Below are 72,089 nucleotides of genomic sequence, written 5' to 3'. Positions count from 1 at the left end.
GCTGAGAGGAAATGACTCTGAAGTGGGCTGGTGATCCTTCCTGTCCGACTGGCCCACGAGCCCCTGTGGTCGCAGCAGAGCGAGCGCGTTTGTGTTGTCAGGGAGCCAGAATTGCTTTCTCTCAGGAAACTCCTTGAAAAACGCACAGTCAGACCTGAATAGTGCTTTGTGAGTCCTACACTGCAGCTGAAGCAGCACCAGGAAGGAGGAGGAGGATTTCAAATCTTCCCTCGACTTATTTTCATCTCGGTGACATAACTCAGGAAATAACAGAAGTATCAAGCAAATGAAATGTATTTATACATCAACATCTACAATTTCCTCACACTGTTAAACTAGCGATTAAGTGCACTGGTTTTGGCGATCTGATTTTTGCGGCCCTGAAGTCAACTAAATTACAGCCATCAAAAATACATTCTTGTTCCTGTTTATTACCATCACGATGAAGTACAGTCGGAAAAATCCATAAAAAAATATTTCCCATACACATGTGTGCCAACAAGACAAAGAAGTGAAACCTTGACCCTGTTTGACTTCGGCTCAGACAAAACCTTTTCCTCTGGGAATGTAACAGCCATTGTACTTTTCCATTCCAGGGTTGTTTTTACTGCACAGCCAATCATTTCCTCTGTTTTTAATGCTCGACAAACACTTGGAGCTTGACCTTTTGTCGCTCTATTTCTTTATGACCCTGAGCTCAGACCCGCAGAGAGGGGGAACCTGGAGAAATGCCATGTAATGCCTCATACTGCAATAAGTGTTTTTGCTTAAACTGACACCTCAAATGTAAAGAAAAGATCCCACACACTGTCTCCTACAATGAAAATAACATCATATGTGACTAAATCAAGGTGAATATTCTTATTGGAACAATGCCTAGGCTTTGCTGTCAATAGAGTTACAACAACAAGACTTGCCTGAATATAAGTTAATACATTAAAGTTGTGTAACTGTATTTATGACATATACAATCACATACGGTATATCAAGTATATCAGTTCAATCGATGTCTTTACCTGAGTTGTCCTCTCATTATCAGGAAGCTGGAACTTGTCCCAGCATGCACTGAACAGAACATTCAGGGGTTTCAGTATAAATAATGAATTGCAAACATGCATTATCTAATAGCTCCATATCCTGACCAGCAGGGAAGTGGCGCAGATGTGTGGTGTATGTTTGATTCCCTCAGACACACAGATTTAGCCTGATATTGAAGAGTATTATATCATGTGCAATAATACTCTTCAATATCAGGCTATATTATGTTCAAGACCATGTGCAATAATACTTTTCAATATGTTCATTATTATGTGCAATAATACTCTTCAATGTTAGGCTATGTAAAGTTCAATAGCAATACCAGTCCCGAATTTCCCCCCTGGGGATCAATAAAGGATTATCTTATCTTATCATGTGCAATATTACTTCCAATAACAGGAGACATACTTATATTTATGTTTATATTTATGGAATACATAAACATGTGCAATACTGCTTATTTATTAGTACCATGTGCAAAATTACTTTAACTTTTAGTATCAGGAGCAATATAACCTTTTCTTAATTATTATTTGTATATTATGTGCTTTTTTTTTTCATAATCTTGTGGGGTATAAGTTTTTACTACAGTACAACTGTTAGTAATACTGTCAATTTAATTGCCACCATTACTTTCTGCTTATTAGAAAACTTAATGTAATATTGTTTTTCTACAGGCACTGTCTCTTTGCGTTAGCCCATGTACACTATATATTATATGTTCACTTATGTTTGAGCAGTTTTTTGTATTTCTCTTATTTTGTACTGTATTTTTGGAGTAATCTGGCACTATAATTTCCTTTGGGATTAATGAAGTTATATTTTATCTTACTTGTTGGTATGTATGATCTGCATCATTTGTATTAAGCTGAAAGAGTCAGTTAAAAATACAAGTTAGCAAGATTAAATGTCACTTAGCACTTTAGTTATGAAAGAGTATTTAAGGGGAGAAAGGATATCATAACAAGTACATGTTTTTGAATGTTCTCCTGCAAAAATCAATAGAAAAACATGTTAATCTAACTTTCACAATGCCCACACAGGCCATAGATTGAAGGCTAACAACAAAATAATAATCCAGGTAGTTTTAATCTAGGTGCATTCCCCTCACAGTGACCTGAATAATGGCCCCATAAAAACCCTTTTTTCATGTTATGGTGCAGTTCAGTCAGGGACTCAAAGCAAACAAAGTCAGTGAGTCATAAGCACACACACATTTGTGTGCACACAAGCCTTCAGCACGGGGAGTGTTGCGTGTGAAGATTGTTGAGTCTGCCGAGATAGAAGGTCTCGGGTCTGCTCTGTCTGCCTCAGAGGTTATGCAACACAGGCTTGGTCACACCACATGCTACTTTCTGATTGGCTTAATGGAGGTACTGACTGACTGAAATACCCCTCCCCCCATGGAACGGCTTCTGTCTGGGTTTCATCTGACTGTGAAAAGGGCTGCTTTGAATGAATGAATGAATGAACATCCAAAACATCTTTCTAAAGGCCCTTTTTGAATATTTTTGGGTTGAATTGGACACAAAGGAGTTGAATACTTAACTTAACTGTGCTGTGAGGAAGCGAACCGCGTGAACTCAGAAAAGAACAACACAGAAGTTAAATCTGACCGCTTCTGGTTTCAGTAGTGTAATCAAACACAGGAGGATACTGTGCTGCTGAAGCGTGACAAGTCAAAAATGAAAAATGTGTCTTACATAAGAATCTGAATTCCACTTATGCCCGCTATGAGACACATGGGAATGATATTCTTTCGCTATTCGACCCCTTCTTCCAAGACCAAATATAGAGGTACCAGAGCTGACCCCAGAGCTTCATGTGACCAGTGGAAAAAAAACTTGTTGCAGTTTATAAACAAACATGGACCAGCAGACATGAAAATATCTGCACTGGCTTTTTTGTGCTGCATTTGCTTCGACCAGGCTACAGGCAGGGCTAACACGCTTGGAAAATGTGATGCAGACACGATGTCTCTAAGAATTGTTGGAAGGCATTTGATTTCTTTTTGTTGCATAAAACAGAATATTTAATCCTCACTTGCAATTTCAATTCCATTTTGCATAACAGCTTGCAGGCTTCAGGTGCAATATCAAGGGAGGAACACAACACACAAGTCTGGAGCTGTTACACTAACCTCATATTTGTCACGCATTAAGTAAAGCGTGAACAAGTCTTTTGCTTGTACGCTGGCACCTGCACACACATGTGGAATCATAACATTTTTTTTTTTTCTTTATCTTCTCTTTTACCAAAACCACAGGTGTTACATAAGCTCCCCTGTCAGCACTCTTCTTCACCGCGCACTTCCAGGTATCTTTTATCATTGCGTGATATTAAAAACGACACACATCCATTCTGCTGACAGGCCCAAGCAGCAGATGTGACCCAGAAGCCTGTCTCCTTCCACCTGACCTTCAGCCCTTCACAATAAGGTCAGATAAAAGTTCTGCCACTTTGAGTTGTCCTTAAACAAACACCAGTCGTCAGGGCAGCTACCTGATGCCAGACTTAGCTGTGCATGATAACGTCTGAGGGCAGCGACCTGCCTGGCATCACTCCCTGTACTGTCTGTGCTAGGGAGGCTTTTTTCTTAGTACTGTTTAAAAATTGCGTCACAAACTGGATTGATTTCTAATGTTTAAGAGTTAAGAGGGGCCATTGACAAGGCAATGGATTCTGCTTTATTTGACTTCAGTTCATCTGTCTGGATTTTTTTGAAAAACGTCTGCCCTGTCATAACCTGACATACATCATGTGACATACAGTACATAAAGTAAGTCAGATATGAGCAGAGATGTGGACTTGAGACTTGGTGACTTGGACTCAAGTCAACTCGAGGCACTGTTTTGATGACTTGCGACTTGACTTGACAAAAAATAAAATGGCTTGAGACTCGATTTGGACTTGCAAGTTAATGACTTGAGGCATGATGACTCAGATGACTTGTGTTCATAAGTTTGAATGTTAGCTGTTAAATATGAAATGATAAAATTCAGTGTTGTCAAGTTTCTGTCTGACTATCAAGTATGTACTCAGCACAAACTGGGAATCGTGACTGGACGACTCAGAAAGCTCCCCGGTATGTGATTGTGATCGCTATGGCAACACGCAACATCAAAGCCCCCAAAGAGAAGCCTCATCAGTCGTACTCGTTACTACTCGATACGGTCTCAGAGCAGACCATCATCATAGCTGCGTCTGTGCCAAGATAATACAAAAATACTTTTTGAACAGGTTATACACATTGGCCAAAAATATCATTATTAGATGAGCTACTAATACCTTGTCTTTTCTCTTTATAAAGACCAGATACTAAAGATAAGAATACTGTATCTTGGGTGGAAAAAAAGGGACTTGACTTGGGACATGACTTGCCTTGACTAAGGACTCAACTTGACTTGATTTGATTTGCCCAAGAAAAAATGACTTGAGACTTATTGGGACTTGAGCAAAGATGACTTGGTCACAACGCTGGATACTAGGGTCTATTTTTTGTCTTAAGAATCCTTGTGGCTTGATACAAATGTTTAATTGCACAATAATGTTTTTAATTGAGTAATTTCATAACGAACATAGCAGGTTACACATTTGAGTTGAAATGAAACAGTGAAAACTCCAACAGGCAGAAGGTTTTTCCTGCTGCAGCCTGGAGTTTATCATTTTGACACATTTTCCCACACTCTACATTTGAAATAATTGTTATCTTCCCCTCCGTTTAGCTCGCTGAAGTGGCACTTTGGCCGACCGTAAGAGATTAAATAAGAGTTCTGGGTTAAAAGGTCGAGTGGTTATGCAGAAAAGCAAACACGCTGTCTGTGTGACTGCTGCCACACACAAAGAGGCAGCTGTAACCAGCCCGCTCAGTACGTACAGTGAGTGCTGGAACACTCTCCAGCACATATATCAGACATCATATATCATGTTCCATATACTCTCACACTCAGCTGTCACTTTTACACCCATGGGTAGAGTGGTCCAATTCATTAGTCGGGCACCGGGTTATCGCTGTGGATTTATTTATGAGGTGTCGAGTCAAATTCAAAATAGTTCACGTCATGTTATCAGACGGCACATAAAGTGGGCAGTGAGTTACTGGTGACCCAGAGAGAGAGAGACAGAAGGCTCAGGCTGTGTGTGTGCAGCATATGTTGCCTCACGAGCCTGTATGAGCATGACTGTCTGTCTGACTGTACATTATGAGTTTTGTTTGCTCAGTCTAAATATAGAGAGCGAGCTGATGTGACTGCCCACGTCCTACACATTAAGACTGGTACAAGAACAGACACAGCAAGTATTAAGGCAAGCCATGATGTTACTATCAGTTTAATAAGACATACGAATTTTTATTTGTCTGTTATTTCTTTTTAATCCGTAGAAATACTGTGGGGGTGGGGCGCTGCCTAAACTGGGACCCATATGTGTCAAAATAATCAGACTTCACACACTTAATTGAAAGTAGGTTAGTAGGAGAAGTCAAAGTAACTTAAAAAAACGGATGAATAAGTCAGTTAGCATAGTTAACATAAATATACAATGCATCATTTACACACAAATGAGGCCTTTAAAAACACAATTTTAGCATGATGTGAGTTTTGTGCTTGTACAAACATGTAGATCTAGTCCTGTATAGCTTCTGAATCTCGGGTGTAAAGATGGAGAATGTTGCATAATTCACAGATTGAACAACAACAGAGCATTTGTGGAGTTTTGTAGCTCACAAACAGAATACGTTTATTGCTAATTAATTTCACAAGAAACTTGTGGGGTGATATCTACAAATCTAAAGGTAAAAAAAAGAATAATATTTTTATTTTGTAAATATTTGAAATACATTACTTAAATCAATATCAAAATTTAAAGTGAAAAATCAGCCTTTGTGCAGAACTGTAGCCTCTGTACATGGGGCCCCTGCTCTACCAACTGAGCTGAACCAGCGCCCCACATTTGAGCTTTTTAGTTCAGAAACAGAATAATTTTTTTCCAAGTCATTTTAACTACATAAGAAAATTGTAAGGATGTATTGAAAAATCTGGAGGTAAAAAAAAAGAGGGTGTACCCCGCCTCTTACCCAATGACAGCGGGGATAGGCTCCAGCCCCCCCATGACCCTGAACAGGATAGTCAGTATAGATAAAGGATAGGAAGAAAAAGAAAAAAACAACAACATAACTTTATAAATGTCCCAATAAAATAAAAACAACAAATTAGTAGGATTGTGAGAAATGACACATCACAGCGAAACTGTCCTTTGCTGCAACAGCTGAAAAACAATGATTAACAGGAACACAAACCCGTTAGTTCAGACTGAATCTCAGACTGCTACCTGACAGCACTGACAGCAGGTTACTGTTTTACTGTCACTGTGCATAATAGCTACTTGAGACACTGTCTGAAAGCACTTGAAACTGGCTGTTATGTATGAAGGTGTTGAGACAGACAGACATGATGACACACGGCACTGTAGGGAAACGTGGAGGTGCTGTCTACCTCGTCATGAACAGGAATATTCATGTGATGTAAAGCTGGTGGGAATGTGCTGTGGGGGTTTATCTTACACCTTTATGTAACGCCTGAAGCCTGCAGCGTCTATATGTGTGCTGTGTATATTTTCCAGTTCTTTTAGGTACAGTTTCATAATCGTATCTTCCTTGCAGCACTTCTTCCTGCTCCTCATAAATCATGGCTGAACACTGATAGCTTTCGGTGCAGTTTTTAGCTTGCACCTTCTGAACTGTGTGTTGTTGAATGAGCCTCTTTGTCATGGTTAAAGCTAAAAGTCAGAGGTGAAGGTCATCTCTTGCCACTAGAATATAATCTGCATGTTGGTGACCTGTTTGCATAAATAACCGTTGCATAAGTCTCAGCGTGAGCGCCCGAGAGAATGTGCACCAGCTGAGTCGTGTTTGTTTGGCTGCATGTGTGTTTGTAAGGCACTCACAGTTTATTTTTAATGTTTGCATGTGTGTGTGCAAATGCCGCCTTCTTTCCAGCTAATCTGCAGAGCCACACAGCGGGGTGTCACGCCTGAATCCAGGCCAAGTTATGTTTATACTCTTAACCTTATCGTCTGCAACTGCGGCTCCACTGAAGCCAAGAATTAGATCACAATGTTCAGCACCTTTTCCAATGCGGTGTGGGAGCGTCAGGGATGACCACAACGCCGCCTAAATAGGCATTATTAGCAAAGGAAAGGGGAAATACACCGCTATTCATGCTGAAAGCGACATATTGTTGCTGATTGTGTGCATTCCTGTGACAAAACACACATTCCTTGCATGGTTTTCTCTCCGCAAAGAACGTTTAGTCCTCAAAGCGACACCAGCTTTTAGAGATAGCTCCTGAAGAATGGATTCAATCCCCTTGAGGTCTTAATGTTCGACTCATCTTTGACACACTGACAGGCTTTCATTTTGCAAGGCGGGGCCGTGTATTCCAACATTTATATATGCAATAATATGCTTCTTGCGTGATGATTAATGTCTGCTGCTTAGGAGCCTGTCACACCCATCACACCTGCGCTGTTAGCGTCTCTCGCTCCACTCACGCTAATGCTCGTCTCCTGTAGCCTTCTCTCTCTCTCAGGCTGTCAGTCTGAAGCCGAGCAGCTGTGAATGCTGTTTGCTGTTGTGCCTCCTCCACAAGTCGGCACCTCCCGCCTCAAAGCTCGCCGACACCGCTCGATGAGTAATGATTTACAGATCAAAGAGGCTGTGGACATGCACAACTTTATGACTGATGAATTACACTGGTAGCACTGGCATCGTCCACATCTCTATTGAAGTCAGAATATGACCTGCTTTTGCTCCTACATCTAAAAACCTTGTGGGTTTCTTATGAAGCTGACATATTTGTGTGGTTTGCCATGCAAGTTTTTCAGTGTCATTGTTAATCTATTTTGAAAAACAGATCAAAAGAGATGGAAAGAATGACTTTAGTCGCTGACACACTCAAACCGAAAATCATGCTCTCGTCCTTTCTTAATGTGTCCATCAATTATTGCGCATTTGTCCTGCCATATTATGAGCAGGATTGTCCATCCATCCATCCATTATGTATACAGCTTATGCTGTTCTGGATAGCAGGGGGCCAGTCAATGGAGTCAATCCCAGCTGTCATTGGGCGATTGATCACCAGGGCTGACACACTGAGACAGACAACCTTTCACACTCACACTCACACCGACGGGCAATTTTAGAGTCACCAATGAACCTCGCAAGCATGTCTTTGGACTGCGAGAAGAAGCCAGAGTACCCGGAGAGAACCCACGCATGTACGGGGAGAACATGCACACAGGAAGGCCCACTTTGTCCAAACCAGGATTAGAATGAGGAACCTTCTCGCTTTGAGGCGACAGCGCTGTACTATCCACTGCAGCACCGTGCAGCCCGTGCAAAAAACTTTTACATTCACAAAAAAAATGCATCATTACGATACCATCTTCCACTACATTTCATATTTCATGTGCACGGAGAATATAGTTTCTTCACTCAGAGAAGGTAACAATTTAACAACATATTTAATGATATTAATTATGTAATTTTCAGTTTGCCCGCAAGCCTTTAGGAGGTGTCGTATTTGGCAGTTACGTATCAGTGTAAAGGCTTTGAAGAGTCATGTGAAACAGGGTTAAAGAGTTCAGTGTGTGTTTACATGTTCTTTAGCGCTCCGGGTTGAGGTTGAATATGTGTGGCAATAAAACATGTTACGTAATAAACCAAAGTGTGAACTCCTCTGCTGACACACCTGTATGAACTCCACTTGTGACACGGTCACTGAACTGCACGCTCGTACTTTTTCATTAAACAGTTTCACATCATAAACAACACAAGTGTCAAATGTGTATCACCATGACACATCATTAATTATGAAGTTAACGTAAGGACAAGTGATTAATCAACCTCATGTTTTATTCATGCTTCACCACTCTCTCTAATGTCACATAAATAACAGTGACACATTTCTCCCGGCTTGCCCGTCTATCCATCTATAATGAAGTCTTTTAATTGCTTGCACAACATCGCTGCTCATCTCGTATTATATCCCTGTCAGAAGTTCAGTTCAGTTCACTCTTTGTGGCTCTTTATCTTAACTGTGTAGGAAGGAACCGAACTTAAGGGACTCAATGTAGAAAATCTTGAAAGTTAAGAACAATCCGTCAGCGCTCAGGGTGACAAAAGTAGCTTAAAGGCACCGTGAAGGCGTTTGTACTTCTCAATTATCCTCAGGGGAGACAGCTGTCAGAACGATCTGCTTCCATGATCCATTACTAACCAAAATGTTCAAATACAAAAATAAAAGCTGAGAAAATAGAAAAATCTTCTATGAAACGTTTCATAGAATCACGTTTTTTTAAAGGCATAACTGTAGTAAATCCAATATAGAGAGATAGTTAGATTGCTTGGATTAATACACTGTAAAAACCGTAATGGTCAGTGTAACTTATGAATCATTGTTCTGTCAGTTAGTGTCAATGTTGTGATAAGTCAACATTTTATGTTTATGTCAGTGATTTTATTGAAATTAACAATGTGAGTCAAAGGATATACAGATCATCTTTTCTGTCGTTGGCTGTATTTCTGAACGGGTCATGTCAACAAAACCGCAGCTATCCGCCTTTTTAAAAAATGATGGCATCTGCTATTTTGCTGTACACTCAGCAGGTTGGATTATGACCTTCCCCATTTGTGCCATTCAGGGGCGGATCAATTTTTGTGACTGGGGCGGCCCAACTGGGGCACTGTATATGTCCATATACACACGCAAATGAATAGCACTTCCCTCTCAGCTTAATTCTTTAAGGACTCAAACATAAGATGTGTGGTCAGAATAACAATTTAAAGTACTAAAGGAAAGGTGCCACATTGAAATGAAAAGAAAGCTACTAGCAGCCTGTTACAACACAGCCCAAATAGTTGATTTTAACACAAGTCCCACCTCTGACAAGGCAACTAGTCAATCCTAGTTTAGGATTTTTGGGTGGCACTTGGGGTGGCCAATCAGACTTCAAGAAGGGCCCAGGCCACCCCTGGCCACCCCTTTGGATCCGTCCCCTGTGCCATTAAAGGTTGAAGAACTGAAATTGGTTTGGTCTTGGTGAAACAACAAATAACCTGTTGAGACGATACCTTTTAAATGTCATCTAAAATGAAGTTAAAGTCTTCTAGTGAAAGAGAATTACTAAATAAGTAACTAAATCGTAGACACATTAGTCGTTAGTGCTGCTGCCTCACAGCTACAAGGTCGCTGGTTCAACTCCCACTTTGGCCATAAATGAAATTGAAAGACTGTAAAAGTACAACTTCTATAATGTCAAGTTAATCTGACTAGAAAAGTTTGTGTATTTTGAATTAATACACATTTATCTCAACTTATCTTCTCAAATTCAGGCAACTTAAAAAAACTTTTCTTTAGTTCAAACAACCAGGGTTTTTTTTTTTATAGTGTAACAACCATTAATAAAGTTTCATAACACTAACCTGAACTGATGGATCACTGCTGCAATCGCGGTTTAATATTGATTTAATAAGGCTGGATTTGCGTTCATGTGTGAATGATGTAATTCTATACATGTTTATTAATATTCACCTTCCTCAGGTGAAAGTTCTGAAGCGTGAGGTTAAAGAGAAGCGTTATGACTAACATTGTTTCTAGTATAACATAAGAGTCTGAACACTTGTATGTTTTCCGGCAGCATCTGTGGTGAATAACTGTTGGAATGCAACAGCAAGCTGAAGGAAAAACAACAGGGGTGGCCTGTCTTTTGATTTGAAAAGACATAATCATGTAGCTGCCAATACAGGAACATAAAGGTTTGGCCTACTAGACAACAATCCTTTGTGATCCACGATAGCTGCACACAGCTGGGGACAGGTTCAACGGCTGTAAAGCAGCCCTCATAAAGTTCACAACCCCGGAAACCGCAGGAAGGCAATAAACCATCAGGGAACACGCTGTTCTGCCGTCCTGAAGGAGCTCGCTGAGGCGGGCTCCCGATGCTGCAGCAGGACCGGACAGGTGTGAACTACATCTCACTCCGCGCTGTCTGCGATTATATCATTTAATTATATGTGTCTGATGATGGGATACAATTATACATGCCACATTTGATGATTTAGAGCTAACTGAGTGGCAGGGGGTAAACAGGAAATTAATTCTTCTTCTTCTCTGGTACAACTTCTGGAACATTAAATACAAGCTGTTACATAATTACGATAATAAAATCAATGTCCTGATTGGAGTTAATCATTATGCAACATGTTTTCTTTCTTGTTTTGTTTGTGAAAAGGAGTCAGACGCGACATACCTTATACAAGGTTTTGGCATCACCTCGTAATTAGGTGTGCTCACGTTCAGTTCAGGAACGTCAACCTGCCAGACACGCCCGAGAGAAGACATTATCTGTCCCCCAAGCAACAAACAGAAAGTCACTCACTGGGCGGTTTTAAAACAGTTGTGACCACGACGAGTTGAGAAATTGGAAAGCACTGGGAAATGGAACTTCTGCTGAGTCAGCTTGTTTTTCTTTCCACAACATTTCTGTTATTCTGTGAATTTCCAAGAAATCAGTGCGGAAACTCGTAAATGCTCTCAAGACCGCCATCTGAGAGGACACTTTCAAACACAATTAAACGCTGGGAAACGGATCATGTGACACCACCAGCGTGTCTTCAGCTGTGTTTTCTTATCAAACACAAGAAAAATGCACTGAAAATCATGTTTTATACTCACGTCTCCTCACAGGCACGAGGAACATGTGTGACAATGACAACAATCTCCAACCTCAGATTCTCAAATTGCACAATAGTTTATTGAGTTTTCTAAACACTGCAGCCTGAGACAAATTATTTTCCAGACGTAAGTAAACATTCACAAGACCCAGTGGAAATCTTATCTATGACTGTAAATTGTGTCACAGCTACACCACATTGAGCTGGACTCCAGGAAACCTGCATCCTCATTACAAGAAGTTTAACTATGAAGATGTCCCTTTAAGAAGTTATGTTATAGCAGGACAACTACAGGTTAAAGTAAGAACATATATAACAACTACATGGCAGATCTAGGGAGCTTGTATTGTTCACAGCCCACTGACATCGAGGAATTAGCTTCAATTGTGCTTGTCTTTCTATGACAAGTCAATATGTCAAAAAAAAACAAATTGCTCGATTGCCATTTTAGATAAAACACTTCACTGACCCGGTTTCAATAATTACACCATAGAGTGACATAACAAGTGAACGCAACCAACTTGAGGTCAGCCAATGTTTGATGTCCGTTTTGAAGACTCAACTTTGGAATTTTGGATCGCACCATCTTGTTTTTTGTGGCCATATTTAAATGAGAGAGTGGACAACAAGAAGTCGAGTTCATTGACTCGTATTAGCTGAGAACACACAAGCAGACATCATGCACACAGACATGTCGCTCAAAGCAGCCATTCCCTTAATTCTGCATAACTTTAAAGTAATAATCTCGAAGATATTCATGTAATTAAATGTCTGTAAGTCACTATCTATCGGCGAATGAGGTAACACAATGGTGATTGAGCCTATGGCCCACTGATGAAAGCCTTTGCATTTGCAGTATATAGTATTATTATGGACTGGGTGTCTGGTGTGACTTTCGCTGAAAAGTTAGTGACGTGTTTTCCATCACCCAGCAGTGGTTGGTCTGCCAGAGAGGGTAGGCGGAGCTAATCAGCTGGTTTTCCGGTCTCTGCAAGCGTTGCGAGTAAACAGTAATCGATGAAAAAGATGAAAAGATTGATGACTACAGATACAACTTCAAAAATAAGTGAAAATCAAAAGAAAAAAGAAACAAATTCGACGCTCAGATGAAGGCAAACAGTCTAAAAAGGAAAGCGACCGTCAGCGAGGAAAATCAAGAGTTACAACCGGAGCCAACTGTGGACGTCACACACGTGACACTGTCTGGATATCTGGGAAGTGTGCTCCTACAATTACTGTTTATCACCGCCAAAGAGAACAAAACTGAGATCTTCGGGATTATAACTTTAAGCTTTCATATAATTCAAACAGGTGAAATAAAGACAAAAATCATTGGGAATGATTGTGATTTGGAAACACTAGCCATAGAATCCAAAACCGTTGTTTATACCAGGCCTTAAACATGTTTATTTCTGTTATAAAGTTGGGCTTTGTATGATTGAGATCTATAGGTATTGACTCACTTCTAAATCCAGCCCCTGTGGCCACCAGAGGAACTGCACCCTTTGGTGTTTCTGGATTTACCTGGTGCACATCATCCGGTTATAAAGTGTCTGGTAGGGAACCTCAAGCCTTAGCATAACCAACAGCCAATTAAACACCACATTATTATTACTTAAAACATACTTTACTGTTTCATTATACAGATTTTTCATATATAAAATACATATTTTCAGCTCTGCAATATGTTTTGGTTGGTGAACTAACTAGTTTCCCATTTTTAACTGTCTTCTTTCACTTTCACTGTTTTTCTCTGCCGTGCATGTCACAACATATCGCACCGTTTTTCTTCCTTGTTTTGTATCCTTATAAATAGGACAGTCACAGTATAAAGGTTATAATCATCTGTTTTCATTTTTTTTATATGAATGCCTTTTTCCTGTCACAACTTGCCGATGTGGCCACCCAGCCAGCTCCACCCCACAGCACATAATAAAATGATTCTTAACGTGGATTTGGCGACATTGTGTTGATGTCAAGACGGTTTAATGGCTCGAACGTGAGGACGGCAATCCCACTAAAGCCTGCACATGAAATAGATCAAATTTCTCTGTTGATGCTGCCATGTTTTAAAACCAGCGTGATTGATGATCATGGTTTAAGATCAGATAATAATCGTGTTATTAAACTGTTATTGTTTATCATTTGTGTATGATTGACATGGAGGAAACCCCTGTTTATAACAAATACATTCACATGGGTTTCTGCAGTTCATTTCCAGCCGTGTTTACATCTTAAACTTCCTTGAAGCCCGGAGACGGCTCTCTCTTCACATGAGCCGAAACTAGAACAGAGGATGGGGGATGTTTACCTCACAGAGGGCACGGTCACAATAATACACTACAATGGAGGAGGGCAGAGTTGCATAATCCTTTCAAAAGCAAACCAAATAACTTTTAAAGCCTGTATTTGTGGTACAAAGTAATATGACTATAAACAAGCTGCAGTAAAATGTTCCATAAACTCCACACAGTGAAATGCCTTCTTGTCTTTATACATGTGTGGACGTTTACTGAAATATAAACAGCCACTCTCTCCTTAAAGTATGCCACAGAAACGTCTTTCATGTGTTATTATGTTCGCTTGCGTTCTTATTGCTTGTGTCACATATAGCCAACAAGATGTTAATTATAGATCAAGGCACTGCCTCGCTATAATTACAGCTGCACAGGGCTGCAGAGTAGTGAGGCCTCCTGTGCATTTTAAATGAACTTGACTTCTAGCTATGACAACTTTTTATACATAGAGCCGTAACATAACACATTTTTGCACTAGACCTCATTGGTTGTAAAAAAGTTTCACATGAGCTACGAAACAAGTTGTTTATCTAAAACTACAAAGCCTCGTTTTGTATTTCAAAAGGAGAAAATCATGATTTTACAGACTTTATCAGTTGGTCTTAATAGGTTCATCTAGTGATTAGTGTGTCCCCTGTTATGAAGGACCCAGCTTGGGAAATGTACACTTTAGGTATTTTGCAGGTTATGCAACAACCTCCCCTCTGACCCTGTACGTGTCACATGTTGGGGTGGGTGTCTGCGGGCCTTTAACTCGTGTGCAGGCTCTTGCTGTGCAGCGGTGCCATGAACGGGGGGTATCACCGTAAATCCGAAACCGGTGGCTGCTGACCTTTTGTATCTTTGAATAAGATGTTCTGACCTGGCAGAATTCCTGCTGTGGCTTTGATCAGCTGCGACACAAACACAGCTGATGTATTAAGAAGGAAAATAAGAGGTTCTCATGTGATGACTAACGACAGCCAAAACCAAAGCCACCAAAATGCCTGATGTATTGTTTTAATTTTGCTGTCTTAGGTGTTCTATTTGTCTGAAAACAACCAAATCAGATTTAATCAGAATTGTATGTGATCGCAGTAAAATGACACCAGTTAAATAATCCAGTTCATGATTCTTAAATACAAGCGATAAACTGTTCAGAACAAAAGCAACTCCAGGAATGGCTCGTCTGTGTGTTAGTAAATCAAGACAGGCTCTAACAGGATTTATCCAGAGTAATAAATGAAACCAAAAGCTTGGATTAAGGTCAGACTGTGCCACATCCTCAGGTGAGATAAACACTTTTAATTTCACTTCCAGAAACCTGACAAACTGCAAACTCTTGACTCACAAACTGTGCACCCTGTGTGCTTCAGATACACACGGGTTCAGCTGGTGCATCCTACGAATAGCAATGCTTCTCAAAATACACAACAGAAGTGACCTTAAAAAATCCAAACAAATTTATTTTAACTGTTCATTTTGCACAATTTCAGCATCCAAATGCAAAATCCAAGTGCGACCAAAGTTTGAGCTCCAAATTCCCACTTTATTTACCAGGGAGAGACAAAAGAACAAGCTAGCACTTTTAGCGCCCTTCAATCTTTGAGCCAGAAACCCACTCACGTCATTTTCTGACCTCATTTGTAATGTTGACAACTTTGAGGATTATCATTTGGTCCATCATGTCGACTGTGTACTAAAATAGACTCCAATGTGTAAGAGGAAACACGGCTACATCAGATATACAAAGGCTAAGCCGAGGATTAATTCGATTACGCAGGATTCGAGGCCTAGCTAGCAGCTAGCTATCTGTGTAGCAACAACTTCTCTGTCTGTGTGGCAGGACTTTGTACACTAATCGATGACACAGAGGCGATAAATTATGTCACCTTAATATTATAAAGGTGAAGCAGTAACAGGCACACAGCCAAGAGCAGACAGCAATAAATTAATTCATCTATGTACTTATATGATAGTAGACGTGCTATAATTTTAATGGGAAGTCTGACAGGTTCACACCAGTTCCTGCTTAAAGGTTGTTGTTGTTCTTTGACCCTCTTTCCTGAACGGTAACACCCGTTTTAAGACCTGTCAACAGATGAAATGAGTGATGCGGAGGAAGATATGTTATCATGTAAGGAAGTGCTGTTCCCTGGAGCGAGTTAGCTGTTTTCTTATGGGAGAGCAATAATGGCCCATTTTTCACATTACATAACCATTCGTCATCAACAAATTAGAATCCTTTAGAACTTCCTTTTTATGGAAAAACCAGTGCACAGCTCTGCATACCAGTACGACACACAGCTCAGATCTGACATTTGTTTGCTGCAGCTTTCTTTAATCTCCACATGATGGATATGCTGACATTCACAGGACACACAAGTTGTATATGTCTGCATGGAAAGCTGTCCCACCAAATGATTCCCCTGCATGCGAACCCAACCACACTGTGGCAAAGCTCGCTTATCCCGGCACAACCCCTGAATTTCCATGCGAACCAGATGTTCTTTTTTTTTTCTCATTGCATAACACAAGTAATCCAACACAAACTCTTCTCCTGGCTGCCTTGTTTTCAAGTAAGTCCCAGTCTAAAGTTTAATTCCTAACCGAAGGCTCTTCCCACACTTTTAATATTTAACTGTATCTAACGGGAGGTGAGGTGGAATAACTGATGCTGTGACTCAGATCTTGGGCGTTTGTTGCCTTTTTAGAGAATCCGGCGGAAGCGTTCAGTCATTAACAAATGAATGTGAACTGCACATCCTCCAGTGAGCTTTTAACCAGGTCTGAGATCAATGTTTGATGTATGATTCTTGTAAGTAAACATGTGGAAACGTGGGTTGTGTAATTTGGAAAATCTGGGATAGAAATGTGGAAATGGAAAACTTAGCTTGTGCATCGTTCATACATCTTTCACGTCAACACCGAGAGATAAATATAGTATCAGGCAGACTACTTATTTGACTATATGACCTCAAGAAATCCCTTGATTTTCAGAGGTAATTGGAGAGAACAAATAAGATGGAAAATCCTAAGCAAACACGATGTGGGCAAAGAGAAAACTATGTCCCGCAAAGTATTTTCCTGATTGGGCTTCAGATGCAGCTGAAGATTTATGGCGAGCCAGCTTCAAATAAAAAAAGCCACATTGTGCTAAAGTGATCCTAGGACACGCTGTTACCAAAGCAGTCCCGAAATAGAAAGACAAAACGAGTGTCAAAGCAAAATGCGGAATCAGGTCGTAATCTTAATTGTCTTCAGACGTTAGCTGAATATTTCCACTGTGTGTGTGTAAGTATGATCCAGCTGCAGAAGCACTTCCTGTATCGGCATGCTGCAGGTGTTCAGGTATTTGGATGGAAATAGAAAGAGCGGCTGTAATTGTGTTGTGCAAAGGAGCCAATAAACGCCTGTCATTCTCCTCTCTGCTAAACAAATGTCCTCCTTAGTCAATATTCTGCACTTCCCGCCTGCCACTAATTAAATCCAGCATGCATTTCACAGCAGCCGTATTGATCAGGATCAGCGCCTTCACATAGAATCAGTCTCTTTGACGTAAAACACCAGGCGACACCACCGTTTTGTGCGTTAAAGTGAGGGACGGGGAAGACTCTGTGTTTACTCTTGTGCTATTTGATCTGCTGTGGTGATTCGGAGTCTGTGTTCTCAGCGATGGATGGATGAGAGCCTGGTCTACACACCAGGGAAGCCGCAGCATATCCAGTTACACATAGGCTGCACGCGCTGGCTGCCAATATGTCTGAAGGGAAACGCTGCGAGGACAAACTGTTTTTACACTGATGGATTCCAATCCAATAGCAAACCAGCTATCATTACTTCACTGTCATTAGTGGTCTCAATGTTTTTGACTGTGGAAAAAAAAAGTTCCTAGTAATACTTTTTCTTCTTTCCTAAGCTTGAGGAGCCAACATGCTATATTTATAAAGTACCTTTGTGTGAAGAGGAAGCCTCGTGGCTCACATTGTGTCGATTTTTACAGATCACATGCTGCTCTTCAGACTGACCTCGTAAACAAAAACAACACTCACAAAGCTACATGAACTCCATGAAAGATATGGTGATGGAGGGGCTCCAAGAACTTCCAAGAATGCAAGGTTAGTTGACGAACAGATGGTGTGTTGTTTACTCTGAAATTCAAATGAAAGGGGATTTCATAGTATTTTGTCCCTCCTATTTCAGGCCCGGAAAATGAAATGGTCATAGGTGCTGTTACAGGCGTCTATTCTTTCTGATCTGAATGAATTTCCAGTGAATAAATCACTCGCGGAATATGTAACCGCCCAAAACACTGCGAGGAAAATTTGGAAAAAGCAAATCCCGTCTGGTCTGCAGTCTGTGGTATTCCCCTTTTACTACTGTACATTTGTGCATGGGCATATTACAGTCACTTTGCTGTAGACTCACATGTCTGTAATGGTGTCAAAATATCAAACACCACATTTTCCAGTCCTGGATTAAGCACAGGCTACGTCAGCACAGGGTATGAACAAAAGCAGGCGTGTCAACATACTGTATTCTGTAAACATAAGGTTTATTGCAAATGTGCAGTCGTATCCAAACACCATAGTGAACAACCATTTTCAGGATACATTACAGCAACAATACCGTTATCTTTACAAAACAAATAGAAACTTTAGCTCTAGCTACAAACACTTCTCCCTGTGAGCTCTTACACATGGTCCTGGTTCGCTTCTGTTGTTGTGAGAGACAAAAAAAATAAAAAAGGCAAAAGTCTTTGGTAGCTAGAGAACAACAACAGCAGAGCTCTGTGTGGAAATGTGTTCCTCTCTTATTACGGACAGGCACTGTTGTCATGCCATTGTTTTCTACTTGGCATCTGAGCGAGAAACAGACCAGATACTGTGCGACGCTGCTAAAAACAGGAGTGCATGTGCAGCGACAAATGCCTTGCTCGCCATCTCCACTTTGGACGTTTTATGTACACTGTAGTTATCTTTTACTGTGAAGAGCTAGGGCAAACAGAAGGGCAGACACACCTGCCCAGCTGGATTACAAAAAAAAAACTCTTTTAAGACGTCTGTACAATACTACTATTTTACAAACAACTGATTTTTGTTCAGAATCACAAACAAAAACAGAAGATATAGCAGGATTAATTTCCCCCATAAGCAGCAAGCCCCAACTGCAGACAACACAAGATTACATTTTATGAATCATGACAGTATACTGATCAGTTTACTGCGGCGGTCCACCAGCTCTATTAGGCTATACTGCATTAACCTCCACCTCTGGTTCTTTAGCTTATCCTGTTGATTATTCTTGTTATGCTTAAATGTACATGAACCATGAGCAATACATTGTAGGTACAGGAAAGGTCCTCGGTATGTGGCTGAAATGCATCGCTTGGGAGTCCTTAAAACTGTATTTGGAGATCGGACAAATCCACATGATGGGGCTCTTCTCTTTGAGACATGGAGGACCATCTCGGGTGGCTCTCCTCTGGGTTAATCGCCCACGCACTTTCCAAGTTAGCACCTGCAGGGCGAGCCCGATCAACACCTCCTCACACACCTCTCTGGAGCGAAAGGGTGGCTGTTGGAAGAGTTCGGCATTTCTTAAAGCAAGCGCTCGTCGGTGTCTAGTCAGCCCGCTCTCTATTCTCAGCGCTTTTGTCTACACAGAGACTACGACAAAGAGTCGGACGGTGTCAGAGGACGGGGCCTGACACCACACCGGTCAGAGCGTCTTAAGTTCTGTTTTGTGCTCATCAGTGTCAACAGTTCTTTTGTGTCCCATCGATCATTTACAGCCCCGATGCTTCAACCTTCAATGTCGAAGGTTTTTCTCGGCGGCGGCGATTTTGTAACGCTTACGTTCAAAATGGAGGTCCATTACTGTTAAGAGACAGTGGCTCTGCCCGCCCCTAGGCAGAGCCACTTACACAGCAGAGCCAGTGCTGTGGATGAAGGTCTGCTGCTGGTCCGGGGACAGCTGGGAGGTCTGATTGTCCAACAGAGCGTCCGCCGGGATGCGAGACTGGAACTTCTCCATCTGCTCCGGGCTAGCCAGGTTCTTCAGCAGGTAGTTCTCCCTCTCCAGCTGGTTGTTCTTCTCTGCCAGCTCCTTGATCTGCTCTTTGAGGATCTCCACCTCCTCGCGCACCGCGTACATCAGGTGGTTTTTGACAAGATCCTGTCATAACAAAGAAGAACAGATAGATCAGTTGAGATCTAAAAACTGACACATTTTTAAGACTTTACTTGTTAGAAGGGCTGAAAAAATGACTTTAAAAGTTTGTCAGAGGATTTTGTTGTACTCTAGTTTGAGTATTTAATAGCATGAATCTCCTCAGAAATAAAGAAAACACTTAAGTATACACATAACAACTTTGACCTACGGATGTTTTCAATAAGTCTGTGTTGCAGAAATGTGATCTGTTTCTGTTTTGTGGACTTCCTGCACTTGTTTTCGTCTTTGTCACATGAATAAAGCAGTGCGGTAGCGTGCGCTGCCTTTATGTAACAGGTACTTCCCAGAGCATTCAGAGAGAGCTGGTTTTGTGCAGAATGCATTGGGGAATGTGCATTTTGGGGAGGTCAGTTGGTTATACCTGCTCTATACATGCTGAAAGAGACCATCTAAAAGGGTCACAGTTTAATGCTGGTAATAGACCAGTAGCTATATGCTATTTTACTTTAAATAACAGCAATAGCTCTTACGTAAGTGCTTAATGTGCAACACAGACTCCAGTCAACTGGGATGTGGTCATTGTTTCTTTGAAAAAAAAACTGATTTTACTGTATGCTTGTACTGTATGATGCAACTTGTTATTGTGTTATAGTGCAAGGTATATTCATGTCTTTGTGTTGTGTTTGTTATCTCAGCTTACCATGGCCTGTTCAATCTTGTTGTCGATGGCCACAACGCTAGCACCAGAGGCACTGCAGAAGAGAAGAAAGAGAGGCCGTTAATTTCCAGCTCAAAGTCACAACTTCTGTAAACTTCTTGTCAACTCAATCCCATATATTATTACAGAAGAGGCACACGTCAGTGCTTTCTAAATTCATTGGTTTTCGGCAATGAAACAGAAAGCAGAAAACAGAAAGGAAAACAGTTGACGTGTCTGTTATCTAGTTTTTTTATGAGCAGTATAAAGGGTATTGCTCTGAGGATAAGATTAGGCTTTTTTATATAGGTTATTGTGTAACGAGCACAGAGTGTACGAGGAAATTCCAAGAGATACAGACAAACACGTAGATATCTGTGCAAAGTCCAAATAAACAGCAGCAGAGAGAATCACAGCTGGCTTTATCACACATTGCAAATGGACGCTTTTACTTTGAAAAATGGTACAGTATGTGAGGCCTGCAGTACAATGAGAAGAGGCTCGTGCTACGATTTATAACAAATAAAACGCATTCATAACGACATGACGCATTCAAACACATTGTGACTGTGTCGGATATTTACCTGTTGTCAAGTTTAACCGATACAACGTCTCCTCCGAGTAGCGAGGAGAAGAAAGAGATGGAGAAGTTATGCAACTGGTAGACGGCAACCTCCATTGGTGTTTTCGCGAACATCTCCGTGCTCATGTTCAGAACCAGACTCGTTTGAATTATACTTCTCGCCACGTTTGCGACTGGTTGGTCACCTAAGTATATATCCGGATTTGCTTCGTCTTTTCGTAGCGATGCACTAACTCGCTGATGCTCGCGCGCAGTGCTGTGTCGGTTTGTGAGCTTCGCCGGTTTATACAAGCGACTGTCTGATGCTATTTCTGCCTCCGGCTGCTTTTTATATGGCTCGCCTCCTGACGTCATCTGACGCGTGCATATATTAGTCAAATGAGATGGTGGGTCAGATTTTATGGTGCCTTCATGTACTGTAGGACAAACTGTTTTCAGGCGCTGAACCGTGAATCTGATAAACAACTTACTTCAACTTTTTACATAATACACCGAAAGAAGGAAAATAAAGAGAGCTTGGTCACGTACTTACACCCTAATGATTTACAGCTGTTTTGAGAGACTTTAACTTTACGAGTTAGGATTATTATTTTAGTGTCAATGCTTTGGTACACTTTAAAGATTAGAATAACACATAAAGCCATAAAAAAAAAGAATGAGAGTTTACATATTTATGCTATAAAATGAAACATATGCCGACTAAAATATTACATTATGTTCCCTTTTAATTTGAAATTTCAATCAAGAACCATTTTCTACATGAATTTCAAAATGTTTGCTTTTACAAGAACGTCCACCACTTTATTAACATACTAAAGATGATCAATCTGTAAATGTAAAGAATGCATTTGTCATCTTGATCCTCCAATGCAATATCAGCAAACCTCTTAAATAGTTAATTCACAAAGTAAAAACAAACAATTTTGAAGTTGCATTTTTACAGTAAGCAAAGTTGAGTCTTGAAATAACGACTTTAAAAAAAGCATTTGAATGCAGCATTTTCTGCCCTCCTTCTGAACCTCTCTGGCCTCTGCAGTTAACCCACAGACAGAAATCTGTAGGCCCACTCAGTAAAACAAACGACATTATAACCATGAGAACAAGAGTAACCACAGCATGTACACATAACTCGTGTTGCTAATAAATAAACTAGATTTGGCTGCAGAAATGTCGCGTGTCGTAACGATTTGCATCATCTGATTTTCATGTGAATCCCTGACCTTATTAAGCAAGCAATTTTAGAGATTTCTATGTTTATTCTTTCATGCCATTTAAAATATCCATCCATAAGTGGATGATTTGGCTTGCCACGTGGTACTTTTACAAACTATTAAATGCATACAAACTGTCCCTGATTAGGACCACGTAATATGAAATGGCAACAAACACATCATGTTCCCATCACTTTATTGTTGTTTGTTACGGTGCATGCTATGACGGAATGTCCAGCACCGTCCTGACATATCAATAGTATCTGTAAAGGTACTTTTCCATCCCCGCTCCCGGTAAATTTCCCCTCTGTCTATATCTGAACTCTATCGACCTCTAGTGGTGAAAACGTAGAATACACCAGCACATGGGAAACGATATCAATGGCAGGGGCTTTCTTCCGGGAAACAGTGTTTACCGGGGATTTTCCATACACCTACTCCTGACTCTGTCTATTTTAAATGTACAGGTTGTTTTCCTGCTCGGAAAACGTATGGAAAATTCTTCAAGGCCATTCTGCATTGATTTTATTGAGCATTTATTACATACAGTTTACATACCACTGATATTTTAGGGTAGCAGATAACAGACAGTAATGCATTTGCTGTGTATGCCACTACTTAATATTGAATATCCACTCATTATTCAGTCATTGTAGGGAAATACAAGACTCTTGTCTGACTGTAATACTGACGCACTGCTCACTGGTCGAAACAACCTCTTGCACTACACATGGTCTTTTGAACTTGCATGCTACAACGTGTGACGCAACTGTTCTTTGCCTCGTGCAAAGTGTACTGAACAATTTTGTGGTAGAAATAGAAACACCACATAGAAGACACAGAGAGAAAAACATAGCTGGTGTCTTTTTTTCCCCACACTTTCTCCGAGCACTGACTGTGGCTTTTATTGAGCAACAGACCTTGTTTTCACTGAGGCGTCCATGCAGGTTTTAATAGTTGTAGTGTAATTGCTCAGCACCTCTCCGCTGTCACATTATGCTCCCTTTGTTGTCACAATTATCTGATTCAATACTGATTATAAGCCAATTAAATTTCTATTAGAGAGCCTCGGTTGAGTGATCATTTTTCCTCCTAAACACCAAAGAAATTCTCTGCTGAGGGTCTGATGTCTGACACTATTCATATAACACTAGTATGAGTAATGTTAGGATAAGATAATGCCATGGTTATGGTATGTTTTTATTCTAACAATTTAGAGGTACATGTGGTTTTTCTCTGCAAGATCTTACTGCACGGGAAATGAAAAATATTCATTTAAATAATAATAATAGGCACTAAACTTTCTCATCTCCGCATGGTAAGCAAAGGTCTGCCCTGTGTTTCCGGAGAAAACGGACTTCTGTTATGTAACAAAACAATTAGTGCGGAAAGGCTGACTTTGGGTACGCCTAACAGGGTGAAGCAGAAGGCACATTGACTGGGTATTAGGACCCATAGTGGCTGTCGTCTCAGATTTCGTGCTGTGACAGTACAGCTGCCAGGTTTAATATCAGGCCCTGTTCTGGTGATGAGGGGCTGGTGAATTACCTTGCCCCGCTGTGATAGTCCCATTTGGTAGGAGGGAGGGGAGTCACTCCGATCGCCTGTGGCTAAGCTGAGATGCACAGATAGTCAGTGGGAAGCCGTCCTGCACTATAAAAATATGCTGTGAAATATGGTAAAGAATACCTAATGAGCTACATGCTCAAGATATTGAGTGTAAAATAGTTTGCTCACACCACAATGCTCTAAACGCTCCAATACAAATGTCAACAAGTGAAAGACATGGAAACACAGCACAAGTGATTCTAATTTAAACTGAACTGTGTGTTTCCAAACAGTTTAAACTCCAAAGACTTTGGCCTATGCTGCCTTGTTGAGAGAAAAAGTCGCTCGAATTTCTACAGAAGTCTTGCTGCCTGACCACGTTTGGGGCGTGCCAGTGAGTCACTCTCAAGCTAGGCCATGGGCAACGCTTTCCATCAGATGTCCCCTGTGCCAGAGCCAACTGCCTTATATAATACTGTGATTCATCTGCACCAATGGCTGAAGAAGAATGAGGCTGAGAAGCGCCGCCAAACTCTCGACTTTAGTTTTCAGCAGCATTCGAGGGTTTTGGCACACCAAATTCAATATGTAGGAAAACATGCTGAACAAATCCACCAATCAATTTAAGATCATTTCTTGGTCAAAAGGATGTTATTCCTCTTCCTTTTACTGGTTGTATCCCATCTGCACTCTTACAATTAGGAATGCATGGCGTGTATGAGCGTGTGGCCTGAGAACACACAGCCCTGCCATAGGCTGCAGCCAGCGGCCGTCTCAGAGGAAGCTGTCAGTGTGGCCGACAAGCCCGGTTACAACCAATGAATACTGAACACTCTACATACAGCAGAACACCCAAAGGCAGTCATTATTATCACATCACCTATAAGTCTCCAGAGCCATGAATATAAACCAGGCACACGGCCTCGGCCTTTCTCATGAGGTTTCAATAAATTTAACAGGATGTCAATTTCTGCCCTTGGATTGCATGTAATATGACTTTATGTGAAAGGTTGTATCAGACATGCGGTGCAGGCAGAAGATGAGGCTAGAACTGACACTGTTATCCAACGGCTGGGAGAGATATCACTCTGTGCCCACCAACGATCATATACAGATCATACCTCGCATCATTAACATACTGATACCGCTGTCATCTTTCTTTCCCTGAACTGTCTATACTTCGTCTCTGAAACACGTCATTGTCGTGCCAGACTTTCTCCCACACAAGACAAAATCTGCATCCACTTTCTGCCCCCTACTTACCGCCGATCGGGCCTCTTGAACAGACTCGGTGAGTAAGGGGGCGAGTAGCTCATCACTCTCTCAGGGTAGCTGAAGTGCTGGTAGTGGCAGCAGTATCTCGGGGACGGTTCGGCCAGACGGAGGGCGCACAGCGTCCTGGGAGAGGGCGGCATGGCCCCGACAGGGGGAACTTGAGTTGGACGCGTCTGAGACTGTCCCATGTTTGCTTCCAAATGAAGCAAAGGGGCTGTTCAAGAATCAGAGGCTCTTGGACTGTTTGCTCTCTGCTCTGCTGTTGTTTGTTCCCGACTACTGTGTTCTCAAAGCACAATGAGACAATTGAGCACTGTGGACACCTCTGGATATGCAGCCATAACTGTGAGTGCCACGCTCAGACTGGCACTTGTATGATGCGTGTCCAACCCAGTGGTACACAATGGCCTCAGAGTCACAATGAGGAGGACTTTCCAGAAACTGTGCCAATTGTTTCCTCTTGGCACACACCGACAAAGCAAAAGATCATTCCCTAAGGGTACCTGAAGGGGAAAGTTATCGTGCCAATCTTCATACCTCAATGAATCTGTGACAATATGTGGAAAAAACAGGTAGTTTGGCCTTTGCACCACGATGTGAAACCACATTTGTCCTCTTACGGAACCAGACTTTCCAAAACTGGAAAGAGTCGAACAAGAGCTTAAAAAAAGGAGACTATGGGGAAGTCGTTACACAACTCATGCTCATAATTTACAAGCAAAATCATGCCGAGGTCGACGAATTAGCTTGGTGGTTTTTTATGTAACATTTCAGATTCTCTGTGTGCCGGTCATGTTTGTCAGCTTGAGTAAGCCTCCCTGTCATCAGGCTTGTAATTAATGCATTAAAGTTTGCAGAGCCGTGCTGCGGGTAAAGGTGTAACACCAAAGTAAGCTGCTCTCGTCATGATTAATCTCCAACGGCTTTCTAGTCTGACAGGTGTGCGTATATGTCTCACACCTCTGTCTCTGGTTAATCCTTTTTCTGCTAATGGAGACATTCGGTTATTGTATAAGGACTGTGATGCGCAGACGTCTGAGGGGTTATATAAGAGACAGACATGTAGAACATGTTTCTGCATGTAGTCTGAAGCATTCTTCGATGCTGTATTTATGTGTGTCATTAAGGTGTAAAATGTGAATCTGCAGCATGTCTTTAGAGGAATAAAGACATTTAGATTAAAAGTGAATAGTACAGATAATCTGCTTTGATCAAGTCGACAGAAAGTTGTGTGTATTTCCTTGTAACGGTGGAATTTCAGGTTCACTCAGTTAAGTCTCAAACAATCCCTGATTACAATCATTATTCAGGGTCATGTGCGTGGGACTGCAGTTCATCCGCGTCTGCTGGCACTGCATCATCAGAGGGAATGGATCGCCTTGTATCAGACATGTTTACACCCATCATGTCAGGAACGCTTAATTCAAAATCAAGAACATTTAATCCTTTTGTATTCAGCTCAGTCATGCAAACTCATTTTGATGTTTTTCTCCTCATTCCTTTGTCTTTCTTAGGGTTAAAACAAAAACATGTCTGTCTGTAACGGATCTATTGTATACAGTAATCTTCATATACTTTAGCCAAACATATAAATGCATTTTCACAGTTTTTGCAGCCAGCTTGAGACAAGATACCTGTGAGCTAAAACTTTCCATCTAATAAGAGCAATAGGTGACATTAAATCTATGTCCAGGTTTCTTTACAGCGTATTGCAAACTATAGGGGGCTACTTGTTTTTGTTTTTCTGCCACACAAGAAGTGCCGGGTAATTACAGGTCGTCAGACAATTATCTTCTCACACACACGACCAACATTGTCTGTACAAACATGGAGGGTCAGACACATCGAGGGGAGCTGAAAGACAAGGCAGTTGCTGGTGTAATAAAGGGGCGTGTGATAACAGCAGTTTGTATCCCTAAGTCTGCAAAGAAAAGGTGACTTATCCCAGTGATGTCATAGATTCTGTATCTGTGGGATTTGCAGTAAAGCCAGGTTCCTCTTGTCTCATTATATAATAGTTCAAGGCTTTAATAGTTGCAACATTATGTTTGAAACTCAGCATTACGTCGAGTCTGAGCTGTTACGTCAAGAGGTTTGGATAAATGTTGGTTGAAGGCGCCAAAGGACCGACTTTTTAATAGGCTATACTTAGAAAGGCAGCAGAAAAGTTTTAATTATGATTTTCATGGTTTAGAAACACAAAACCATTTCCTCCTGTCTGTCCCTAAATGCAGCTGTTACCAAACCAGAAGATACCACAAGCAGGTGTGTGTTTGTTTGTTCACAACTGTACTTTCCTGCATCTGTGAGGTCCCGTGTTTAGCTGGTTAATCCTATAATATGTAACATCTGCCTGGGTGACATGTTGAACTTCGGTCATTACCAGCGAGAAGACGAAGGAGGAACTGCTGCTCCCTTTGCAAGATTCAATTTCCTCAAGACAACACAGAGGCCCACTCAAGTGCGTTTCCCTTACCAGGAATTACTGCACTTAATTTCAGTCTTTCAAAGTGATAATCAGTTCATTTACAGTAGCCTCCACTGGAACTAATAGCAGTTTACAACGGGACAGGCAGCGCTGCAGTAAATGCTGCTGTGTGCAGTATATTGTAGTTAACAAGCTCGGGGACTGCGCAGCATCTGGCACCAGGCTGTGATTCAGCAGAAGTCAGACAGCTTCGGGGCATAATGTAAAGATTTACCTTGTGTTAGACGGGAGAATGGTCCTGGCTAAATTTACTGTGAAAATACCGAAATAGGACCGAGACCCAGAGGAGTGTGTTAGGGAAATATTGCAGTACGACAACCCCACTTTCCCCCCTCCACAGAGATCCACAGTATCGGTATGTTCTAACCCATAGAATTCCCATCTGTATTTTAGTGCAAACATGTGTCGCATGGAAACACCCACTCAAGATTATGTGCTATGAAAGACAAGGGATTAGACTCTCGGGGTGTAGATGCAGTTAAGTGATCGCGCTAATGGCTCTGCGGATGCTCTACAAAAGGTCAAAGGTCATGGACTCAATTGGCCGTGCAGTGTTAAATAGCGGTGAACTTTGTTATTAGCTATGTCGGAGCCCTTCGCCTCGTTACGGGTCGCCTAGTTTACCACAGCTGCCCATTATTTTTTCACTCTGGTGTACTTAGCTAAATATCAATTTGGGTTTCTAATTTAAAAAAAGTGTTTATTCCTGGAATCCAAATAAGCAGGGTAAAGTTTTTGCTAATAAAACATGCTGTGTTTACTCAATAGAAAGCATGAATAGTTATACCTACAGTAGGCGTCCACTTTGCATGGCACCTGCGATAAATACACTGTTAGCTGGATCACGTCCTGGAACAAAAGGTTACTGAGTTCACTGCCATCTGTGCGTATTCATTCGCCTATGTTACTGTAGTGTATGGCAACCCTCAGCTGTTGTAGGAGGTGTAGTTCTGTGTATGTCTGATCTGAGTTGCCTTAAGCTGTAGGGAATGCTGACGTCAACTAATGGGTACATACTGCACTGAAATCCATCATACGGGTGTTGAGACACGGAGAAAATGAAATCTACTGTAGGCCATGTGTTGTGAAGCTGATTGATACACATGGAATCCGTCCAAGGCGATACACCGGGTTATACCACGCTATCAGCACTAATTTGGCAGGTTTCATTTTTATTGCAAACTGTGTCATCTGTTCAGCTACAATCTTCACATCAATACGTCATTATGAAAATAGGTTTGGCAGTGTGTATTTATCATAATCAGAGAGGCAGTCATGGAGAAGGTTTGAAGCATCTGTGCTGTAAGTAAATAGACGTGCTAAATGATGGCGGAGCATCTTAACAGACACTGTGTTACAGATAAGAACAGTGAACAGTCTGTATGAGTTTATTAAGAGGGGGGAAAAATAGAAGTGTTAACAGTTTCTACTGATTCTTTTGTCTCAGGGATGTTTTCAATACCATTTTCATGATATACTCCGTACTCCTCTGATATTAGTGTGTTAAAAAAATATAGGTGGAAACTATTTTACTAACCCTGAACATATAATTACTATCATTGTTGTATTGTCTGTCTGTCTAAAAACAAGCTGAGCATCTAGAAACAAGCTAGGCTAACGTTAGCGGCAGCTCAGCTAGCAGCTCCTCCTGCCGTCCTAAGTTTGCTAAAGAGTGTAAAACGAGCCCTGAGTTTTAACATGAAACTACTTTATTTAGAATTATCTTAACTTTACATTAAAGAAAGGACAGTCTTAAAATGTGTCATTAGAAAACACTGTGCTTACATTTTGCTAGCTTTGAAGCTTCACTCTAAGCTAGCAGCACACTGTTCCTCTTTGCTGTTCTCAACAATAGTTACTAGTGGCAGCCATAATATATATTATTGGTGTGTAAGCTACTATTTTGAGGAGGGAGAAACAATTCAGTTTTTTGTGGGGGGCTTATACTGTAAATTATGGTATTGGATAGGTGTGTTGGCTAACGTACTCACTGATACACGTTACTGCATTTTAGGCAGCCATTTCCGGTATCGTAACAACTCTATTTTGTTCTGCAATTAAAAATTATCACTCTCTTATACTATCTTCTTTTATCAGTCCAACTCTCTCTCAATCTCTGTCTCCTTCCCCTTCCTCTCCCCACTTTCCTCCTCTCTCTCCAGCCATGTGTCCGCCTGCCTGAGCCTGCAGCTGTGTGACCTAAGTCACCAGCAACTGGGACACTGGAGGGATCTGGGCCCTGGATGAGCCGTCCCCTCCTGGTGCGTGTTTGTGTGCTAGCTTGTGTTTTTGTTTGCCCGTGTGTATGTCGATGCGTGCGGTTGGACACACGCTTGCATACGTGCTCACTCTTGCGCGTCTGGCCTCGTCAGCACGATCTGGATTTCGCTGGATGATAGGCACCCTGCTAACTTTCGCCGTCAGTGTCATCTAAACACAGAGTCGTTCCCACAGACTCCAGCAGGCTCCTCCGCTGAGCATTAAAGCTAATCTGCTGTCACCTGCGGGATGACGATGGAGCAATGACTAAATTCCCACGGATGAAAGAGACGAGTCATTGGCGGTCATTGAAAGTGAGCACTAGATATCCCTTCATGTGATAAGACATTAAAAACAAAGACGGACATTTAATGATTTTATTTTTAACAGTGTGTTTTTCCACTAGCAGCTGCACTTGAGGAAAGGATGTGTGTACTTTTGCGGCCTCTGCCTGTTGATGCCCTTCTGCTCTGGGGTGCCTGACATCTCCAAGACTTCATAATACTATCAAAGCCTCATCATGAATCACATAATTGAAAAATACAACAATACACTTTTTGAAGTAGGTCTGAGAAAAAACTTCAAACAAATCACACCTTTCTTTGTTTAATCACTTAGAAATTCTTAGTATTCTTTCATGTCGATAGACATCGAGCCAAAGACGGCAGTGGCGGCTGCGTTACTCATCCTAGCCTGAGGAAGTTTCATCAGCCGCTGATCTCGACAAGCCAAACAAATCTTATCCTCCTTTAACAAGACCACAGGAATGACTCAGATCATAATTCAATCAGCTTTCCTCTTTCCACACAAGCTCTGACTGAAGCGAGAGCTGCACATTTTATCAGAAATAATAGAATAACATACAGTTGACTCATGAGGGGGTGGATGTAGTTTCTTTCTAAAGTGAGGCTGAATTGTGCAGATTCTCTTGACGGCCCTGGGCAGACTGTTGTATTGATGTACAGTATAACCATCTGTAGGCGCACACATGCTATAGTCTATTCAAATCAGGGACAAGAAGTTGAATAGATGTGAACTTCTTCTCTTCGGTACTCAATGTTCTCTCCAGATCTTTATCGGTAACTCCGGGGATCTTACCCCCTACGCGTGTTTTATATTGTGGCAAAACAATTGAACACTTAGATTGATTGCTTCAGACACAGCATCTGTGCGGCTTCACTGTGTTCATATGTAAATATGCACATAAATTAGGCTCTACAGTTGTATTAAAACTAGTCACAGGCCACTTTTGCTTTCTTTCAAAGGGGAACTCGGCACCTTACACAAGTTTCCCTTTCAAATAGCATCACAAATTAAAACCATTCAACTTTAGCGCAGTAGGCCTGGACACTGTGGCTCCCATGCTAACAGAGGAGGAGAGGAGGGCTTAAGACTGAGAGAACACCGTGTACACAATGTTTCCTCAGCCTGTCTGCGTGGTGAGGATCCCCCACCGACAGGGGACGGGCTGCAATGGACGACAAGGGGAGCAGATGTGCGCAGGCTTCATTCTACCCAGTCTTTAAAGGAAACAGTTTAATAGGAGAACCCTTAAAGGAACGTTAATGAGAATACTGCAATTAAGGCAGCAACAACTGGAATGTATATCCAGATGTCGGCCACCCGTGTGAAGCCTGTGAAACAAATACAGTGAGGCTATAAACACACGTATTACATCACTGTTCTCACTGGGAGTTAGTGAGGATATTTAATTACAATGCACTTTCAAAATAAAAGTCACAGGACTAATTGGAGCCTTGCAGAAAACTTGATCTTTATGGTTGTTATAACTTTACATCACATTAGGTTATGTTACGTCAGCAGGTGTAAATATCGCCTAGTGTGAAAATGATGTTTTTCAAGTTGGTAAACTATGAAATTATTTATGTAAAGAATGTTACAGTATGCTTCTTATCGCTGGTTATGTTATAATGTTTTATGTTCATGCATGTGTGTATGCATTTCTTACTAATCCATGAGCAGATCATTCGATTTTTCCCAGCATCCACCAGAATAAACGTTTTATCCGTCATAATTTACATTCAAATCATTTAGTCTTGTTCTTCAGTCATGCTCCTTTAATGTGGACATCACTTCATTTATCTGTCATTTATCTTTGTTTTTAACTGTATTGCTGCTCTATTCCTGCGTCTGCCTTCGTTCTATGTACTTTATGTGCATGATGAGACATCTGTTATTGATGATACGCAGTTATACAACGATCTATAGGCTCCCTGTGTGTGGTATGTGAGAGTTTAACCTGTGTGTCGCTGTGCACAGAGGGTTTACAGAAGTCGGATTCAGCTGTGGAGATGCCTACATGGCTGTTGATTAACAGAATTACTCACTGTGCGGTTGAACTGTGTAGAGTGGATTACATAAATGACACTATATCCTTGTGTGTATATGAGTGATTGACAGATTTAGGATGAAGTCCACATACTGTCTGTTTGACTTTACTCAGTTGTTGTGACTGTAGCTTCTGATGACTTGAGTCCTTCCTACATTTTGAAGCAACACCAAAACTCCAGTTCTCAAATGATTGTTTTTCATATGATTGATATCAGTTCAGCAGGATTAATAGTGCAACAAAAGAGCAAGTTTTTTAGGACGTGACTCAGCCTGGGGAAGGATCAGCATCAAAAGCCGAGTGGCCGTGTGATCTGAATAAACCGGGGAACTTTGTGATACCCAGCCCGCTGCAGCGCTGAGCTGAGAGGTTGTTTGGGAGTTTACAGGAACCCCAGCCTATCCTGCCTTCAAAAAGCCAAAAAGCCAGCCCCTCGGGCAAAGACGCAAGTCTCATAAGCTCCTCTGATTGGTCACTTCAGGATGTTTTTTTTTTCTTTTTTCCTCTTGGTCACAGCCCATTTGGAGACATGCACCCGGGCTGAGGACAAGGGAGCAGATAAGACTTGACTTCAGGATATTTGACTTTACTGAAGTCAGAAAATTAGGCATAATGTGAGGAGAAGTCTTACCTCACATTCACAATAAAAATGTAATATAATTAGACTTTTAGCATCCACAGATTGAGACCACACTCACTGAGTATGGAGATGTTATTTTCATCCGTGCGGTTTTCAAGCTACTTTGAGCAGTAAGTGTTTGTGACTAAACAAATGAGCCTGTCTTCTCCTAATGGGATTCTCCTTGAAAAACACTTCTCAGCAACAGCTCATTGAGCATGCTGCTTTGTAATGAATGCAAATGTTGGAAGTAAGCGAGTAAGTTATGCTGCAGTTGCTGAAAAATCACTCTAATGGTGTCACTATGTTGCAATTTGTGTAAACAAAACAGTTTTGAATAACTGCAAACAGGACTCAGAGGGAACACTGGATCTGCTGCCTTTAAATAAAAACTGTGATGGACATATGAGTAAATACAAATTGGAGGATTTCACAGCAAATAATCGGCTAACAAGCAAAGTTAAGGTTCAAGCTCGCCTCCAAGAAACAAACAGGAAATACTTCTACTTGAAAACGACTCTTGAACTTGGAGTCGCTCAGAGTACACAAGACAAATCGCCTTTCTGAGATGTCATCTTCCTGCTCTCCGAGCTGCACAGCAGAGCGAGTAAACACCGTCTACCATCCCAGTCGTTGTATAAAGGCTTGGGTAAACAATGTAGGCCGAATTGGCCCGCCTCCAACGTGTACCCAAGGGGTCCAAAGTTCACTTATGAAAGCACAGAGCACTCTCCGATCCGTTTTGCACGCACGTACTACATAGGTACACAATCACACTCCCATGCAAGTGAAGGTGTGCATCCAAGCATGGAGAGAGATAGCATGCACACGGATTGTTTGCATGCAAACAAGGACGAATGTGCATTAAGATACTTATATTCAGAAATGGATTTGCATACATGCACACACGTTTGAGGTCTGATGTCTGCAGACAAAGAACACGCACGCACATGCACTCCAAACTGTTTTTGTCTCTGTCTGAACGTGTAGATTTACAGCGTTTGGCAGCTGAAGGATCACATTGGCAAATAACAAACAGAGAGATCATTTACCAACTTGACACCTCCTGAGGATTTAGGTTTTTTTACACTGGATTTTTTTACTTTAAAAAACAAAATGTTCCAGAAGATTTAGGGATTAAATCTGCCAGGAAGAACTGCAAACTCAATTTCGAAATTGTCATTCTCAGGCATCAATCAAAACATCAGCCTTTTTTTTGTGTGTTAAAGCACCTGGTACAATAACAAGAAGAAGAAGATCGTTATGCTTGAAATCTTCTGGAACTAAAGCAAGGACTGACGTAAAAGTCTCTAATCAGATCTGGCCGAGCAGCAACGAGAAGTGCGTAAGAGCCCTTTATTGTTTTGCAGATGTACAGATTTGCCCACGCAAGCAAGTGTTTGTGAGCCAGTTAGCTGTCACATTATCTTCATACCAGAATCACAGAGTTCAGTACTTTTAACGACAAGGTTCCCACAGGTTTTGGCAGCGGCTCGGCAAGGTGAGGGTGAGGGTGAAAGTTTAAAAGGCAATCGCTTGATATTAAAGGTGATGAGAGCGTTCAAAAATTAAGGCAAAAGGAAGAGAGTGGGAGAGGTCAGGGAGGTCAAACGCTCGTGCGTGTGCCTCTCCGGAGCAGCATGCTGATCCACGCTTGTGTTTGGCTGCAGCCCTGCAAAAGCACAAGCGCTTGCCGCAGGGCGTCATGAGACGGGAGGAATATGCCAGGCTTGGCTTTGTGCTGCACACGAGAGCAGGTATCTGCCAGGTTGTTTGTCTGCGACAGCAACAAAAACCTGCAATGAAAGCATCTTTCTTTCCAACTGTGGAGCAATAACAATATATTTGTATTATAACTATGTAGGCAACTAAATTTGGAGTGACACTTTAATAGGGTATTTTACTATGCCCTATTTTTCCTGACAAAGAAACAGGGCTTGTTTTTCAGTCCATCCAGCGTAACAGTTCTTGCAATTTCTCCCCATTTTCATGAAAATAAGTGATATTTTCATTACGTCTGGCATCTTTATTACAATAAATAACCCCATGACTCATAAATGAAACTGTCTGTTATACAAGCTGTAATCAGGAACTGTGTCAGGATTTGCAGAAGTGAAACAAAAATCAGGTGTTTCTCAGTCTCCCACACCCACTGCATGACTCCTGACCTCTAAACACACGCACTCATACGCACGCAGCTACAAACCGCGACTCATTATCTTTGTTTTCCAGCCTGCGCCTGATTGTCTTCTTCACGCCACTTTAATGACTGTGGTGTTCTGTCTTTGGTAGGACTGTAATTACAGTCCGACCGCAGAGGAAGGCACACAGAGTGGCGCCTGCGAGGTAGCTGCCAACCTCTATGGCGCGGACACACCTAAAAAAAATCACAATAGAAACAGTTTGTGCTTCTTGATTTGTTTAATATTGCTTCATAGAGCTGCAAATATTTGACCGTTTCACTCTTGTATCTTGTCTGCCACCTTGTGCACATTGTTCGTCCTGCTGTTTGGTTTCCTCTCACCCCGCTGCAATCCTCCTCCTCTTGTTATTCCTCTCCGTTCACACCGTCTCCGAGCAGAGTTAAAATCCTAACCTGCCTGGCATGCTTCAGAGCAGCCTAACCCTCCTTCTGGGTAATTATCCTCTCTCTGACCTGTCTCGTCATATTGCAAGTTGTTGTCTGGTGCACGCTCACCTATTTCTGGCACAGGTGTTGCTATTGCGCCATGCATGTCTATCGGGGACGACGAGCTTTCTGTATGTGACTGTGAACTGCAGGTGGATGCAACGAAGGAGGGGGAACGGTGAAACAAAAGGATCCGTGCACACAGGGAGTTGTGTTTACTCTGTAAGTGTACCACATCTGGCCCGTGTTCCTGGATAAACAAAACACGCAGTGCACGGTCACGTGAGAAATTAAGGATCAGAACATCTACAGTCTGTTTCAGTGTTGAAAGTACAGGCGAGGTTGCGCACATGTAGCAACTTGTTTTGACTGCTTAGAAGAAGCTGCAGAAGAAGGGCTTTTGTGTGTACATGTACACATATGTGTGTGTGTGACTCAGCTTATATTATAAGTATATATGTTCTGGCAGATTAAACACTTCTTGGCACGCCCATGAACGTCGAGGAAGTGCTGCAAGATATGCATATTTCCTTGAGCAAGAAGTTTCAGTGAACTACATTTTGAGGTAATATTTCCTGCATAAGAGGACACTGTGCAATATTTGTATTGTAACTCTTCTATTAAAGCTGTGTGTGTGCAAGAAAAAAAAAAAGGAACCGTCTGGACAAAGTTGCCAAACAATGGAGAAGACAGACGCGCTAATGTGCGCGATAACAAGCATCCAAGGGATCGCCTTTCATCGCTTCACCAGATACTGCGCGTCTGGGGCCGCCGCGGCCCCGAGGACAGCCCCTCGCTTTGTATCAAAGACGGAGCAGAGAGCTACCAAACACCAAAACAGGAAAATGCAAAAATGAGGAAGAGAAAAACGAGAGGAGGAGAGGGAGGGAGGGAGGGAGGAGAGGGCTTTCACAGCTGTTGTTAGGCAGTGTTTCCTCTGATAGGAGGCGTTGGCTGTACTCCCAGTTCTTTAGATAAACTGTCAGAAAACATGGTTACCTTGAGAGACGTGGGGGGGCATGCCTGTGTGTTTAAGAATCAGAAAGAGCGATAGAGCGATTAATATAAAAAAGAGATAAACGTTTTACCAAGAAATGTATTTGACCTGTTCCTCTGGTGGATTTTATGAAACAGCTGCTGCACAGGAGCTAAAGAAAAGCTACGTATGCCCGATCAAACCCCAGCATGTGTTTATTAGAGGACACTTCTAGAGCGTGCTCAGTAGGATGTTGTGCAGGAGCAACACTGCAGACATCTGCAAAATGTGTTAGCCTCTTATCATGGGCTCATGATGGTAAGCACAATCTAAGACTTTAATCTGTCCCACTGCACGTATCATTGTGTTTGTAACAGCAGGTGCTGTCGCTTCTTGAGATTATCACTGCAGGGGGAAAGTGTTTAGCATAAATGTAGTGTTAAAAGTATGGCCTTGGCCCGTCTGGAAACATTATAAATGACTACAGACCAGATATATTTGAGTCTGTGATTTGGCCAAGATTTATTAAGGACGTGGCTTGAGAGCGGATGAGTTTGATGGCAGAATCACAGGATGGAAATGAAAAGAAGTAGCAGTTACAAAAAATACCACTCTAAGATATCTGAAGCAGCATGTTGGAGTCGCTCTGCTCGTATCACACATCTTAAATCGGGGATTCCCCGAAGATACTCGGAGCAAATCTGCCTATCGACCACCAGGTTTGAACCATCGCATTTGTCGCCATCTGCTCCGATAAAAAGCCAATGCAAGTAAAGATGCTAACACGATGGGGAAACGAGAGACTCTCCCAAATCAACAGGCCCCGGGAGAGGTGCTCACTGATGCTGTGTTCAATGCTCTGGCCTAGATATCATTGCAGAGGAAACACACACAGGGACAAGTCCTGCCTCGTCTGAATCTGATATCTCGTTCTAGAAAGCTGATCTGAATATGAATAGGAGGAAATATGCTGCTTATTTTTCTTTTATATCCACCCCTCGCTGGCTGTCATAGAATAACAGCTCCAGACTTTGTTTTTTATCAGGGTGTTTCTATGACTTTCCCACTGATACGAGCTACAATAGCATCCTTTTCCCTGCAGAGAGCTGGGAAGTGGGTCCAGGAACAAAAGGGAGCGCTGGAAACACACTGAGACCACTAAATGGATCAGATAAAACCGCATTCATTCACATTCAGACGGATTATTGCGCTGATACAATCCTGACAGAAAAAAATGCGTGGAAGGATTGTCGGTGTTTTGCCAACATTTGCACACTGACGTGTCTGTCTGTTTGTTATGTAACCTCTGGTGAGAACAGGACTGAAGGAGCACTGAGCCATTACAATACACCTACAGATTATTCACGGTCGGACAGTCAGGACATTCAACTTCTGACCGGTCTGACACGACCCTCATTTACCATGATGTAAGCTTAAGATGGTACAGTAGTCCGTCTGAAGATTGAAACAATACGGTGGAAATTACTGGATTCTTTTTCCTTCAAACCTTTTTTTTCAAACTACATATTTACTTTCCAAATGTTAAAGCATTTACATATTTGAAAGTCTGAAATTGAAAACTACCATACAGTGTGTTAGGGCCATTGTTTAAAAAAACAGAGCTGAAGGAGGGAGCAATATTACGAGAAAAAACATGAAAATTCTGTGGTTAAAGTCGTAAATTTGCCAGAAAAAATTGCAAATTTGTGAGAATATGTTGGCCCTAGTTTAGAACTGTTATTAAAGACCAGCTCCAGTCATGTTTTAAGACGTATAAAATGCTCTGCTTCAAATAATAAATTGTGTCTGACATGTTTTTTCTGCTAAATAAATGTATTACCTTGTAAAAATCCTTCCAAGGCTTCTCCTCCTTCTCCTCTACATGTTCGAACCGGAAAGCAATTCAGAAGAAGAACAGGAGCACACTGGACAGGGTCGCATACAAGTGGACGTATCAGAATGGTAATGTGTTTTATGTACCGCTCTCTAACTTGTTACAATGTTATTGTTAGAAATGCTACAGTGCGACTACATTATCATTCAGCTAGTAATGTGTTGCTCGCTTGAAATGTAGTAATTAGTAGCAGTAACGTTAACTACTTAACGTTAGTAACGTTAAGTAGTCAGTAGTGAGTTTGCAAAAATTACGATGGCGGTTACAGCTGGCTCGCACATCGCCAAAGTGGCTGCCATAGGTTGCACATAATGATATGCATAGCGACACCCCGTCCATTAACGGGATTGGCTCCTTAGGTTTGTGACATCACAAACCCTGCCAATCTGAAACATGTTGTTCAGCCTGTCCTTGGTACACTGCAGTTTAAAAGCAGACAGGCCCAGCCATGCTTATCTTGTCCCTGATATGTCTTGTAGCACATCAGTACCACATGGAGATGTTTACAAGGTGAAACACTGGATTTTCACTGGAGGGGGGCTTTAAAGCCAAATTGATCTGAAGTCGTTTTGTATATTTTTGGTCTGTAATGCAGGTTTGTTTACTTTGAGTAGCCGTCGTGAGTGCAGAGGGTAACTTTCATGTGTGATGGTAACCCCTGGGGCAAACGGTGGGCATAGCCATGCGTGCCTGTGTAAGCAGCAGTGCTAACAGGGCAGAGCTCAGAAGAGAAACAGGTGAATTGATATGGGAGGGGCCGTGAACCCCGACCTACCTTGTTTTGGGAAGTTGAGGGGGTCACGGCTCAAAAAGGTTCTTTTAAACACCTCTTAGCTTTTGTTTCCAAATGTATGACTTTCTCAAAAAATTCTCACAAAGTAGCTTTTTTTAATCTCAGAATTTTTTTTGTTTTCTCTCAGAACATTACTCCTCTCCTCCGGCTCCATCCTTAATTTGCTTTTTTTTTGCTTTACTTAGATAGATGCCTTTTCGGTCTTCTTTTTTCTGTGTGCAGCTCAGCGCTCCTTTCCAGCTGCTTACGCGGGAAAAGCACAGCCGCTACATGTTAAATAAGCTGCAACAGTTGTTTCAGGTCACATTCTGACCCACGAATCTTTGCGACTCATCAGCATCCAAAACAAAAAAACAGAGTTTCATAACCACATTATTCAGTTTCCTTCCCACACAGTGTGACCCTGGAATATGAGCCTATAGCAATGCAACTTTTGAATTATGCTAAACAAGCCTGAGGGTGATTCATCGGTGAAAACATCGGGGTCGGGCAGGGTGAGCTCGTGTAAGAGACGGATGTGTGTAGGAGACGGAGAGAAAACAGTCACGCACCTCAGATGACTTTGATTCCTGAAGATGTGATGATTAATACGAGTGAAGTAATGTGAGAATTGTTCCTGAAGAGGCACTTAAATTAAAATACAGCATCAACTCACGGTATAACCTCTTCATTTGTTTCTGCAGAATCTCTATAATCTATACTTTTCTTTGACTTGTTTGACCTTTGCCGAGCCCCGAGTGTGACTTGAGGTGAAAAGGGAGTCGACTGGCTCCTCCACTGACTCAAGAAAAACCTCGTGATCCCGACTAACGTCCACACCGTGTGCTCAAAAGTACCAAAAGGTCGCGACCTCGAGTGTTGCATAAATTCCCTTCTTCTGCAGGCTCCACTTCCCCTTATGCGACACCTTGTTGAGTAATAAATGGGTCTTTGTGTGTATTGCGGGCAGCTGAAAGGCCTGTGTCAGGGACGTGGACAGCAGCCTGGATGGAATTTGCGTGTGTGTGCAGAAAGAGAAAAAGATTCAAAAAAGGGAGGCAAGGTTTCAACATTCTTCAACATTCCTGCAGAGCCCCAACATTTCTTGGCATTCGCCTCGCTGGTGCTTAAACGCAGCGTCGGAGCTCTTCATTTTATCAGTGCTGAGGACCCCTGTTTAGCCTAATCCGGCGCTGTGTAAACACCCCAGCATGCTAACTTAATGATGATCTGTGACTCATTCCTCTCCATGACAGCACACTGGAAGGAATGCAGAAAGAGGTCGTTTAATGTCACTGGTGTTAATTGCTCCCCACGATGGCACAGTTAGATTGCAGAGGCGGGAGGCATAATACCCCATCAGATACAGCCATGCCCGGGCAGGGGGGCAGGGGGGGGCGCTCCCTGGTACGACTGCCTCTTTTAGACACAGTGACACAAAGACAGATAGAAGTGAGGCCTTATTGGACGGGATGCATCTTGTTATTTTCGCTCATTTGAGCCTCTCTCTCTGAGAGCAGGGGAGCAGCCAGACAAAATCTCAGGCTCGCTGAAACTTGGCGCGTATACGTTCATTTTTCTCTCGCGCGCAGGCTGCTGTCTGCCAGAAAGGCGATCCAGAGAGAGAAGAAGAGCTTTGTAGAAGAGCTCCACCTTTGAATTCAGCTACCACTGTCTGCAAGAGGGACCAAACCAGACCTCGAAAGTGCAGCCTGTTCTTTCTACTGTTGATGTTACATTTAGGGGAACGGACTTGACTTTAGGGTTCATTTTAGGATGCAAAAAGATGCAGATAAATTCAGCTTTGTTTGCTGTGTGACTCACCGGGCAAAACTGCATTGTCATAAAGAAGAAAATAAGCATTCTGCTTGTTTCTTTCTTTGTTTTTTTGGCTCTACCTTCTGGTCTCATGTGTTTTTTCCCTCCCCAGTTATGCAGGAACACTGAAGCCAATGAGAGTTTGGAAATTTGGACTCACCAGGAACAAACAGGAAACCAAACTCATTACACTAAAGTCAGAGTTTGATTAAGGTTCTTGAGGATTTGCCAGTCGCTCGGGCCTTTTAAAAGCATGCATACTGTAAACTCTAATTCAAAGTGGCAGTTATATTACATTAAACACTCCTGCCAAGCTGCGCTCTCGCCTTCAGGGGGAAAAATGTTTTCTCAATTTAGCTAAGAAGTTTATTGCATTCTTGGAAACATCTGATGACACAAAGTCATTGCGTTAAGGTGCGAGCAGGTTGCCCAACGCGCTGTCGACTCGGTGTCCTCACATGACAGCTGTGTGAAGTCTCGCACTTGTTTGTTTATTTTTTTACCCTTTAAATATTGAGCAAAGGCCCAATTTAATGATTCAATTACAAACAGCAGCGTAAAGCGGGATTTTCCAGCGAGAGGTGTTGTTGAGGTGATTTTCAAAATAAGAGGTAAACACTTCAGACAGCTTTAATTGCACCAAATGTTAAACATCGCTCAAGTGGATTAAATTAAGGATATGATTGTATGACAGCAAGCAGATGTCAGAGACTCCAATAAGAATCCAACATTACACAATTGTTAAACAAGCCAAAACAGCATAAAGCTGTAACTGAGTTTGACATGTAATCCCTGCTGAAACTGTGTTCCCTCATGCTCCTTAACACCAAACTCATTGCCCTTTTGCCCGTTGCATGACAGCAGAGGCATGTTCGGGAAACTTTTGGCTCCTGCATACACACCCACCCAAAAATGTGTTTACTGGAGAGCACAGACACACAGTCAGGAAAAAAAGAAGAGAAAAACACGCTGTGCTGCCAAACTGCAGATGTCCAGTGATTTCAAAAATAGATCTTGTGAGTGTAACTTTCCTGTGTTGTTGAAATAGGTAATTGTTTTCTTTCCCAGAGTCTCTCGGAGCTCTTCTCAGTAACGGGTTGAGGCAACAGCGTTACTAAAGTATGTCGAATGCTCTCTCTGCCCCGCGGGGGGAAACACATGGTTACACTGTTTGTGGAAGTGTGCATGTTTGTGTGAAGGCTTTGAGCAGACAACAGGTGAGCTCTGATGTGCATCCTGCATTTCGGTAAGTTTCTCTTCACTGAGCGTGTGTGTGTGTGTGTGTGTGTGTGTGTGTGTGTGTGTGTCGGGTACATCATGTACCCAACCTGCGTGTGAATAGTGCCCAGGGAGAATAAGATAGGGCTAATGATAGACCTGGCTCAGGCCCGCTCCACAAAAGCAATGTCTGGCTGCATTGTGAAGCCCACTATTGTGGTGAGAAAAAAAAAAAAAGTGAGTCAGTGTGGGACAACGGCACTCACGGTTATGAAACATCCAAAGAGAAACAGATGGAATAGGCATCAGCATGAAACTGAAAGGAAGTCTGGGTACGACCTTATAAGGAGCGCTGCAAAAAAAAGGAAATTGATTCCAGAATTTTAGAGGTTTTACACAAACTCTCTCACTTTGGATATCTTTAAGAAGTCTGCTTTTACCGGCCTGTTGTCACTCCTAAACCGTCAAATACGACGGCTCGGCAGTTGCCCCAAAGCATCAACATGTGAAGCTTTCGGTGCCCCTCTAGCATCAGTTCTGACCCTGTCCTTTAGCTTATTGTTTTGAAGTTTCATTGAAGATAGCTGATGTGGTGCGAGGAGCACGCAATGAAGTCAGCTTGGGGTCGCTGGTGGGGGGAATATGGGGTCAAACAATCAAGAAGGAGGCTTCCATTTAATTGACACAACTTATGTTAGCTATATGTAACTAGTGTACGGTCATCAGTAACTAATCAAACCATGATGCTTAAACAAAGCAGGCACTTTGGCTGCTTAAACATGAGCTTGAGACTTTTACCATGATTTTTGGTCAGCAACCGCGAGTACAGCTCATAAACCCCCCACCGTGCAACCTCTATCTGACCCCACCCCATAACAAATCACCTTCCTCACCACAACAAACACACACATTACTTGATGTGAATGGACAGAAACCTGAGAGGGTTTCACGGTCTACTTTCACAAGGCCTTTTTCTTTTTCTCTTTTCCTTTCTCTTTTTCTTTTTTTCTTTGTTCTTTCTTGTGTTTGGTTGTTTTATTTTTGTTTCCTTGTTTGTTTGACTTCTGCTTTGGTAACTGTTTTTATTGTCCTAAAACTCCATGTGTTGTATGTGTTGTGCTGTGTTTCACCTGTGTTGTCTTCACATTTTCTCTCTCATGAAAAGCAAAAAGAAAGTGAAAAGTCTTTTTTGAAAATCTTTTTTTAATTAACGATTACTTGACTGCTTTATTTTGAAAGTCTAACTTGACTGAGCTGCCCTGCACATGCTGACAAACTGATGCATAGTGGCACCTAGATCGTCATAATTTGAAGCCCAGGGCCTCGGACCAATCTGCCATATTTGACAACACGTTGCTTTTTTTCTCATCCAGGGAGCTGAATAACTTCCTTCCCAAGGATGTGGAAAAATATAAAGCATGCTCATGAAAAGCATTTGTTTCCACTCCATATGTACTGCTCCTCACCTCAGCTGAACTTGAACTTGGCCCTGACTGCAGCAGCAGGGCGGGTTACCACACTCTCACTTCACATACATCAGAGTGGGAATCTAATGCTAAAAAAAACAGCACTTTTAATGTCTCCAATTAGCAGCCTGTACGGCTCAGCCTGGGTGGTATAGAGAGAGCGCGACCATCATATCATCCTGCATCTACACATACACTGTAGAAAAATAGTTTCCATTGCATGAGAAAAGCGGTGCTGCTGCCTTTTGTTGTGTGCAAGCCGCAGCCTGATATGAAGTGTTATGCAAGCTGCGTTGCTGCTTAAAGCCTATTTAAAGACTTTAATTATAACATATTTACTGGTGGTGATACTATTACTCACTGTAAAGGATGGGGCTGCGTGTGTGTGGGAGGGTGTGTGATGGCAAGTGTTGACATGTTGCATTATTATCTAAAAGGGCGCCATAGCCATGGTCCAAACTGATAAGGCGGTGAGGGAAAGCAATGGTCAATCCAGCCACCCCCCTGCAGACTTATATAAGTGCAGCAGCTGCCAAGTAGAAGGACTGAGATGGAGAGATGAAGGAAGAAAGACGTGAGGCAAATAAAAGAGGGGCGGGACAAAACGAGCTTCATAAACACTGAACATAAAAGAGGAAAGGGTTTTAATTCATGGGTGGTGCTTCTTCTCTCATCTCAAGTATTTGTGGAGCATATTTATTTACTTCCTGTTTTTTTGGTTATGTAATATATGCAAAATTGACTTCAAAATAAAACGGTAGTTCTACCATGCGGTGGAGATCTTTGTATTTATATGGACTTCCTGTCTGTTTTTCACAGCCTTTCTCATGAAGCCATTTTAAACAAGTCATGTTTATGAGGAAAAGCTGGGCCTCGGGGGCTTCCGTACAAAGAGTTTTCATCTGAAACCACAACAACAAAAACAAATTTTGCTCCCTGACCACAAGAAAAACAAGCCGGTATTTCTTTGACACTTGGATGTTGAATATATAGATGGTGACATATAGAAGGCAGATGGGGTGAAGCTCCTCTCTAGGACTTCTCCAGCTCACGCTGATGTTGTGGATTTGACTCAGAGGGCAAACTTGATGTGTCACTTACAGATCTGTAATCCAGCTCTGGTACATACTGGGTCTCCTCTGTCAGTCGGGACAAAAGAGCTTAGCTGGACTCCTCTGCTCCATAATGCTGTGGGTCACCTCTGTGTACCATACACTGTACTGTCACTGCGTTCATATCTGTGTGTGTGTGTGTGTGTGTGTGTGTGTGTGTGGTTGTGTTGCTAAGGAGTGTGTCTCATGTCTTACAGGCAGACGGATGAATCATCACTCCTGACCCTTGCAGCTGTCATTGTGGAGGACAGTGTTGGTTGATAAAAAGACTGCGGGGCTTAATCATAAAGAGGTACAGCCTACTCAGGTCAGCATGGAGCCCTTCAAGAACACGATTGGTTTGTAAAAGACTACAGTTCCCATAAAGAGGCTAAAACCAACAAACTATTAGTCCATATTTATGGAAAAGATTTGGCCCAATTTTTCCCAAATTAATTGCATTTTTGAGGGTCTAAACATGCTCGAAAACTCAAGTAACTTTGCACACACGTGTGTCTGATGCGTCTGTTTGGTCATCCCAGCCACAGTTACATAACTCTAATAAGGAGGAAGTAAAATTGAAACAAATAAACAAAGCAGAAAGTACACAGAAAGCGAAAACCAGAGAGAGATACTGTAACGACAATCTGACAAGCATGTTTGTTGATAACGTTGCTAGGGGCGACCGAACAGGGAACCACAGCGGTGTTGGTAAAGAAAGGCATGAACACAGGACGTTGCATCAACCTATGGTGCGCGGTGAGACGACACACGCTGATGACTGTCTGATGGAGTTCAGGGTGTGTGTTTGGAGGTAAACTCTACAGACAGTGTCCAGTGCGGTAGTAAAACAGTGGTCACATGCAAACAAACAGACGCAGCACATAAACCATTCAGCGGGGGGTTCCTGGCATCTCCTGGCACGACACCAAGAGCAGCCAGTTCACGCAGCCACAACAAGGCAGTAACTCAAAAGGGTCCATTAAAGAGCCATCATTGTGCATCCGTCAGTGATAAAAATCACGCTCAGGGCTAGTTCATGCTGCAAACACACCAACTATATCCTATCCTATATTAAGGTTTCGGTCTGTCGCTTCCTGACGGCCTCCTTTAAACACAGAAGTAGTCAAAGCGTGCGTGATTGAGGAAACTCATAAAAAACACCGTAAAACAAACGCTTGTCGTGACTTTTCACTTCCTCTGGCCTCCAGCCACAGAAAGAGGTTGTGACCAACAGACAGTCTACCTCTATCCATCTGCCTGGTGTCAACAGCTCACTATTTTTAGCAGGTCCTGTCTATGTTTTGTCTTTGAACCAGCCTCCTGTCTGGATGTTTGTCTGCCTTTCCCTGTAGCTCTCCCTCTCTCTCTCTCTCTTTCTCCTCTGACCTCGCCTTTGCGGCCTTTGTTTGTTCGGGATCTGCTCGTAAGGCTTGCCTGGCCATGAATCTGTTCTTCCCACCCCGACATCCTTCCCTTTGCTTTCTCGCCGCTAATCCATGTTTTTTTGTCTACATCCGTCCGCCCTGCCACCTGCAGCCCTGGAACTTATGTAACTCTCTCTTTAAACTTGTTTTGGACACGTAGTTTGTCCTCTGCGTGGCAAAATAAAAGCTTAGATAAAAAAAACCCTGAAATTTGATACAGGTTATGTCGTCAGAAAAGATGTTTTTGACTCTTTATGTGGGCCAAACTTGGGCGGCATTTGCAGCAACGGATGTGATGTGAAATTTTAATTACATCCAATCCAACCCCAACGCCTGTTACAGCTTGTAGCAGCTTACACGCAACAATTCATGTGCTGCAACTGTGCTGCATGTTGGTTACAAATGTGTCCTGAGCTCTGGAGAATTTGTTTCCTCATTGCATAACGTATGTCTCGCATAGAGGGCCACTTTCACAGGGTCACAAGATTACATACGTTCGATGTAAAGCATTCATACGAGACAAAAACATCCATTCTTAGGGATGCAATTGGTTGCGCAATTATCCCTGTGAGAGTTCTTCTAATGGGTGTATCACAACGGACAACCAGTCTTCTATGCAAATAATTAGCCTTCACAGAGCGAGCCCGCGGACCTGCCCTGTATTCAGCTCCACTTTGACTGATAGGAGATAATTGTGCAGACGTAAGCTGCATGTAAATGCACCCAGCAGGTCATTCCAGGGTCAGGTACAAGATAAAGAATTAAAGAATTCATCAATCTTATTGTACCTGTTGAGAAAGCTTCTCCTGCTGTTTCAGAGACGTGGTTCCCCTTGTTTTAGAACCCGTAAATATAAACATGGAGGAGGGCAAAGACGCTTTCTATACCCCTGTTATAGAACGGTTGCTGTTTTGCGGTTGATATTTTGATCACACAGTGGAGCTCTAAAGAGCAGTGGGGCCTCTGACACAGCTGGATCCTGTCTGCATTGCATTGTGGGAGGGCTGGGTCGTGTTCAGTAGTCAACTGGACCACAGCCAGAGCTCTCAGCGATCATTTCAGGTCAACGGGGGGAAGTGTTACCTCTGTACTGAGGTGAAGTGCTGAAATCAGAGCTAGCAGAGGGTGTTGCTTCTCTCCTCCAGACAGACTGACATATTTGTCGGACAAAACAATCCCTGTCTTTCCCTCCCAGTCTGGAAATTCAACATACCTGAACCAAGGAGAGAAGTTATGTGAGCTTTATCTCTTCTGTACCATCCCGTTACTTAAAACAACTTTAAGATGTGATGTTTAGCTCTTTGTTATCTTGTCTATCTCGCTCTGCTGCAGAGAAAACTCCTTTTATAAGGTCTTTGACACTTTGTCACTCGTGCTTCCCGACTGACTGCTCGCAGACCTGCAGTCCTGTGATAAACGTCTGTGTCATCGCTGCAGGCTCTTCACCCCTCTTCACCCTGTCATGTGAGGGTGTTTAGTGGCTGCTAAGTACTGACCGACTGCCCGGGGTGAAGGTGTGCGAGGGTTCCTCTCTCTTCCCAGCATCTTTCTAAGCCTCAAAGTAAAGCAACACATTTCCTCTGGTTTCATCCTCGGGAAGTCGCAGACGCGGCCCCCCCTCAGGGCTCTCTGGCTCGGCCTCAAACGCCAAACAAGAAGTATGAGTTCAAATCCTCCTCTCAGCACATTTCTGTGACCCTTGAATCATTTACATAACAAGTTTGCTGGCCACCGCATCAGACTGATAAAAAAAAAAAAAGATGTCCTGGCAGGCTTCCTCGAGCACATTTTATCCTGTTAACAAGTGGCGAATGAGAGTGATGGCCGCCCCGGCAGATTGACCACCCAAGGTGAGGTCACGGTTTAAACCTCAGCCGCGCTTTCATCCAGAGCCGGGGCCCTCCCGATGCGAGCTCTCGAAAAAATGTCTGAACTCGCGCAGACCTCGGCTCAGCGAGGCGGCTTTCTTGTTTCAACTGACAGGATTAGGCCAGCGAGTACATGTGTGAATGAATGAGCGCGTTTGTGTCTCTGCACGAAAAAGGGAACACTTTGGAAATCAATGTTTTAATCCTGCGAGAAAGCCGGAGCCACATGATCCGTGTCTGCGATTCCCTCTCGAGGAAAAAACGGAGTGTTCTGGCTAAAGATTCTGTTTGTCTGACGGAGAAGTTGAGCCGGCACAGACGGACGCCTCGGTCACACTCGGTGCCTCAGTCGAACAGATTGCCTCGGAGCCAGAAAAGTCAAAATTATTGGCATTTATAACCTGATTTTTCTCGCCTCCTGGATGCCAGACCTGTGTGTAATTCCCTCATCCACGGTGTAGATACATGTTCACAGGAATTAGACCCGGATTCTGCATCATTTCATCCATTTTCTAATATTTAAATGCTTATACAACCATAAAAGTATAGTGAGAGTACGGCTGTGTCATTGTGACGAGAGAGAAAGCATAAAAAACTCTTGTGTAACACGTAACAAAGCCCTGCCAGCAGACATTATTCAATGTATAACACTGTAAACACTCAATGCAGGGAATAATAACCATCCTGAGTACATCCAAGTGTACTCTTCGTACACGTTGAAAGAAATGTCCTGTCATAAAGTGTTTGTTTTAAAAGCCCTCTGATTTCATGCGCTCGTTGCCAAAAGGGAGTCCTGGCCAGAGCGGCAGAGTTCATTCACCCCTTGTTGTTAATTTCTTCAGTATTGTAATGACATGCCTTCGCTATCATATATTAATCATTAACAGAGTGTTCATTCACAGCGAGAACAATTCACCTTAAAAGGTGTTAGATTAATGAGCCTTTAAACAGCTGTTACGTAACAAAGTGATGGAAGTTCTCCGGAAACCCTCGACATGCGCTGGTTTATACACGCAGAAGTTGAGCTGTATACTGAAATGAGTCAGGTATTAAAAACAATTCATATAATAGTTTGACTTCTCACTGCCTGGGAGTGTTCGCAGCAAAGAGCTGCACTCTCAGGCAGGAGGGCGTTTATTAAAGGTTGATTGTACTTAATGTTCACTTCATCACAGCAGATAAGAAGAGCGTTTAACAAGTGTAGCGTACAGCCGAGTGAAGTCAGGTTATAAATTAACTTATTTTGATATGCTGCTGGAGGAATGTGATAAAAACAGATTGGGCCTCTTGGCAGAACATTACAGATAACATCTGCAAATAAGCGAATCAATGATTACAAACAGCACGGCCGCGTTCATTCCAGGCAGCTTTTATCTGGACAAATATGATCAGAGGTATTTAATCCGACTACATGTGGAAAAATCTGTTTCGACCTGATATGTGATGAATTATGTCACTCATGAGATTCACGTTCCAGAGGGGAGTCAATGTTAAAGTCTCTGTCATTTAACATTACATGTGTGTTCTGTAAATACATTTATTTATTTACCACTTTTATATTGCACCTTATATTGTAGATATGTTATACCTTATATGTTATATTATACTGTACTATTTCATACTGCCAAACGCTGCTATTAACCATACATGTCACTTTATCTATTCTTATTTGCCTTCTTGCTACTTTGTCTTTGTGCTTAAATGTCTCAAAATAAGGATTATTTTTTAAAGGATTTACCTTTTAGAGGGCGACTTATGTTTAAAAGTGTGTTTTCTTAAATAAAAACTTGAATTAAAAAAGTTTTGATGTCGTTCTGTATTTGTTTATACCTTATATGCACTTATTAATGTCAAAATAAGGACTATGTTCAAAGGGATTCACATCCTGCTTATGCTAAAAGTTCTTGAATAAAAAACCTTTAAAGTTTTAATGGAAGTTTATGTTCATTTCTCTATTATTTGGGTTGAAAAAAACAGCAGCATAAACTGTTATTATTCATATTAATGGAACAAGTTATTGATATGTTCCATAACTGGGTTTGACATCTTGCAGCAGCATCATCATGTTTCAGTAGGTTATAAAACTGAGTCTGTACGTCTGAGGACACGGCGACCTCCAGTCTTTAACCACAAGTGGTAACAGTGGGTGCAAAGGTCAATGTTCATACCGCGACTCCTTTCGTACACCATAAATGATAAAATACGATCTTTAACTGTGAAGTTAACAGACGTATGATGTCATTTTACACACGTATGTATGTATGACATATATGTCATGATCCTCTAACATATATCTCCGGTTTTATGACGACGTCTGCAGAGTACACGACATTCAAAGGTGGCTCTCACTCTTCCCCTTTAGATCCACACATTTTACTGCCCGATAACCGGACAGAACATATGTATCGTCACCTCTGTCCATGTAGCCGCGCGGAACCTGCCGGCTCAGCATTAAGGGCTTCATTAAAGCTGCAGCCGACTGACAGGACGGCGAGTGTGAATTTGAGAGTCATTTGACAGGAGCTGCCAAACAAACTGGCAGCTGCTTTAAAGCTGGACTTTCAGACACTGCGAGGTGAGCTGCCAAACTCTAGTTGGCAGAGGCAGAGAGGGTGTCAGGCCAGTTTTAATTGACCTCGTGCAATAAAAGAGCCTTTTAATTGGATCAATGTGACAACAAACTGTTGCTCTGGGATAACCTTGTGTTGTTGAGTTAGAGTTTGTTTTGCTGCTTTCTTTAGCTTTTTTGTAGTAAAAGTGGCTTTAGTGTGATGATGAGTGGAGCAACAGTTCTAAGAGTTGGACTTCGTCTGTTATCAGTGTATCGTTATGTCACATATCATATGAGTCATGAAAGGATGGTGCAGATGCAAATAGAGAAGGACAACATGATCAAAAGCTCTACTTTTTCTTTAGCAGTAAAAATGACCTGAAACAACGGGATCAAAACGAGTCTGAGACCATACTTAATCCATGACTGTAAACTCTTATGTCAGCCTTTTTATAGTGCTGATCCAAGAAACCTGATTAGCCATCTGGTTTATTTAAGATATCCACAATCTGATTTAAAACGTGCACACCCAGAAGGGAAACGGAGGGCTTTAGGAAGGACAGAGTGTCCCAAAGAGTTCACATTTCAAGTTCCACGTGTGTTCAGTGTTTGACAGGAGAGAAGCAAACAGTAGACATACCTGTGAAAGTAGAGCAGTATCGACAGCATGGTCTGGTCGATGTTGCTGTTGCAGATCCCCTCGTTGAGCAGGAAGCAGGGGTCCCTCACCACAGACTCCAGCGAGTCCTGCCTCATGATGTTGTTCAGCTTGTCCGTGTTCAGGTTCTGGTACATCAGCTGGTTTCGGAGCTGGCGGAAGTGGCTGACGCTGGGGCTGGTGGGGCTTCCTGGCAGGCCACCGGCGAGGCCCTGAGCCGGGCTGCTGCCGGACATGGAGTCATCGCAGCCGTTGGCCAGGTCCAGGCAGCAGCTGCAGCAGTCCAGGCCGATGGGCGAGCGGCAGTCATCGTCAGACATCTCGGAAAAGGACAGGTGGAGGAGAGGGGGAAGATGCCAAGGTGTAGGGATGCCCAGGAAGGGATGAATGAAAGACGAAACAGAGAGACAGGCTGGTCTCAGGTCTCCACTCCGGGGACAGGAGGGCAGAACGGCAGGTTGAGTTCCTCCCTGAGTTGTGCCGTCACGCTGGGCCACTCTCTCTTCTTCTATCCCTGAGTTTCTCCTCCTGCGGCTCGGCTGCGTTTAGCCTTTTGTTCGGGGCCGTCGCTGTGTTGCTACTGTGCCAGGAGACAAAGTGAACGCCTAACACACACACACACACACAGTCAGCCTCACTCGCACCGATTCAGCAGGAGTGCGCTTGAAAGCAAAACCCAGAAGCTGCTTATCACTTTTTTTCCTGCACTTTTTTTTCTTTTTTTGCTTTGGTTGGTTTGTCAAGAGACAGTGGGAGGGAGCGAAAATAAAAGGGAGGAGGGGAGTGAGAGAGAGAGGGTGGGGACACCCCTGTGATTGGTAAAAAGCATCGTTGGTTACATGCACAGGGCCCTCCCCTCTTTTCTCTTTCAGCTCGGCGGTGCACGCACTGTGAGGGGACGGGGAACAGACAGAGAGGGAGTGAGGCTTCAGAGCATGCTCGAAACACGTGCAGCTCGGCCAGCTCCACCCTGCCTGCCATGCTGACAGCACAAGGAGTGGCTGAGAGAGGGAGGCTGCACACACACACACACACACACACACACACACACACACGATAACACTTCTGACTTGCGAATTTGTTAAAAGGAGATGAAACAAACTATTCAGAGCGGCTGTCAGACGCAAGAAGGACATTTTAAAAGCTTTTAAATGAAAGGAAATGTTTCTTTGTGTTGTTGATTTATTTTGTAGTAGTTTAAGATTTTCCTTAAGATGTTTTTGATGAGTTTAAGCATTCTTTGCTCAGGAACGGGCTGTTAAAAAGGTCTGAAGTCAGAAAATAGTTTTTCTTTTAAAGCAACTGTGAGGAGCTTTCATTCTGCGTCACCTTTCGTGACCCCTGTGGACAAAACAGTACAGCTTTTCTCTTTGCTGACCCTGTCCTGTTCATGCATCAGTGGTGTTTTTCGATTACAAATCTTCCCCTGCTTCCTTTAAACTTCTACTCACTGTGACACTTGGCCGGGGAAAATGGAAACAGAGGCTCTTTCCGTGTTGCTTCATCCGGATCCATCAAAGTGGCAGCGGTTGCAGGCATTAAATGTAACCACAGAAAAGTCAACGTTCTTGCCAATGGTTTGGTTTGGTTTTGTTGGTCGTATTAATCAATCTGTCAGCTTTTTTTAATTTAATTTATATAGAGCCAAATCATAACAAAAGTTAGCTCATGACACTTTAGCAAGAGTGGCAAAGAAAACAGGCAGAAACCTCACGCAGAACCAGACTCATGGTGAACAGCAAACTGCTGTGAGCAGACTGGCATAGCAGAAGAAGGTAGGATACAGGGAAAGGCAGAGAGAGAAAGACGGGATATATTGAGGCAACAGTGAGATTCATACAACTAGTTTCAAGCTCCTCACAGTGCCTTTAAGTAACTTTTCATTGTGCATTGGTTAGCGCAGCCTCCTATCAGCAGGGGCCTTTCAGTATATGAGGCCTTTAATGTTCTTGCTATATCCGCCTGGGTTCCCTTCAGGTGCTTTCAACACTCTTAGGAGGATCATGTGACACATGGTTGTCAGGGTGTTAGCCCAGAGTTAGACTACCTATTTACCCCCCCTATGTGAGCTGGGAGAAGCTCCAGCTCCCTGCAATCCTGCACAGGTGAGAGGGCACACATAAGTTAATGAGTGGGAAACAATATAGAAAGCAATGCTTATTGTGTAATGCATTTGTATAATGTAACATATAATGCATATTGGTGTCATTCTGCATGTGCATGTGTGAGAGAGACAGACGTTGTGCTCTCATCATGCATAGTAAACATAATCTTATCAGGCCTCCTTCGTCTTTGTTTACTCGATTTAGTCAATTCTCATATCTGTTCCCACAACAGCGGTCTTTAAAATGAGGTAAGAGCATTCTGTGTTCTTGTCCTCCAGACGACTGTTTCGCAAGCTGTGGTAAATACCGGGACAATGTCATCACAGGCAAACACCAGCAGGAATGCACCGCTGAGCCCCTGACCTCGGACACTGACCAACAAGTGCCCCGCATGCTGTCTGCAGATGGCCCGCCGTGCTAAAACACAACAGCAACATAATTACAACGAGCCGTGTCTTACTCCGAGGCATGCTGCTGTTCCTGCTGCAGTTAAAAAAATGTCACACTACGCATTGTTTGGTAGCAGTGGGATCAATTAAGCAGAGAAAATGACTGACTATTGCTTTATTGAGTGTGTAATGACAGCCTGAGGCAGCGAGCTGCTGCAGTTTGGTCTGTGGAAGGAAGGGATGGAGGCGTGATCGGGTAGAGGCTGCCCTCTGGTGGGAAACTGTTGTTATTGTCTCTAATGTGGAATTATAACACTTTCCTCTATCTCCTTCCTTTTTTCCTAAAAGAAAAACACTTTTCTTAACAGATGTGGGTGAAATATATATTAGGAGTGCATAATCTAAAATTAAGTTGTATTGGTCTATGTGATAGACCTCTAAATGTTAAAGGCTTAGCTTTTTGAGTTGAGTCCTGTGGAGCTAAGGAATAAGATGGTCCAAAAACCTACAACGTAAATACCTGCAACCATTTGAAAGCTGTTCATTGATTACATTCAGGTGTTTCAAGCCAGAATTCAGGAGTTTCTATTAACCATGAGGGCTATTTTTGTACCATTGGACATCAGTTTTAAGGATTTAAGTGGCATTTTACTAACAAAGGAAATCTCTCACCAGCCTTCACTATAAGTGGAATTTTAGCTATGCAAGCAGCTAAAAACACTTCCAGGAAATGTTAAAGACAGGAGTTGGCCTTTTCCTGAAATATTTGTGGAACTGAAAACAGTATTGGACAACAAGGTCAATATTAGGGTTACCATATGAGAAAACAAATGTAATACACTGACCAAAGAGCTTATACAATCAGAATATAACAGTAACTAAATTCATAAATTTATAGAGTTGCATGTTGGTGGGGTTGTGGGGCAAAGTCATTCCTCCTCTGAGCCAGCATCGGAGGTAGTAACAGAGGCGTAACAGAGGCAAAAGGGCATCTGTGTAACCAGCGGAGCCAGCAGGGTGGAACAGCGCCGAGTGAGTATTTGAAGCACGTGCTGTTTGTTTACACCGTTTGCGCACGTTTTGCTTCCACAACACCAGAACGCTGTAAAAACACACACTGGGGCGGCTTTACGCCAGCGTTTTACATGTTTACTCTTATTTGTCTATTTGCACCCTACTCTATTTAATTTCCTCGACAGTCGGAGTACGACTGTTTGCTAGCTTTTTACTTATTTTATTCTACTTCTGTGTTAATTGTTCTGCATTAAAACACCCAAAATTGTATGTGTGAATCATAGATTGTATAAAAAGTTGGACGACATGACAGCTCCTTAAAAGTGAAGCCGAAACATTTCGGGCGCCCCCTGCTGACTGGCTGCAGTATAGGTCATAAAGCCTGCCTCCTCCATGTTAACAGATGAGACATGAGTCAAACTATAAAATCAAAATACACGCCAAATACATTTCTCTCAAACATGGTTTCTGTTATTATAGTAAGTTCTTATCATGCTGATTTATGTCCATGTTTTTCTGATTTTTAATTAGTTATCTGATGCTGTAAAAAGGATGATTGACAGCTCTGTTGATAAATACGGCTCCTGCACCCGATCTTTTCCGGATTAGCAGAGTAGAGGAGGATCAGAGAGAGGAGACGTAACTAAAACAATCACTACAGTCATTGAAGTTTACATATGTGTGAATGTCTGCTTCAGACCAACACAGAGAAGCTGTTCTGCTGTTAAACACACCGGCTTGCGGGATCCTTGCTGTTTTTATCGGTTAGTTAAGTGTGCGTTTGGGTTAGCGGAAGTGGCTACGGCCGCTCCACCTGCCGATCTCTACTGCGCAGACTCTGGCTCCTAATGACGTCACCATCGCAAGATGGCAGCGCCTATAAAGGGGGCTATTTTGGCTTCACTTTCCTACAATGAGAGCAGATGGAGACGCGTCGTCCATCTATATATACAGTCATTGGTGTGAACTGACCTGGCATTAAACCACGATTCTGATTCTGACTGCTCGTGTTTAAGCTAACGGCTCCTGGCTGTAACTTCAGATTTAATGGACTGACATAACAGTGCTATCATTTTTTTATCTTCCCTCTGTCACACATTAAACATAAACACATTAGTTAATGATTAAGTTGTATAAGCAACATATCTATGTCAGACAGCCACTGTAACAGCTCGGGTGGTTGGCAGATAACTGATAACAGGGAACTGAATTCTGAGAAATCTCTGAACAGTTAATATAAATAATGGTTCAACAAGTGCATATGAGACATAGATAAAGGTGAACAAGTGCTTGTTGCAACAATGTCAGTTAAAATGTAACTGCTGTGGAAACATGCCAAGAGTGGTGACTGCCGGTGGGAGGAAAATCCCAGTATGTAGCTGCTGAGATCTGAGGACACGTCAACACGAGGACGGCGTCCATCGGAGAAAGCAACACAAGTGAGTCAGATAATCACACAGGTTGTTCCCACATGAAGCAATCTGTCTACAACACTCAGTAGATATTAAAAGCAAAGGGAGCAGGGAGCCTGAAAGCTATCGACAGCACAGAGCGAGATGTGGTGCAAAATGCTTGAAAGGATCACACCATAAGTGTGCAGCAGCATCATTGTATGATTTTGTGGTTTCATCTTTAAAGGTACACAAATTAATCCGAGCAGATTTCATGAATAATTTATCCAGAATCAAAGTTGCTGGCAGCTACAAATGTGTAACACATATTGGTCTTGGTTCTCTGGTAGCTTTTTTTGGGTGAAGATTTTTGCCTCCAGAAACGCAGCAGCTAAATGATGTGGACGCTCTGTGTAAATTATTAATTTGGGGAGAATTGCCTTTAACAGACAAAACCCCACAGCTGTCTAAACTGGGTCAGGGAAACTAGGATCGGGAACGCTTGTTTCTATTAGTGGCACATTCCTAAATTCAGTCTAAATAACGCTGATAAGTTCAGTCAGGCCACGAGACGCACGGCCACACTCATGTGACCTCTGCAGACAAACAAGTGATAAGGGACATGTGCGGCTGATACTAGAATTTAGATTTATTCTTACGACTCAGCAGACTTGAAGTCGCCAATCAGTCCTGACAGCATTATACAATGTTTCATTGGATCTGTAAGAACCTTCAGTATCACAGCCTGTTTGGGTCTCTATCTAACATCCATCGCAATCAACTAAACAAAGTCAGGAGCCACTGATCAGCATTTACAACAGAAGGACTAAAGTAAAAGGATTACAAATGACAGGGACACACACACACACACACACACACACGCTACACAGCCAATACAGTCATCTCCACGCAGGCCTGAGATACAGATCAATCACCTTCAGGTGTAGGAGCCATGTCAAGCTTTGTGCCCACATCCATCAGACCATCCGTTATGAACAGTTGAATTATTCATTTTAACACCAATCATTTAAAAAAAAAAGTAATATCATTTATTGCACTTTCATTAAGTTTGTATTTATTGTGATTTAAAATGTACCACTGTTGATTGCTCTACGAACGTTGCATGTGATATGTGTGTGTGGTAAATTTTTGCGTATGTGAACTGTACACACAAATGAAGCTCCTAACGGATAAATAATGTTAACTGAAAACTGAATACCATTACTGAGTTTTAAATTACTTATTATTGCAACTTCACGTGACTAAATGGAGCGACGCCAGCGAGCTAGCTCAGGCAGGCAACTCGGACTGCATTGATTTCACACGTAACACGCGTCACTCTCCACAATCACCTGACAAACACTTCCTCTCAAAGTGAGAGTTCGGAGTTTTGGACACCAAGTTGTATGAATACTTGCTAGTAGTGCAGTGGATGTAAAGGATGCAGTCGGAGTTCTGTCCGGTTCCGAACGTAGAATAAGTAGTTTTGGTAAGATGCCAGGGTCATGAAACCAAACTACAGAAACAACACGCAGGTAATGGTGATCCATTTCTAACACAAAATCATCGTCCTAGGATTTCATACTCTGCGCCTTTTTGGCACTTTTTTCTTTTTGAACAATCCGGTATCCACTACGGCTGCGGCAGGCCGGTTTCTCAGGTGACGCGGTGCATCAGTTGTTTCTAAGAGAACACGCTGGAAATTCATTTCATCACTCCTCATATGTCTGCATGTAAAACAAACCTGCGAGGAGTGATGAGGTCGGAGTCTAGACGCCAAACACAAGCTCTGTTCTGCTGCTGCAATAAACGTTTAAGAGTATCACAAGTATCAAAGTCTGACTGAACTTGTGTTCTTAAATGTGCAATCTTTTTTTTGTCCTATTTTTCTCCATCTTTTTAAAAAAGAAAGAAAAAAAAAATTTTGTAGAGGGGGGGGGGGGGGACAGGGGGGAAGAAGGTATTTAATAAGAAGAGAAACATGACCTCTGACCTTGCCCTGAGGACAGAGAGGCACCGGGCCGGATCTGAAGGAGGACAGCTGGATGTGGGCAGAGTTTTGTATTTGTTTTTTTGTTTTTTTGTTTTTTTCCTCTGTTCCCATTACCTCTCTCCTGTCTCCCCCCTCTCTCTACTGTGGTTTTTATGCTGTTGTCTGCTTAAGGAGAGGGGTCAGGCAAGGATCCTAACCCAGTCCAGTACCCCAAGTACGTCCCCCGGCCCCAAATGTGCAATCTTTAAGTATTCCGTTTAATTTAGGGGCAATGAAGGCTAACATGGAAACAAATATCGACTCTATAGGGAGAGCTTGAGCATGTAGGAAGTTATAAAAACTAGTTTTTTTCTCGTCATTAAAATTAGTGGCCCTTTAAGGATCCATCTTTTAAAAAAAAAGAAAAAAAGGAGGAGAAACGACTTTAACAGACAAGGCAAGAATACACAGAGGTACTCTCTAACAGCTAAATAAAGTCCTTTTTCTTAATGCACTGAAAGTGACTGTAAGTATTTGTAACATTATGTCCTTTCACACTGCCATGCCAAATTCAGGGCACCATTTCCTCTGCCTGAAGTGTTTACAGGAACGACAAGCAGCTTTCCCAGAGTGGTCACTTTGAAAATAACAACATGTTTGAGTTGGCACTGAGGTGGACCAGGTGAGCTCACACCTTCAGTCTGCAGCGCAGGGACAAAGTTGTATTTGGTTCATTTCCCAGTATAAGGTCACTTAGACCTGAAGTTATTGATGGCCTGTTTATTGGAAGGAGTCTTAATGGGCTGTCAGTGAGCATGTCTGGCAAACCAGATTTATGTCCATCATTATTTTAGCCTAATGTGATGGATTTCTCTGTACGCTTTCCTTCTCCTTGTGTCCTTACATGTGCAGTAAAAACACTGTTATGGAAACAGTTGGTCGCACATGTATTGATTTTTGATTACTTAGTAAGCCAAACATTATGAAACTTTCTGTGGGTTGCATTAGTGGGTGAGGAGGTACTGGGGGACTGTCCAGGCTGCCTGTGTAAAAACAGAAACCTAACTTGTATGTTAAAGGGGTCGTATCTTCTGAATGGATATTCTCATGTTTTGCATGTTTGCAATGTTTCACATTTGTGGGTGTTTATTGTTCACAGTGGAAAAAGTGAAAACTGCATAATTCCGTGTCTTTGCAGAATCACATTTTTAAAAAGCCAAAATGGGCCGTGCAGAACAGCTGCAGGTTTCTACATAGAGCTTTGCTTTCGCTGAAACCGACCAATCATCATTCAGCATCATTCACCTCAGGCTGCCTTCTTGCACTAGCTTGTAGTCAAGTCGTTGTCAAGATTTCAGCTTACCATTCCAATACCTCCTGGCGATTCTGGCTCGTATATATAAGGATGAATAACCGATCCTATCCCATCCGGGGTGGTGGAGGCAAAGCGTTTCCAGCAGCAGCAGCAGCGGTGTGAGCAGCGTTAGAGTAGCAAGGATGAGTGAGAAGGAAGTTGAAGAAATGGACCAACTTGTTGTGAAAAGTGGCTGTGATTGGTGCGGTATTGATTAGCAATGACTATTCAATCAGCCGGCTATCAGCTGATTACAGCTGGAGCGTATGACTCCGTGTTGCTGCTGCTCACCTCTTCCTGGTATCTCCTCAGAGGGGGCGGAGTCAAAAGAGTCAGGCAGGTCTGAGCAGCTGCTTAAGAGCTCCTGGAGTGAACCATTAGGAATGAGGGGGGTTCTGGGCCCACATATATGGTCTTGTCTATTTGATTACCTCCAGCAGGAAGGGTATATACATTTCATTAAGCGAAGATACTTTTTTATGATTCATTTCTTACCATCATTATTAATATTTCTCTTATTTTGTTTTTTTCTTTTTATATATGTATATATTTAATAAGTGAAAGTTTAGATCCCGGTCCAAACTCCACACCAGTAGGTGGCGGTAATGCATCAAAACGATGTTTGCCAACCACAATAAAAATATGTTTGGTGTTGGTCACTCATGGTGTCTGAAAACCATACACACTTGGGAAACTTAAAGCCATGGCTGGACAAGCAGAAAACAACTTTAAGTAAGTTATATTGACATTGTTCCCAACTTTATTGTTACAGGCAAGACTTCCCTGGCATTGCTGTTTTTTAGATGTCAAGACAAAGGCAACATTACTATTGCAGTAACATACCACACGCAGCACAAAGTTTTGCTGCAGGTTAGGCGATACTAGAGTCCTTCAAAGAACACGAAGGCCAGGTCCACTTGGAATCAAACATTTCCTGGTTTATTATCCGAATTTCGCCCTTAAACAGGAGACAAATACCTGTGAGAACTGACTTTATATCCACCCAACATTGTTGTAATCTCTCTGTTGCTCTTTAAGTTGTTTGGTTGACATACTTCATTTGATATATTGCAGGTTTTATGTGACCAAATACTTGGAAAATTAGACACTTTTTGTAGTATTTAATATGACTTAACAAGCCTCACAAACTGATCAAACACACAGTGGATTACTCTGAGATTTGAAAAGAAAACTGCTTTTATTTCCACCAAATTCAGGCCGTAAAAGAGCTGGTCTATGCTGACATGCTCTCACTGGCAGATTCCAGAGAATCCAGTCCTTTTACACAACATGACAGACCAAAGGTGGTGCAGACAGCAGGTCATGAGGTCCAGCAGCAGATGTACACAGCTGCGTGCTGTACGGGGACTGAAATTCTCACACATTGTTGTGAGGCATATCCTCAACATGGCTGTGTGAACTGATCACACCGATCTGTCACTGAAGAGACGAGGATGGAGGAGTTGTGTGAGTGGAAACAGGTGGGGATGTCTTGAGGCCACTGTAAACTGGGTCACCGGCCTTAAATGCTCCCACAGAGTTCATCTGTAAACCTGAGAGGATATCCTGGACTGGATTTGACCTCTTCCTGTTGTATCCGAATGTCTTTATTGAAGACATTTGTCAGTAATAACCTCAATATAAAGACAGGACTGTCACCAATCAGCAAAGAAATGTGATAACCTTCAGAATAAATGCGTTTCTTTTTTGTTTGCTCTGCTAGGAATCAGAAAGATGATGTCCACATGTGTCCGGCTGTGTACAGAACACCGTAACCTTCAAACTATTTATAAGATGAACTTTGATTTGTTCTTATTAGCGTTATCTTATCACTGGTATTTGCATTAGATTTTCTTTATCGATCCAGCCGTACATTTATTACAAATGTTGCTCAATCGTCTGTCCAAAGTCGCTCCGATACTGCCCCTCTTTGGCGAGCCGCTGACACAGCACTGATGATCTGTGTGGGGAGAGACGACAGCAGTGTCCACGCAGGTTATCGAGGTTTGTTTGTCACATTTGGAATAAAGTAGATAAGGGATATAGAATAAATATTTAAAGGGGCTGTCACATGAGGTGAAAGGCTGGGCATCATTCAGTTTATATGCACAGAAGGTTATATGATATGAAGCCTCTAGTTGCTGGGTCTCTATTTGGTATTCAGCAGGACAAACATACAGCAAACATAACCCTTAGTGATGCTCTGTATGGGTTTTTGCTGGCTGTGGTCTCACAGCTAGAAGGTTCGAATCCTGATTCAGAAAAAGTGGGCCTTTCTGTGTAGTGTTAAGGGTTCCCTCCGGGTGCTCCAGCCTCCTCCCACAGTCCGAAGACATGCTCGTTAGGTTCATGGTGACTCTAAATTGGCCGTAGGTGTGAGTGTGAGAGTGAAAGTCTCTGTGTGTCAGCCCTGTGATTGATCGGCGATCAGTCCAGGGTGTACCCGGCCTCTCGCCCAATGAAAGCTGGGATCGGCTCCAGCCCCCCGCGACCCTGAGCAGGATAAGCGGTATAAATAATGGATGGGTTATTTTTTCAGTGTTGGAGTAATGCTGATGTACGGCCACTAGAGGGCAGTGAAAGCAAACAGAAGATTCTTACACCTCCGTATCACACACACACACACACAGAGCTACAGCTGCATAAGAGGCTGCAGTCTGCCTACTAAGTTGTATCTGTATGTGGCGGGGTGAGTGCTGTGTTTGTGTGCGATGGTGGAGATGTTGGTTGTGGCGCTGCAGCTTGATTACACCTACGTATTTCTGTAATGTAGTTTTTCCTGCTGCACATCCAAATATGACGAAAATGACAAAGTAAATGTAATTTTAATTTGGTAAGTTTGTTGTGTTTGTTGCCGCATACTAAAATATGTAATCTATTTAATTAATTAGCATTTGTTTTCCAGTGTTCGAACAAGCCGAACAGATGAAAGGCATTATGCATTCATGCACAGCGTCTCTTTGACAGACGCTGTCATGCTGGGAGAGTAACCCGAACATGCACAAAATGTTCTCATTGCGATATAAATATTTCATCAAAATTCAAATTAACAGCTCTGAAAAGTGACATGTTTCCAGTCAGACAGGCTGTTCTGTAAACATCTACATCAGAATAACTGCTGTTTCCTAATAAAGCACGAGTGTGGCGACACTTTGTACTTAAGTTTTCCAGAGTGTAGAGCCTCTCCTTCACACCGAGGCTATCATACAGCATCATTCCTCCGCCGCTCCTCTCCTATGTTCATTTGATCCTCCGCCTCAGGCTTCTGATTGGCCCGAGACTCCAGGGCCAGAGAGGCTCAAATCCTCCCATTGGCTGGGGAGATACGGCGCATAATTCCTAAGCCTCTCTCACCCTCTGAGGATTAAATTTGCTGTCCACTCATCTTTAAGAAGTTTGCCCCCGCTGCTCAGGCTCGGATTGTTGGAAAAGTAAAACTCTTTACAGGCAATCTCTCATCACAGGAACACACGGCGCTGAACCGAGTGTCGAGCATTAGTTTCGCTGAAGGAGATTCAGGCCATGAGTTAAGCCCGGGAAGTAATTACCGATGTCAGGAAACAGAGGTCTGAGCTCTCTTCCCTTCCAGTGTCAAGGCTCGCGCTCAGGCACTCGCGCACTTTCTCCCCATTCAACTTTAATATATATGATTTCACTCTTTCCTATTTTTCTTTAACATATTTTCCGCCCTGCCTCAGTGCGTCTTCCTGGCTAAGGAAACCCGTATTGACTCAGTGTCCATGCCAGTGCCTCTCAGCGGTAAGACTTGGAAACATTCAGCTGATCCTTCTCTCTGTGTTAAAACATGTTCACCAAAACATGTGCAGGATTTATATAAAGAAAGAAAACACAAGAGGAATTGCTGATGTAACTGATGAACTGTGTAATATGCTTCATATTTAGACCCTAGCCTGGATGGCTTATGATATTTGAGATGCCAAAACTGTAGAGAACCGGATTTCAATTCTGGCAAAGAAAATCGCCAAAAGAATCCCAAAAAATCCCAGAGTATTTTAGTGTTCCCGTCTCTGTTTCCCTTGTCCCTGCACCCTTTGAAGTCCTGCTACCTTGACTTGTATGCCTGATCTCTCCAAACGGATCAGAGCTGAGCAGCCGAGGTATTTTCCACAGCAGCTTTCAGATATTCCTTCGAACAATCTCCCAGTAAAGGCGTTTTATCCCACGAGATTCTCGAAATCTTCTGGGAAACATTTCAACTGAATAGGAATTTGTGTTGCAGCCTACGTCACGGTAATTGGTAATGTGCTTGACACTAAAAGAGGTATTTTTGTTTGATATGTGGGGGGAAGAAAGGAAGCATGGAAGATTAATCTTGCTGCTGATGCTGAATTTCTAATTTTGCTCCTTAAAGTCGGAGCTGCACACTCCACTCACTTCTCTCACCTCTGTAACTTCAAAGTGTCTTTAATTCCGATCATGAAAGTTTCATTAATATGCAGAAAAACACACGGCGAGGCCCAACACGATCATATGGCCTCAGGTGTTTCTTAAAATAAAATCAGAGGTGTTGATTAATGCGAAAACACTTGAACCACATCCATATCGACACGCGCGCTGTAATCACCCAGCTGTGCCTCAGTGCCAGGACGAGCCTGTGCTCCAAACATGGCACGAAATGGAGCAAAATGCTAATAGCGATCAATGAAGTATTGATTATCTTTAATGGAAGCAAAGTAAATGAAACGGACGCAGCTAAAAGCATGCAGTGGAGGGTCAGCCATATTTTGAAGCCGGAAGTACCGGACATCTGATCTGTGTTTTTATCTGCTGCTTTTCAGTCCACACACAGCAGACACACGACCCTTCAACAGCCTGTGACGGCCGTCCGGCTTTGTGTTTCCTTGTGTCTGGTTCTTTCCTGTCTGTGTTGCAGGTCCCTATAGGCCTATAGACCTGGCCAGTCTCTCTAGGTGCTTTTAAGGCCTGGGCCTTCCCCGTGTGTGGCTCCCTATCATCATCGCTCTCCATGCTCCGGGGACCATGTTATTGTTTGGTTGGCTTCGGCCATCTTTGTAGTTTTGTTTCACACCATACAACACTTTACACACACTCACGCACCCATCAGCAGACACCCTGATAACCCTGATTAACACACGCCATAACCTTTGTATTTAAAGATTTAATCTCAAAGATTTTCATGTAAATAAATGTCTGTTAAGTCTCTATCTATCGCTGAATGAGGTAACACAACGGTGGCCCACTGATGAAAGCCTGCATTTGCAGTATTACAGACTGGGTGTCTGTGGCGACTTTCACAGAAGAAATCACAAGCAGCGCCCAGTTAGTGACGTGTTTTCCATCACCCAGCAGTGGTTGGTCTGCCAGAGAGGGTAGGCGGAGCTAAGCGGCTGCTTTTCCGGTCTCTGCAAGTGTTGCGAGTAAACAGTAATCTACTATGGCTGAACAAACAAAGAAAAGATCGATGACTACAGATACAACTTCAAAAATAAGTGAAAATCGCTTGACGCTCAGATGAAGGCAAACTCCCGCAATTACCGTTTATCGCCATAGGTGCCGCCAAAGAGAATAAAACTGAGACCTTCTAGATTATATCTTTAAATTAATATTTATGCGATAAACATTTACATCATTAAGTTAAAAAAAACGTGTATTTCCTCCTTTTGTCATGGCTCACGAGCCGGGTCATAAGAAGCCACACACAAAAAACTTCAATATGTCATAAATTAAATATGTATATGCTGTGGCATTAGACATGTGTTTTTTTATTTGTGTTTTTATAAAAGGTTAGCCAACAAATGGTGATGTAGGCAAGGAGGGAATACATGTGAATGAGGTTGAATCAGTTGTTTAAGCAGCTAAATCTTTGGTTAACGTTTAGGTACACTGTAAAAATAATTGGGTTAAGATTTCATGTTTAGTCATGGTCTCAAAAGACAGTCTGTATAAGTCGGTCACTGGAGTAGAGGACTAATCCGCCCCCCACCCGTGTGGCTGGAGCACTCTCCCTGATTGACCAGCCTTAGTGGTCTATTTTTAAGAGGAGGCTTCTCCTGCCCTCTTTCCTCCGTCTGCATCAGCATTGATCGTTCCTTGCCTGGCTTTTAAAGTCCACCTCCTCTTGGTTAATCACAGCACGGCCCCCCGCTGGAGCATTAGAACAATGGAAATGCTTATTTACAATTATTTTTGTGCAAGAGTGATGAGGGAGAAGTGGCTAAAAATGGGTTTAAAAACAATCCGGACGAGGTGAAGCGGCCGCTCGTGCCCTGTTGTGACAGTTTAGTGACTGATTGACGCGGCTGATGAATGCGTGTTTGTTTGCTCCGCGGGCTAGTGGTGGCACTCAGCGTTTGTTTGGCCGGTCAGAGAGGATGTCTGTCCTCAGTGGACACGCACACACAAGTTCACTCTTACCTTTTAGGCCATAAAACTGGTGACGCATGAACATTTAAGAGTAATTAAGGCATGAAGCATTTGGTTCAAGTGACTAAGCCCCTCACAGTGGAAGTACTTATCCCGTGTTAGCAGCGATGTCGACTTAGCCACATTCTCTGACTCAAGCAATTAAGGATATTTCTTGCGTTCTTACAAAAAAAGAACCTGCCGTGAGTAATCCCCTCAAGCCCGTCGCTAACCACGCTGCAAAGTTGTATCTAACATGACAGGATAAAAAGAAGCAGAACACAGCGCTGCAGCTACCGGGCCCTGTCAATCACTGCTAATTAAATCCCATCGCTTTTTCCACAGAGAGGTCCTTATCTCTTTTTTTGGACCAACACCATTAGACCACACATTAGGTGGCCACAAGTCCATCCACTCGCACAGTCACACAGTCACGCTGCAGTTTCAAAGGGAATCTCCGCAGTGAATTGATTTCGTTTTGGGATGTTTCTCGTGTGCTTTGTTGTCTCTGAATGAATTCTCAGGTCAGTTACAGAGAAGGATCAGCCTGTGTGTGGCTCTTTTTAGAAGAACAATGCTTTGTATTATTTCTCTGCATTCTAAATGTTTGTGTGTGTGTGTGTGTGTGTGTGGGTTGTATTTGAACATGAGTGTGTGAGGGAATTCTCATAAGGCAATTCTTCTGAAGATCTTGTTTCATCTTACAGTAGTAGTAGTGGTGGTAGTAGAACTTAATTAAAGAGATAGATCAGTTTGTTTGAAGTGGGGTTGTATGAGATACTTATCACTGTACTACATCCAGTGGATGCCGGTCAGCCCAGCCCTGGTGTTCAGGCTATATGCCGCTGTTGTTAGGGTCAATTCCACCTGTAATTTATCCACTTATAAGGACGTCTCACCTAAAAATCAATAGTGGCATTGATTGTACGCTATATTTATATAATTCACCGCGATTCACTTTTCAGTAAGAACGGCTCTTTATTTACTTATTACTTTGTGTGGACCGCAACACATATGTGTTACTATGCCTGCACCGCGCGGTGTCGGATCAGTTGTTTGTGTCAGCGGTTTGTAGAAGAGAAGACAAACTAAAGAAAATACATTACTATGGAAATGACAAAAAAATAAAGAGGACAAACCCCATCCCTTCAAATCACAGAGGTTACATATAAATGAAAATATATTTAAATGACAAATAAAATCAAAAGTAAAAAAAAACTTCTGACCATAAGGTGTAGGCTAAGCCCCTGGTTCTCAAAGTGGGTCGTGGTTGTTTGCTTGAAAAAAAAGTATTTTGCTGTGCTTTTATTGTGAAGGACATGGGTATCCTCTGACGTGTGTACAGTAGTGCACTGATTGGTTAAACAACAGTTACATTCTTGAAACTTGATGAGCCCTGCAGTGGTTGCATTTATATCGCACTGCTGCCTGCTTGTCATTTTGGTTGACTTGTTGTGTTTTGTGATGTAGACATGCTGGGATGTTTGGTTCTGTCTCAGGTCCAAACTGCACAGATTTTAATTAAATCAGTTTGACTGGTTGAAACATTTAGGTCACGATTCGTCATCAAGGAGGTGGTGTGTCCTGAGGCTAGACCAGTTGAGAACCACTGGGCTGAGCAATAAGGTGAATATAATACATATAATTATAATGATGCTTCTTTTGGGCAGTAAATTCGGCAAAAACAGAAATGTGAGTACTTGCCAAGGAACGTGTGAGGAACAAATCAGGAACGACTGGATGATTAATGAATCATTAATGAGTTCCTCCATCCTTTCACTAAGTATGAGCGTCACAACATAACAGAATAGCAGATACAATAATGAGACATGTGGTTATGATAAGTTAATCCAGATATCATGATTTTTAATGAGTTATTAAGCAAGCTGCAGAGCAACACACACCAGTAACCACCCATTCATTTCTGTACTGTAAAGTGTAACCCTATATTCTGTCTTGGTCTTTATGAGTGATCAGATAATAAAACTTCTAGTATTAATAATAATAAATAGCAACTGTTACAGGAAAGACTCCTTTAATGAAAACTGAAACTTGAGTCTCTTCTCTGAGCACTGTGGCTTCCTAATCAAATCCCGCCGCAGATAATTCACTTCCGTTTGTATTTCAGTAAGTGACTTTGGAGAAGAAATATCTTGACGGGAAAGACCAGCTTTATTGTGCTCTTTGGAGTGATGGAGTTTGTCTGTGGGTATGAGAGGACGAGCCTTAACTACATTCATTCATCAAAACCAGTGTGTCAAAATGTCTCAGAGTCGAGACACATGAGCATCGTTTCCAATAAGTAGTTCAGTTTTCAGTAAACTCTCAGATCCCAGCAGAGTACGGTCTGCATGCTGATAGATGTCAGAAACAAATTCTACACTTCCCAAGGATGAGGTTGAAATTTAAACACACTGCATGCATTATGTAGTATGTAAGATTCTCACCTCATGTTTTCTTGTGACTCAAGGACAACTGTTTTTATACTTTCTTTGCATTTGAAAACAACTCCATCATGTTTTACATCCCTACAGAAGTTCCCAGGATTTCCATACACTGCGAGTTAAACACACCTTTGAAATGTAATATCGCCTCAGAGGAGCCAAAGGACCTTTGAAAGTATCCCAAGTGTCTAACAGTGTGAAAACTTCCTCACCTCTCACCTCTCTCCCTGTGTGGCTCGCCTGCTACCATGCTAACTTTAGCAACAAAAAGCAGGGGTGTACATTTCCACAAATGCCACACGGGTGGGGGTTACGAGGCTGTATGAGGTTTACGGTGCCGGTGGGGTTGGGTGACTGAGAGGTCAAAGGTCAAGACAATGGTGACAGATTCCCAACTGTGATACTGTGTGTGGGTTAGTCGTCATAAGAGGGAAATAAAGTGCAGCTTCTTAGAAAGCAGGGCAATAATAGAGTTTAATGTGGTGCATGATGGTGCATTCTGAGTGTCAGAGCATGCACGGGTTTTCTCTGGGCCTGTGTGTGTGTACATATGGAGGAAGTGAAGTGCTGCTGGGTCACACAGTGTGACAGAGAAACTATTCGAGGCCTCTGCCTTTGATGTTTGTCCAACACAGCGGGATCTTGTTCTGTGGACGCTGGGTTGCTGGTGGTGAGTGGCAAACAACATTTCAGTGCAGCCCTCTTTTTCCCACCATATTCACAGTGACGTTGGCAAAAAATGATCTGATCTTTGTTTTGTTTACGCACTGATTTTTAAAAAGGTAATGCTTAGTAATATCTTTAAAACGTTTTCATTTCATCTCCTTTAATGTGGATTTGCTCCAGTGTTTGATCAGTCTTAAGATGTTTTTCTCTTTCGTCCAATTCCCCAGGCTTGCTGATTTTGTCTCTCCCCAAAGACTGACAGTTCGTGAGATTGTTTGGGAACCATGACAACGAGCGGCCGTGACCCTCGGGTTTGGGCGGTGAGAGACGGTCTCCTCTGGAAGGGGTCATTAAGAGCCTGTCAGTCCGCAAAGTGGAAACGCTGTGTGGAAACAAAAGGGGGGAGTTAGAGCTAATGTGCTGTCGCTTTGTACCTACCTGTTGGAGGTCTCACATCCAAACCATCAACAACCAGGCTCCTTTCCAGCACTGAGTGTAACACTGCGCTGCAGCAGAGACTGTTTAAGCCCTCGTACACACTGTAGCTTTCGCACGCCTGTTATCCCTGGCAGCACTTTCTGGATGTATTGATAACCTATAAACTCTGCGCTTCACTGGAAAGAACAGAGTACATTTTCCCACTTCTCTTTCCTTTCCCAACACTGTCATCTTAATGGCATGACACCTAAAAGCTCACAGATTTTACATTAGATAATGTTCCTTTTCCATTAGTGCACACTCTAATGTAAATCGATTAAATAGGTTTGAAAAAGCAGGTTTCCGTGAATTGTATTTTCAGTTTTTTCCCAGTAAAATATGTTGGTTTTGAGGAGGATGCTTCGTTTGAGAGAAATATCAGAGAGACACTCACAGTAGAAGTCAAGGCTGATCATGAATCAAGCAGCATAGAACTACACACACTTTACCTGTCAGATTAGGTTGTATGAAGTGGCAAGAGTGCTGTCTAAAGTGTTACAGTTAAGGTTATATTGATGTCTTTACTTTGCTTTTTGACGCCGATTTACTGCTTTAATATTCCATCAGAGAGGATGCTTCTCAGGCAGAGATTATTGTTTATCTTCACCAAAAGTACCATCATCCTTTTCACAAATACAACATGAGTTTTATATCCACCTTTGAGATCATGTGGATGAGTCAGAAGCATGGCAAACACTCGTATCTGATGTTTGATATCATTCATGTTTCAATTCTTCCCAGGAGAGAAAATTCTGTACTTCTATATGATAAAAAAAAGTTTGTAAATTGGTCGGCAGACTCATCCATCTATTATGTAACAGCATGCCCTAAAGACAGTATGACGTGTTGAAATATAAGATTACATTGATTACATTGATTACATTGGGGGGGGTTGTGCTAATTTCAAGCTTCATATTTCACTCTATGATACCTGTGGAGTAGCTTAGCATAATTAACAGTCTCAACTCCTTATGTTTCTCACACTGGTGCTCTGTGCAGGCCCTCATACAGCCTCTGCCTGAGACGACTCAGTCAGCTCTGTCCCTTTAAGAAACCCCGCCCCTAAAAGCTCACTTTCTTCTGATTGGCCAGCTCTCTGAAGCCTGCTGAGAAAAAACCGTGTGAAACCTGGCGTTCACAGCAGCCTGCAGACTGCGACGTTTTTAGCAGGGGATTACTCCAACATACTTTTACCTACAGATTTGAAACTTCCCCCACGTTTAGTCTGGACATCCAACTTTGTAACATTATATCTTAAATGTGAAACAGCATAATACCCCCTCTTTAATGTAGTTGTTTACAGAGGCACTAATCTGAAGTGATCTTTTTTTAATCAGGAAAATCACCTCCTTTCCTTCACTTTCTCTTAACCGCCTCCACTTCTTTCCCTCTGTCTCTCTTAATTTGGGCTCCACTATCGAGCTGTCAGCCTGTCACAACTTCCTGGCGTCTTTGCCCCTATCTGATTCCCTCTCACCGCGCGCCAAAGCCTTTAAATCCTTTAAATCCTTCCCAATTCAATTTGAGGATGGCGGCACTGCCTTGTGGGCCGCTGCCGACCCGGACTCTGCCTCAGACGGGGGCCCCAGATAATCACAGACCCCTCCAGGTTTCCTAATCTGCCGATGCTTGCCGGGCAGGCAGGAGCAGATGCTTAGATATTCTGTTGAACCCTGCTGTGACATGGGACCACCGCCTCAGGCCTGTGCAGCTGGGTAAAGTTTTATCCTGCCTGCATGAGGCAACCATCAGGTGCCTCTACGGAGCGATGGACTGGGACATTTAATCAGTTTGGGAATTAAATGGGACCACGATAGCCGATACCCACTGATACAGCCAGCTGGCTTTCATTCTTCTGGTGTAAACAAAACACTCCCAGCTTACTTTTAGAACTTTTGGTACACAGGGATTTGGCTGTGTGTTATCCTGAAATAAACCCTCACCGACACAAGGAAGGAATCTAAATCAGCAGGTACATGGGAGATGTTTTGATATCTATTTTAATGTTCCATATTGGATACAAGGATAAAACACAGGGGAGGTTTGAAAGTCCTCATGTGGAATAGGCACACACCAAAATCGACTTGAAATAAAATTCAACCACTGCTCATGCCTTCCCTCCATGGCTGCTGAATAAAACAGCTAAATCACCATTTCAATTTTCTCTTTTGCCTCCAAGGTCAAAGAATAAAATGTCAATCTTGTTCTATCCTCGCTCGCATGCAAAATCTCGCCTCCATCTTCACCCGTTTTCCATCTTTCAAGAGAAAGAAGA

At 42.5% G+C, this 72,089-nt stretch overlaps 1 protein-coding gene across 2 annotated transcripts; it reads right to left on the bottom strand.

Annotated features, from left to right (window-relative positions):
• Positions 1-18,580: 18,580 nt before the first annotated feature.
• Positions 18,581-52,263, bottom strand: tsc22d3 (TSC22 domain family, member 3). Of its 2 annotated transcripts, none has more exons than XM_069670403.1 (3): positions 51,601-52,263; positions 20,921-20,972; positions 18,581-20,223 (listed from the first exon to the last, which is right to left on the bottom strand). In XM_069670403.1, the coding sequence occupies exons 1-3, from the start codon at positions 51,936-51,938 to the stop codon at positions 19,969-19,971; spliced, it is 645 nt and encodes a 214-aa protein (XP_069526504.1). In that variant the 5' UTR covers positions 51,939-52,263; the 3' UTR covers positions 18,581-19,968. The 2 variants fall into 2 exon arrangements, with proteins under 2 accessions (XP_069526504.1, XP_069526505.1); XM_069670404.1 differs by lacking the exon at positions 51,601-52,263 and adding an exon at positions 21,502-21,787.
• Positions 52,264-72,089: the final 19,826 nt, after the last annotated feature.

This window comes from Semicossyphus pulcher, unplaced genomic scaffold, assembly GCF_022749685.1.
Source record: "Semicossyphus pulcher isolate SPU_LCO1_2020_fin unplaced genomic scaffold, fSemPul1.0.p SCAF_2, whole genome shotgun sequence".
Classification (NCBI taxonomy): domain Eukaryota; kingdom Metazoa; phylum Chordata; class Actinopteri; order Labriformes; family Labridae; genus Semicossyphus; species Semicossyphus pulcher.
This window is presented reverse-complemented; position numbering and strand designations above follow the sequence as displayed.

Bases quoted from the DNA above. Each gene is read 5' to 3' on its own strand.
- tsc22d3 (XM_069670403.1), bottom strand. From the start codon at position 51,938: ATGTCTGACGATGACTGCCGCTCGCCCATCGGCCTGGACTGCTGCAGC. The intron at 20,973-51,600 runs GTATGTCTACTG...TCTCTTCTGCAG, and splicing joins ATACTGCTCTACTTTCACAG to TGCCTCTGGTGCTAGCGTTG. The intron at 20,224-20,920 runs GTAAGCTGAGAT...TTGTTATGACAG, and splicing joins ACAAGATTGAACAGGCCATG to GATCTTGTCAAAAACCACCT.